Below are 72,089 nucleotides of genomic sequence, written 5' to 3'. Positions count from 1 at the left end.
GGCAATCAATGGATTGCAGGCTCAATGCACACGAAGCATTCACAGATAGACAGAAGAAGGAATTCAAACCTGCAATAAGAAAACACACACACATACGGGATGCTTTTGCTTATATTAGGAACACCAGTTAGGGTTATTATGTTCCTTTTTAAGAAGGATGAGCATCCGATTGCTTATATTCAGGAGCACTGAACTCTTGAAGTGCGCAAGCCGAGGTGAAAAATAGTGGTAGTATTTTATCTTATTTTTTGTCAGGGATTGCCTGGCCAGGTACAGAGGCACTTGGGAAGCAAGTGGGAATAGAAGCAAAATCGTGGCTTAAGATACAGTTGACTATAGGTCATCACTCTCAGCTTTTGCGGGAGAAAAACAGGAAAGAGACATTGTTAGACAACTTGAGGAAGTCAAGTTAGTTCAGTAGAAATAGTCAGAGTATGCCATAAAAGGGGCAGTAGTGACAAAGCGGGGAAGGGCTGGGAATATAGCAAGCAGTGGGTACATCCCAGGCTAATAATCAGTGCCAAATGGATTAAGGAGGGGATGGGTTTGTGCCACAAGGCAGAGCAATGGGAAATAGAGGAAGAGGTGGTTTGCAGAATGATAATCAGAATGCGCAAGGACCATTTAACCAAGGACGAATAGTCAGAAGGGCTCCTCCTGTGTATTGCACATATGGGATGACAGGGCACATTGCACCCACATGTGAGAGCCAAGCATATGTACAAAATGGATAATTCTCAAGAGGGGGGACAGCTCATCCTCCAGTATATAGCTCACAAGTTAGGGAAGGGTTTGCCCAGGATCAGACATTATATCAGACGCAAGTGCTGAGAGTGCAACAGGTAGAGCAGCTAGAGAAAGTGCAAACTGAATTCACTACAGCAGCAATTGCAGTGAGCCCCCATGCAGATTCAGCAATATGCAAACACCAGACAGGTATTGACACCCAGGATAGGAGGTTCCACTGCGGTAGGAGCAAATTCTTTCACAAGAACAGGGGTATGCATGGTAGGATAGCTCACAGGATGACTTGATGTGTTCAGAATTATCAATGATATCAGTGATATTAGACCACCCAAGAAGAGTCAAGGGTTAATGTGACGGTAGGAGGTGAAACCTTTGCTTTATTAACAGGCACTGGAACTGCATGTCCACTGGAACTGCAAGGCGGAAAGGTGCCCAATGGTGGGAATTACCATGTGTGATCAGGGTTTTTTTTGGATCTATGGGTTGAGCTCCATTTTATTGCCAGTCTCTATAGGAGAGTGTGACATGGCTGATCCTTGTTATATTCATGAAAGACACTAGTTACATATTTTGGGAAGGGATTGAGTGACAAACCTTAACATGATAATGTTATTTACTGACCAAGGGATAGCATGTTCCACTCCTGGAATACACTATTCGAACGTGGATGAATTTATACTGGCATTAACACAGCAAATGGCTCTGTGAGATGTTCCAGCTGAGTTGGAGGAGGTTTTTCTATTTATGAGGTGAACAGTCTATTAACATGGCTATCTGGCCTAGTGGAGAAAAATGGTGAAAATACCTTATGAATTTGTGTTTAAAAATACAAATACCGAAGGTCAATGAGGGGGGACAGATAATCCTTGAAGAATTAGGTGCAGCCATAGTATGAGGGTAAATTACAATGTTCGAAGGAATGGATGATGAGAGTGGACCATGGAGGAAAGTGATTGCTTCTCAAGAAAGGTCTAGGTTGATTGACGTCACTGATGACAACATATTTGGAGAAGACTAAACACATGATGAAGTGGTGGCTTTTTATGAGCATCACACACTGAAAGAGAAAGTGGAAGGGGAAGTCTCACAGCGTATGACAGAAGGTACACTAGGGCTCAGTATATTTTCAGGAAGACTTGGAGAGAGTGCCAAATGTTCTGTGAACCACAGGCCCTTATGACATGGTCTATTGAAACAAATAGGGGAATGAAATAAAAAGTTATACACCTGAAAGGGATTATAATATGAAACATATGAGGGGTTGCGTTGTAATTAGAATAATTAATGTAAGATAATCATAAATAGATAAGGATAAAAGTGCAAAAGTAAGAAGTTAGAAATTAAGAGATTGATGACAATTCAGAGGGTGAAATGAATGAATAAATTAAAAATGAATGAATCAATACATAAATAAATAAATAAAACATGATTGAATGGATATTAAAGCAGTGAAAGGCACACGTGGATAAGATATCTGGATTTGTAAACAATTGATGGTGCTGGCTACATTTTAATAGTGTAGTGTATTTTAATAAAAACGAAATATGATTAATGAAAGGCCAAAGGAGTGTGGATGGCCAAGATTGATCTAACAAATGTGAGAAAAACCATTAGTCGAACTGCACGAAAGAATATATGAGAGTAAGTAACAAAAACATTGTTTGTATGTATATGATGATGTCAATTTATGTTTTACAGATGAACATTATTGTCATTGTTGAGCACAGGAGGAATGTCTGCATGGCAGTAAGGGATACAGTCTTTCAAATAGATAGCATTTTCCAAAGAAAGGTGCAAAAAGGTGTGAGCACAGGACAGTACATATATATATATATATATATATATATATATATATATATATATATATATATATATATATATATATATATATATCAATCAAGAAAATAGAGGAGCGGGTGAACCGCACTCCCGCGGGCCAATGGCAGGTGCAAAACTCCCAATTTTTTTGGGAAAAAGCAAACACCATGTAGTAAATACAGATGTAGATTTTTACTGGTTAAAAAGGAAAACAGGTAGTTAAAAAAAAATTGAAATGCACAAAAGGCAGCAACACAAGAACACAGACAGAAGCAGGACGCCGGGTCACGACCTGCAAACAACGTGTTTCGCGCTACACTGAGCACTTGATCACGTAGGGGGGAGGGAGGGATAACTGACATAAGTATCAAACCAAAACTAGTCCTTCTACACTGTTGATTGACTCTGTAGAGGCCAATACAGTAGAGTAAACACGCTGGTGGCCATGATGGAATGGAGTGGAAACATATGCATAACAGATGGAAGCTAGAACCCAATATAGCACAAATAGCAAAAAACACGTACTTAAGTGCATAGTGCACAAGTACCAGTACATATAAATGACAATACAGCTGAGAAAAGGAAAACAGAACTGTCCAACGTAAAATTACAGAGGAGATGTAAATATGCCATAAATCTCTGTGTAGATGTAGAGTACATACTCAAAGTTGATGACAAATATAAAATGAATTGTTTAGCAAAATATGATAAGGCAAAGTATATATTTCCACAATGTGATAACAGCTGACAGTAAAAAAGGCCAAATTCATAGATGGTACAAATGTAAAATATTCAAACCGCCGGGTTATAAGTAATGATAACATGACCAACATGAGGCGTGCATGCACATTGGAAAAATGTTAAAAACCTAATCTGAGACAAGCAGCAGGGGGGGAGACTAGCTACTACAACCAGAAAGGAGGAAGATGACTAAAGTGCTAGTGCAGGGGTGGGGATAAAATCACCACCAGTGAAAGTAAATTATACTAATATCTACAAGCAAGAGTCAAAACCAAAGACCCAACTGTACTTAGACATGAGGCATAACAATGTTACATGGTCCTGTATATGGAGAAGCATGATTCTGCATGTTCAATGCTAGCAGGGTTTGCAAGAAAAAGGTAGTCCAAAAGTGCATCCATCATGATGTAAAATAATAACAACAATTTCATTCCACCATGAGGACCAATGATGGCTGCTGGTATACATAATGGTCGTTACTTAAATCATAAAACAAGGGTAGAGTAAAAATATGACAAATGATGCAAATGTAATACAATGCAATCCACGCATAAAGTGCATGAATGATAATATGGCATATAATGCAAATGCAAATACATATACATATCTACCATGCTTAAAGTGCATACGTGGCAACAAGATAGGAAAAAGATCTCTTCTGAGGCCGCGTAGTAACGGGGCCAATCTAAAGTGCAAGTGCAAGCATGGGAAAAAGTACCCTGGGACATTCCAGAAAAACAGAAGCCACTATAGCAACAGAATAGAGCAAGTAATAGAGAGGAGCCCAAAAGGTCAAAAGCTACGACACCAAGTTGAATGCATTAAATGATGAAAATATGTTACCGACCACCAGTAGACAGAGAAAGAAGGTAGAAAGAAAAAGACCAGTCAGAATTAAATCCCCTTCCTAAGATCCAAAATGTATGGATATAGACAGGCAAATACCATTCCCCACAGATTACGACAGTAAGCAGCCAGATCGTTGGCAAAAATAAACAATATTAAAAGGATAAGATAAAAATAAAAATCATATCCAAAGCTAAAGAGATTCGTACAGGAGCACAGAATAAAAAATCATGAAAACGTAAACAGAGAAAGAGTAAGCAAAGAAAAGAGAAAAACGGAAGAAAAGAGTAAAGCCAAGATGGAATCAGATGCAAACTGGGGAAGCAAATCAAGTCCCCAAAAAGGTGTATAACTCGTCGTCTACATTGTGTCCCTTTGGAGATATATATTGACTCCCAACAAAATGTGTTGAGGGGACATTATGGTTAAGTTGCCCTACCAAAAACTTCATTAAAAAAAAATCTACCTCCCCATTATGGTTCAAATTAAAACCGAAAAACCCCTGAAATTCCCAAGTTATGGTAAACTAAGCCCCCATACCTGCCATCACCAATGGGCACTGCTAACACTAACACCCAGAACATGAAAGATGGCATCACAAATGTCATTGATGACATCACTGACGACATCACATGTTTAGCCCCTTTATTTTCATTCCCTGCCACATATACATCCACATATTTGTGAACATTCAGTAAAAAAACTTTGTTAAACTGATGTTATACTTCACAGTGAAACCAAAAAATACTGCACATTCCCCAATTATGGTAAGCTAAGCAACCATAACTCGCACCATCTACGTGCATTGCTACGACTAACACACAGGACATCAAAGATGACATCACAAATGTGAAATGAAAACAACACATTTAATAGCCATGTAGAATGAAATGGATGGTACGATAAGTAAAAAAGGATGCCTCCATCGTAAGCAGTTCACAGAAACTCTGCAGCCTGGACCGACAGTGGACGGACGCAATAGGACGAAGGGAAATGACATCAAAATAGTGAGTGAAGGTCATTTTTTTGTATGTGTGTGTAATTTTTTCAGTATGTGGTGGAAAAATAATGATTCCTTTCTGTTGTTTTGACACAGAAATGGCTACTACCTAGGAGTGGCCGGAGGAGAATTTTCCACATGGGGAAATGTCTGAAGACAGCGACAATAATGGTACACACTGCTCTGCACAGGCATAATACTGATCAGTATTTTATAGGCATTTAACATATTTATATTTCTTTTGTACAGACCAGGAAAGAAAAGAAGAAAGGCCAACAAACGAGACAGAAAAGTAGGATGAAAAGGATTGAGCAGAAAATGGATGTACTGAATGACAATTTTAAAGGTTTAAGGGAGTTTGTGGAGGACCGTGTGAGAGGAAAAGTAAGTTACCATTGTCCCACCTGTACCTGCCCGCTTCTCCATTCCCTAGTGAACCATCCCCAAACCTTCAAGAACAAAATAGATGTTTTGATGAAATATCCATCCCTTCTTCCCCTCACAAATCTTCTCCTCATAACGAGCCCGTGTTGAATCCTAATTCCCCTATATTTGTGTCAGTATCTGCTTCCCCTGCTATTTCTTTGGATTGAAGTGTGTGTTTGGAATGTTTTTGTATAGTAGTTGTAGTTATAGAGTTTTGGGGAAAAACATTTTTTTAAAAGACTTAAAATGTTTGCGAACAGTGCGCCTGTTCGATCTATCTGAAAGGAATGGAATGTGGGTGTTGTAAAGGCAGTACACCTACCCTTACTAATGTCAAGTAAGATGGAGTTGATGTTTGACCGCAACATCTGTTCAAGTTGTGAGTACATAAACAGAAAGGGGCGTCCTAAGGACATTATATTTCGCTGTGCTGCTTACAAATGAGATGAAACATGTTCGTATAACACACCAGGTGTCCGGGATGGTTGTAAATGAGCAAATTGGGAGTGTGTTAATGACAGTATACCTCTCCGTATCGTCCACAGCCAAAATGGCGGCGTCCGTACAACAGGTGCGGTGGCCGGCAAGTTCGTAGTCAAACAAAATGGAGTTGTCCTAAGGACACTGGACCTGTCCGTACAGTGAGCATATCATGTATGCACATGCACAGTACAACCGTACGTATAGTGAACGTCACGTCTGTCCCTAACTATCCGTCTCACTTCTGTCGCACTTTCAATTAGTTTGAGAACCCGAGCACTGTCCGTAGGACACTTGTGCGCATGCGCAAGTTTGTTACTCTGCACTTGCTGTCCAGCGGACTCCCATTTCTGTCGCGGATGTGTTCAGGACGTCATCATGTGACCGCACGCACGCTGAGCGTGTGGACTAATTTGCGCAGTTTGTGTGCTTCCGCAGCAGTACAAAATAACATGTAGACACCAGGCAAAATATTGTAGAGTGTAAAAATATCATTTCACATATCCCAGACAATAGCTTACCTGAGGACTTGTTGTGTAAAATTTTCACACCGCTTTGCAGGGATGAAGACGGTCACGAGGCACACCCCTCCACCCCTATAAATGGCCACACCCCCGAGTGCATCTTCATTGTCCTTCTAGCTATAGCAGATTGAGGTGAATTGCCTTTACTGCTGTAGTGACCAAAAGGAAAGTAATCGGTATGGCTTCCATGGCTGCTGTTGGTTCATTAGCCTCTGCACCACCCCCAAACCCACCACCACCACCACCTCTCCAAGGAGCTGCAGAGAGATATATGGGTGAGGATATAGAGAGTGAGGAAGAAGAGGAAGAAGAGAATGAAGTGGAGAACTTTGCACTAGGAGCACTCGCCGGGAGTCGTGGGTGTGGCGGTTGTTTTCCGTTTATGGGAACATACCAAAATCACGTGCGAACCTGGTGAGGTGTAACCAGTGCGAGGTGGTGCTCAGTTGTAGGAGATTTAGTGCATGCAGACTTGGTACGACAACCATGAAGCTACACCTCTCTTCATTCCACGCTGCGGACATTCGCAAGGTGGTTCCATGTGAAGAGCGTAGTCGAGTTCCTCCACAGCATTCTCCGAGTCCGATCCTCCCACCACAAGAGACACTCCTTTGGGGGAGCGCCTCCCTCCAGGTGCCTCACAAGCCATTCGCAATTCTGTTGACCCTTACCTTTCAAAGGTGACAATAGTGTGTATGTAGTGTGACGTAGTACTCTGCAGGGGGGAGAGTTTTGGAAGTGCTTTTGAGGCTACGGTCACGGAGCACCAGAATATCTGCTCCTTACCTAAGTGAAGCTCACCCTATATCTATCTCTGTCCACTTGCCCTTTCTTATCCCCATGGTTGGTGTCCCTTCCTTACCCTCCTTTGGCCTCCTCTCCTAGTTTGTCGTGTACTGGGAAGCAATAAATGTGAAAACAACAAAAATTACAGAAAAGTCTCTTTTCAGAGCCACCTTTCTCAGTTTAACAATAGAACTATGAAGTGACCGTTGTAGACCCCCGCAAAGTTGTGGAAAAGTTTGCAGACAGTCGTAGGAAAAAAAAAGGAGGGTGCAAGCGGAGCAAACACAATGAAGTGTACACTGGGAGTAAGTGGTGGCTCTGAAAATAGCCTTTCGGTGGTGTGTTGTGTGGGTCAAAAACTGTGGATTGGAGAAAACTGATTGTCACATAGGTTATTGTGAATCCAAAAGAGGTTGCAATGCATTTTGTACATTGCGAAGAAAAATCTGATTGCCAGCATATGTCAGATGGACTCCACCTCTGCGGAAAATGAAAGAACTGTGAAACAAAATGTTTTCATTGTGGAAGGAGGACATGCCAACATCTCTTAAAAAGGTACAGACAGCCTTATTCACATTGCGTCTCGCTTTCTCCATTTGTGCACCAAAAGCAGAAGAAGGCAGCCATATTTGTCTTTGTGCAATATGGGGAAAAACTATTTGACAATTTGGAAACATGTCCATGAGCTTCGCAAGTTCTTCCTTCATTGCAAATTGCAAAGAAATTCCAGAGACATGGCCTAAACTGTTTCCTCCACAATGAATGATAAGTATATCTGGAGGACGCTCTGTCAGTAAAGTAACACAGGGAGGTACCAAGTCCAGCCACCTCATGCCACGCACGCCATGCCAGTGCACTTCCACATGAGGAAATCTGAGATCTGCAGATACACTGCAGCTTTCTGCATGCACCTTCAACCAATGTACCCATGAGTCACCCAAAATCCAGATAATCTGTTTGCAAGCATGCAAAGCCATGGCTGTGTGGTCTCCTGTCAGGGAGAAGACAGTCTTACTAAATCTCCCTGTTCAGAACACACCCACTGAACTTTATTGACCAATCCCTAGGTCCGCTCATTTTCATTTGCATGCGTCTCCACCCCAGAATCCCTGTTGGTGATATGCGCTGGCTGCAAACTACCGCCATGTCCGCGGACATGTATAGGATCAGAGCGTGACAACGGTACATTAAAGTATTATTCCCCTTTTTCCCCTTTAAGGTGGGCTCTGAAAAGAGCTGTTTTTTTGTTTTTGGGTAGATACCTTACAGACATCTGTTATTTTGTTTATTTTTTGGTATTTTTTGTCCTTACTTTTCTCCTACAACCATTACAGATTACAGAATATTCTCTAAAGCAAGCCTTACGTTCCAAAAGAACATCGCATTTCCCAAAGAAGATAGCACAGCACCATCTGCTTCAAAATAATCTGCATTACTTCGAAGAATGTTTTCGTGGCTGCAGAAAAACATACCAGCGCGTAACATAAACGCACGCATGCCTCGATTAATGATACACCTCCCAATACTTCGATCTGGACAGAAAAAAGAATTGTTGTCCCATTTTACTCTAGGGAGTAAACCAGAAAAAATGACTTTGGAAGTTGGAAAGATGTTCATGAGTGCTTGAACCAACTGTCCTAAATCTGCCAACAAAGTATGTTCAGTCACGTAGCCCAAATGGCACCACCGTAGTGCAAAATTACCAGATGAGGAGAGGTCATCATATGTATGTGTCTGCAAACTTGCAGAATTGCCGCAACATTGGCATCAGTCTTAGCGTTCCACTCCACCTCCACTCCTCTCACATCAAAATGGTGTGCCACATGCCTACTCTCTGCATAATGTTGTAAGCCATGGACAAAAATGTCTCCAAGCACCAAAACCCTGACCCTCTCCACCTCTGCCATATTCAGTGTAGGCACCGTCTTTCGACACAAAAGAGTAATGTGAACATTTGATTGGCTGATGCCTACAGTCCCCTTTCCATGCAGGATTTGCTGTAGAAACCCCGTATGAGACGCGCCCTACCTGTTGACAAGCATTGCCTACGTGCGGCTCGCAACTCTTACACAGTCCTTTCACCCTTTCCACAGCGGTAACAAATCGAGTCCCTCATTGGACACAACTAAGCAGTCACACAACCATCCACCAATCACATTGAAATCGCTAAATGTAACTCTGTCATCAAAATTGCACACTTCAAAATTACTGTCGTTAATTCTGAATGGAATTCGCATATCATTGCAAAGCACCTACTTCAGAAGCTACTGTGCAAGTGTTGCAAATTTCTACGTACAGCTGCATGCATGCGAACATGCATGAGTATAGAGTACAGGTATGTATATTTTAATCAGAGTACATGTGCAACCTTTATGATTTTATTTAAAACAAATTAATGCTGCTAAATGTGCATAGACAATACATACCAACGCTCCTCCTTTTAAGTGCAAGATGTCCGATTTATCATTGACAAACCGCACAACTTCTTACTGTCTTCCGCATAACCCATACAAATGTTGCAAGGATGCCTGTGTAGGGCGAAACTCGATTTTGTATTAGAAAATGTCGGAGTTGTATACTGTGTACGGCCTGCAATAATGCTACTTGCAATGTAATCGTATGACAAAAGTAAGAGCTCCCGATTACTGTGGTGACATCTCCCTCTGAGGGTCTCCCAATTTTTCGGTAACATGCTTTTAAATTGCAGGTAGAATTTTTTTTACCATCTACTACTATGCCCTATCTCTTACAAACCTCTCTCCTATAGATAGTACACCTTGTAAAAAACAAGGCATTTTCATAACCTTAAAAATGTTTGCAATTTTGAAGTACTTGCAAGTATCATATTGCAAATACCATGCAAAACCTGTACAGAGTGAAGTGAAATGCGCACATGCACTGGATTCAAATATGAAAGGAGAATGCTCTGACGAACGATGCACAATTAATGTGTGCAGTATCAGCACTACTGTAAACACACAAAGTAATTAAAGACGACATATCCGAAGAAACCTGGTCATTTTGCAAAAAAAGTACTGTACTACCTTTATATTGTAACTACTTCTCAAAGAGGCTGCATGGGCTATTTGTTTAATTTGGGCACCAAAGCAAGCATTGATTTCTAAACCATTCTACCTACAAATAACCATTTATTGAACAAAGAATAACAGGCAGGATGGCTCACAAATCCCTGTGTGTTTGGAACTCAAATAACATATGTAATCCTTAGAAGGTTAGATTTAGAAAAGAAGTTGCTGTTACAAGTTGATGGCATTTTGTTTATTAACCACTAGCCCACTTTGTACTCTCATCTGAAGCACATTGTAGTAGTATACAAACAGTAAAATAGCCTTACCAAATCATTGCAAGAGTACAATGCACATTCACACACCATGACAAAGACCTTCCCCATCAGACTCATGCATGCATGCACACAGCACACATACATTGTACAACAGACCAAAGTATGCCTTCTTTTTTTCAACAGACACTAAAGAATGCCTACCAAAAATCAACTAGTAGAAAGGAACGCAAAAGTAGAGCAAATAAAAATAAAAGTGCCCAATCTAAGCATCGATCTGTTGTAGAGTTTGTAGAGAATGTTGGAAGAAATCAGCTAATGCAGTCAGTTAGCAAAACAAAAGAAGCTTCAACTACCAAAACTTTACCTCCTCCATTAAAATGTGTCACAAAACACAACAATGTTGGCAAAAAATCGGCTACCAGTACAGCTAACCATGCTTCTACTAATCCTGATAGTGTAACAAGAACCCATAGTAAAAAAAGTATTTTATCAAAAATGTTTCATTACAGAGTCCTTCAGAATCTACTAAGAAGAGGACCGAAATCATCCTCACCCCTTAAAACTTACCGTAGAAAGTTAATCCTACAAGCTCTCGTGGACAGTGCAATCCCTCTCAAAAGGATGTTGTTTATATTAGTGTTAAATAGGATGAAAGCACTAACAAAACTAAGTACCAAACTACAAAAGAAACTTATCAATAAACGGAATGTGAACAAAAATAATTTTTAAAATATTTGTGGTGGTGAATGGAGTCACACAACAACCACAGAACCATATTTTAATGAAGAAACATTCAAACGGAATCAAACAAAAACAATTCCCATCCATAGCAGTGGATGAGGGTACGAGAAAATCAATACTACCATCATGGAACAAGAAACACTGCTTACAAAAGTATAGTCGGAAAACTCAGAATGACCTCTTGTTTCAGCAGAACTACACCGTCCAGTATACAAATGTCCGTGCACATCAATGTGTGCCATTCCAAACAAAGCTTTCAAATCTTTACGTCAGTTCCTCAATCAGTATGTAAAAGGTAAAGACAAAAGTAAAATGAAAGTGCTGCAAAATATGGATATTTGTCCAGAGCGCAAATACACAGGACTACAAGGACATTCATTAGCATGCATTTCTTGGCCTATTTGCAAAAGCACCTTCCATGTTATCAAATGGATATCAATACATCATTCAAATGTAAGAAATCTAGTGTATAAAATATACTATGCAAAATGTCCAGCTTCAGAATTAGTCAATTTAAATAACACTCTTCTGCATGGTACAGCCAAATACTTACAAGAAGAAATTAACTGTATTCAGAGAAAGTATTCTGGAAGTGAAAGCCACTTACAACATGCAATAGTTTTTAGAACATAGTAGCAACAATTCTGCACATAGCAACCTTCTATTACACACATACAGAAAAGAAATAGTAAAATGTAAAAGGTCATCGGCTGGAGTACCAAACCATGTGTGTGTGTGTTGCCGCAGAACGTTTTACAAAAGGAACACAAAAAGTGTAGACAAAGCATACAAGAAGACAATGAAGACTCTAAATGGTTTGAATTAGCTCTCTACCTTTTAGCAGGAAACAAATATGAACTAACTGAACGCCTAATATGTTGCAGTTACTGTACTACAAAATTAGACAACAACCACACTCCACATGCTATTACAAATAATTTTGAATTGTTCCCACTACCAAAAATCCTGCAACAACTCAATTTGTATGAGAGCATAAAACAGTTCAGCCATTTCAAGCAATTATACGCCTTCATCCAAAAACAGCAAAATTACCTTCCTCTGAATTGGTGAAAGGCATTTGTGGCAAAGTAGTTTATTTGCCATTATAGCTAATGGAAAATGAACACACTCATGGAGTGCAATGTTCAATAGAGCATTCTTTAATAGTCTTGGTAAATGGTGTACCAACAAAGGACAAAAAAATTGGCAACAACTGGTGGATTTGCATAAAGTTAGACACACACTGCAATATCTAAAAGACAATAATGACTACTACAGGGAAATAAATATTGATGAAAGCTTGAGGGAAACAACTGAAATAATTCAAGAGCCATCAGAAACTGGACAATCGACCTTCTGGATCCTGCTACATTATCCACTCTTATGGACCATTACACAATTCATCCATTGCATTCCAATGAAAGCATAGATGATGCACTAGAAACATACCAAATGCGACAAACCAAAGGGTCACCAATGAGTATATGGGAATAAAGGATAGAAGCACCTGCTTTTCCACTACTATTTCCTACTGGCAAAGGTGGAAGATACGATGATAGACCCAATCAGATTGGGGCATCAGAATACCGCTCTTTACGCATGTATTTGCAAGATCCCAGATTTAGACAAAATGCGGAACACATATTCCACCTACTCTATGAAAGTGAATTAGCAACACTATGTTACGGAGTTGCACACATTTTGAAATCTGGAGCCCACTTTCAAAATATGTCAGCTACGCAGTTAATACAAAAAGTACAGGAAAAAGATGAGGTTTTATAATCAAGTATAACAAATGTGTTTGCAAATATGCGTGGTACAAAGGAATACTGGTTCCGACGGCACTGAGACGTGCGTTGTATGATCAGAAACCTTGGACCACTGACTTGTTTTGTTACGCTAAGTTGTGCAGAATATGCATGGGAAGATTTACATGCGTTCCTACGCATAGCAAACAGCAACACAAACAACATAGATATATTAACACCTGGAGAACTTTGCTCTCTAGATCCAGTTAAGGTGTCAAGATATTTCCATCATTGTTTCATTGCGATGCTACACTTTATTTGCAATAAAACTGTTCCTCCCCTTTGAGAAGTGCTACACTTCTTTTGGAGAAAAGAATATCAAGCGAGAGGAGCACCACATATTCACATGCTGTTATGGATCAAAGGTGCACCGAAATTTGGTCATGACAGTGATAGCACTGTTTTGCAGTTTATCTCAAAATATGTCAATTGTGAAATCCCTTCTCAACACACACATAGTGAGCTGCATGGGCAGATTTTACAATTTCAAAGACACAAATGTGGCAAATATTGTTGCCACAAATACAGAAACAAACGTAAATACTACACCAAATGCCGCTTTGGTTTCCCTAGACCAGTTACAGAAACAGGTGAAATAAACAACTTCATGTCTTCAGTTCGACATAGTGTTAAAGGTAAATCACCTAAAAACACGTATTACACAAAAAGAAGGGAAGAATCAAAATATATCAATGATTTCAATGCAATCATTGCCCTCTTATGGAATGCAAACATAGATGTGCAGTACATTGCAGACAATTCAACTGCTATGATATGATATGATATGATAAGGCATTTGTAGCGCGCCTATACACAAGTGTTTCAAGGCGCGACGAGGCAGGGAGGGGGGAACAAGGGGAAGATAAACAACGATCCTACTAGGCCAGGTGTCATTCAGACCGCGCAAGTGCAGGGGTAGGGGGAAGGGAAAAAGTGCAAGGGGAAGGGGGAGTGGTGGCGGGAGTGCAGTACAAATAAGTAGAATAAAAATAAAATAATAAATAAATAGGGCCAGCTGGTGGCAAGTGCAAGGTAAGTGCAGACAAGTGCTGGGGGGGGGCTGTAGTGATACAGAGACAGTCCAGCAGTGCAGGGGTTGCCAGGGAGGCAGTGCAAGTGAAGAGTGACTGGGCCCAGGACCGAGGTCGGTGAGAGTGTCCCAGTTGCAGAATCAGTGCAGTATTGGTGAAGAATTTAGCAGGGGAGAGGGAGAGAGAAAGCAGAAGTGAAGAGGAAGGTTTTGAGGTGCTTCCGGAACCGGAGATGGTTCTCCTCAAGTTTCAGGGAGGCAGGAAGGCTGTTCCAGAGGGAGGCCTCTGCCGCGGAGAGAGATCTACCCCCAGCTCGTTGCTTCGAGAAGCGGCTGACCCTGAGGGAGTTGGAGACGGATGAGCGTAGGGCTCTGGAAGGAAGATATTTAGGAAGAGAGAGTTGAAGGTATTTAGGCCCCAGGCCCCAGAAGGCGTTGTGGACAATGCAGAGGGTGTTGAACTTAATCCTCACAGCCACTGGGAGCCAGTGTAGAGGTTTCAGTCCTGGAGAGATACGGTCCCTGGGCTTGAGGCCAAGGACACGTCTCACAGTTCTGTTCTGGATAAGTTGCAGAGGGCGGAGAGTGGAGGCAGGCAGATTAAGATAGAGGCTGTTACAGTAGTCCAGCTTCGAGAGAACCAGGGCTCGGGAGACAGTGAGCTTCTGGGGGAAGGAGAGGACAATATGTTATTGCACAATATGTTACAGCCTACTTAAGAAAAGCAAAACAAAAAAAAACAGAGCTACAAGACCTCTGGGATGACCTAGCATCAGACAAAACATTATCACAGAAATTGTAAAGCCTAGGCATAAAAATGCTCTCTCATAGAGAATGTGGTGCCTATGAAGCAGCAGATTGTTTAACCGGTACTGCTTTGTATGGAAAATCAGACAACATAGTATGGCTAAGTCTTGGTCCTGCAAAATCTAGAAAAAGAGTACTGAAATCATATGAGGACATAGAAATAATTGCCAGAAATGATCCCAACAGCTAAGACATTCTAAAAAAAATGTACTGGACACATACTATCCGAACAGGAGTAGCACTTTGGAAAGCATGTGTCTATACCACATAGCTCAAAACTTTGCATACAAAAATAATGTAAAACCCGATGAAAGCAAATGTAGATATAGAGTGACCGATTGTGAAGGGGGCTTAGTAAAACTTACCAAACAAAGCTTAATTAATCATGTAAAATTGTCATTAAAAACTCCTCAACAGAAAGAACTATATTACATGTCTCTGTTACAACTTTTCAAATCATGGAGAAAAGAAGAAGACATACTAGAAAACTATGACTGCTACGAAGATGCTTTCAAAGCAAATGAAAGCGCTATCACCTATGTGAACTTTACGCAGTACAAAATAATGTTACACAATGAGCAGCAACAGGAAGAAGAACTTCAGGCCCAACTAGATACGGACTCTTCTAACAGTAGTCAACCTTCTGTAACAGGAAGTCAAGAACCACTAGGACAACCACTAATAGCAAATGAGGCTGAAGTAGCTATGGCAGAGGTAGAAAATACCATGTATCAGTATCAAGAAGATACAGAAGACTAAAATGTACAAGAAGCAAAACTTAACAAAGATCAGCGCACCATTTTTGAAGATGTAACAAAACAAATTGTACATGGTGTACAACACAAAAATAAAGAATGTACCTGCCAAAATAACAAACCTAGACTGCTGTATGTGAGTGGTGAAGCTGGATCAGGGAAAACATTCTTTATCAAAATCATCAGCAAGTTCCTTCAACAATTGACAAACAACAAACTCTCAGCTGTTGTAATGGCCCCCACAGGTTTAGCTGCCTACAACATAGGCGGTGTCACTTTACACCGATTACTACTGCTTCCAGCAGAGCATCAAAATAAATTAGACTATTAAAAACTTTCTGCAGAAGCTGCAATGGAATTACGCAAAGTATTAAAACAAATGAAAATGCTACTAATAGATGAAGTGAGCATGGTCTCCAACCTAATGTTGGCTTTGATTCACATCGGATTGCAAGAAGTACTTAAAAGTAACAACAAACTCTTTGCAGGTAAACACATTATCGTTTTTGGAGATCTTCTACAATTGACACCAGTGAAAGGTGAACCTCTTTTTAAAACCTTAGGCCACAAACTCTGCCAGAAAACTGGTGGTAGCATAGGTAATGTCAACCTTTGGCAACATTTCCAATGCAGAGATTTAACTGAGAACATGTGGCAATCTGCAGATCTCACTTATTCCAACATCTTAAAAAGTATTAGAGTTGGTGTACTATCGCAAGAAGCACAAGTTGTATTGAAAAACCGGCACATTCATGCACTTTATGGTGATAATGCATGTGCAACTGATGTTATGGAACAAACAGCGCACAAACATGTCAATTGTATGGCCTTAATGCCAACTCTTGCAAGCTGTTTCAAATTCAATGAAACAATGTTAAATAAAGAAATGTAACCAATAATGGAAATTAGTACCAAAGACAAACTAGACGTACATGGTATGACAGTACCCATGTGTGAGCAAGCCACAACAAGACTAAATAGTTTAGAAAATTCAATCTCCAACACAGCTGGGTTGGAAAAAATATTAAAATTATCCTTAAATTGTATAGTAATGCTAAAATGTAACCTTGACGTCGAGCAAGGGCTAGTTAATGGAGCACTAGGTACAGTTTTTGGCTTTCAATCATACCCACATGACAGCAACATTCAGATTGTCAATATTCGCTTTAAAAAAGTTTCAGAAGTGAAAAGGACAGGGCGCTCAATTACTCAATTCCTTCTCTTCAAAGACGTGTATGTACGTATAGAGCAGTTTTCTCTAACTCTTGCATATGCAGTTACCATTCATAAATCCCAAGGTCTTACCCTAGACAAAGCATTGATAAATATAGGCAAGACAGTCTTTAAGGAAGGCATGAGCTACATAGCATTATCACGCTTACGTACATTTGACAGTCTGTTGCTAATGAACTTTCATGCAAGTAAAGTCAAAGCAGATATTCCTTGCATTCTAGAATACAATAGACTGCATTCACTGTACAGCCCTCATCTAAAACAATATCCTGTTCCAGATAAAGTAAAATGTGGTAAAAGAAAACTAAATGAAACAGAAATGCAACAGAATCCAACAGCAAATTCATCAAAGAAAAGAAAAAAAGCTAAAGTTTCAGCAATTACCACAAACAAAGAAGAAACTATTAGAGAATGTAAACCAGGGACGTCGGCAAAGAAGGAACAGAAATTCCAAAAAATGCACTCAGATACAGAACTAGCTGGTCCATTCAAATTTGCAAATCAAAGTGGGGTAAATTGCTATGCAAATGTAGCAAAGAATGTTCTATTTCAATTGCCACCAATTGTTAACAATATTTACTTGCACAGTACAGACCAATTGTGTTTGCAAATGTAAGTGTTTCATAGAAATGCAACCAGCAATCCTGACAACACATACAGTGTTCATGGAATACGGCAAGAATTGGGCAACTGTGCTGGAATGGTGAGATTCACTGTGAACTCACAAGAAGATCCACAAGAATTTTGTCATGATCTCTGCTTCCAAAAGATCAGGACTTGCCCGACTCCCTTGGAAGCAGACCCATAACCCCGGTTCCGAGTGCCAGCCAGTCCCAATTGGGACCTTTTGGACCCTGTGCTGGCGCCAGTGGCACCAGGCTCATAAAGATGCCCAGTCCCAGCGCTGGAAGCGCCGGGCTCATAATGCTCGGGTGGACTTACCTGCAGCAGACCATGCTGCTTACTTACCTGCCAGTTGAACCCCTGATCCTCTTCTGTTTGGGACTACTTTTCCTGTTCGGTGGGGCAGGAGCCACTCCCTAGGTTCAGAACACTGGAACTCTTCTGGAAAGCAGGAACTCTTTTCTTACCTAGGCGTGGCTGTGGAAGGAGTCACCTAAGCACTACAGGAGGCTATTTAAACCACACCCGATGGATGAATCTTGCTTTGCGTTATTCTGCATTCTCTGCAGCAGAACGCTCATCGTGTCTTCTGCTTCTGATCCTGGGCCTAAGGGAACAAAGGCTTACCATCCTGGAATCCAGTCTTCAGCAGCACCTGTAAAGACAAAGAAAGAACAGGTTAGCACTACGGTCTTCAGTGGCAGCGCATCTCTTATCTGGTCCATCGGCTGTCACCAACGCCTCGCACTGCATTCCGGCATCTGAAAGACAAAGGCTTACCTACTCTTCGCATGCTCCGGAGGTCTTCGCACTGCATTCCGGCATCTGAAAGACAAAAGCTTACCAGCTCTTTGCACGTTCCGGAGGCCTTCGGCGCTGCATCCCGCATCTGAAAAACAAAAGAAGGTGCGTTTAAAGACATTGGGCAACTTTATTACTCACGTGCCTTTACTCCTTCCCACGCCGAATCCAGTGGGTATTCCAGCACCCTTCAGCTTCTTTAAAGCTCCGAACTTGTACCTGCAAGATAAAAGGGACAGTTAGTGCGCATCGTGAAGCAGGCTACAAGCGCTTACTTACGTGCTTCCAGGCGCTTCTATTCCTCACGCGGGTTCGATCCTCAACTCTCATCAGCCCTCCATCCGCTATCGCCGGAACCCTGCAAAACAAGAGATATCATTACAAAAGACTTTTAAAACATTTGAAGTGCCCAGAACTTACCGTTCGTGCAGTTAACGACGGACAGCAGTCCTCTGAGGTCAAGAGGCCTGCACCCTTATCCAGTGAAGAAACTGGTTACGGCACCCTGCCCCGAGGCAGATGGAGAGCTCGGCGTTCACTTACCTAAGGTGAGGGCGTTAACCTTTGGGGTTCTACAGGAGAAGAGAAAGGGAAGAGGAGAGAGGCACCCAATAACCCCAGTTCATTAATCCCATATTTTCTATCTGCAGACATCTTACTCTTCGAGTCAGACATACAGTGCACAGAGGTCCAGCCCAAAGAGCCAACCGTGTGTTACACATCACCTTTGAAGATACGGCATTCACCCAGTCAAGACCGGCGCCTCTGCGGGAATCAGGTGAGCGTTACAGAACGCAAAGCCTACCGCAAAACTCCCACCCAGGTGCTATGGAAACCTCGGATACCGACCAGCTAGCCCAGTTACTTGGGGAACTAAGAGCAGAAGTGCATGCAGCCCGTCAGGAAATGAATGCTCTAAGAAGGGAACTGATTATTTCCAAGGAGCGAACAGACGATCTCGCTAGACAATTGCTACAGTCACAAGCCGGACAAACTCCGTTACCCGCATCAGGGGCAAATCTTCCTTCAACATCCTCTACGAACCCAGTGCAGATCAACCTACCTGGGAATGTACCTCTGACTCCGCCCGAACGATTTTCTGGTGACCCAAAGAGGTTTGCAGTATTTATTAATCAGTGCCGGTTGCACTTCTTATGCCGGCCAGCAGCCTTTCCAACTGATCAAGCTAAGGTAGCTTTCGTGCTTTCGTACCTTAGTGGCAATGTGGCAGACTAGTCGATCCCTCTAGTTAATCAAGATGATCCGGTTCTCCATGATTTTCAAGCTTTTCAGCTCAGTATGGAAAAACTGTTTGCAAGACATTCACAGGGGCAGGCCTTGGACAATGAGCTCCTTTCGTTGCGACAGGGTAATCAAGACCTTTTGGCTTATATTGCGTCTTTCAACAGACTGATAGTGGAAACTTGATGGCCTGAGGACAAAAGTATTACGCTGTTTTATAGAGGTCTATGTGGAGAGCTCAAAGATGTGTTAGCCCAAGTAGTGAATCCCCCGCAAGACTGTTCGGACTTTATTGACTTAGTCGTTCAAATTGACCACAGACTGCAGAACAGGAAGGCCGATCGTTCCAAGTTTGATGCTCGAGTATTTTCCAAACCACCAACTCCTACCAAAGGAGTAGACTCCGGGGAACCCATGCAAATAGGGGGCCTGAAAGGACCACTAACACAAAAGGAGCGGGAAAGGAGAAAACAGCTGCAATTATGCCTCTATTGCGGAAACTCGGGGCACTTTCTTCGAGACTGTCCGGTGAAACCAGCCAAGAAGGCAGTAGGAGCTGCAGTTACCAGGGTCACAAACTCTGAGCAGGGAAACGACCTTGCCCGACAAGAATAGAGGTCCTCTTGCCGAGCGTTAAAACCAGTTCCGTGACCTCGCATTTCGTGATACCTATGGTCCTCATTAGCTCTGAACATCCGGATCGATTACATGCGATTGAAGCTTACGTCGACAGCGGTGCCATCGGCAATTATGTGGATCATGAAGTGGTTTTGAAGATGAATCTGACTCTTTGTCCAAAGGCTGTAAAGGACGTCATTACTACGGTGGATGGTACGGAGATAGCCTCTGGACCAGTAACGCATACCACCCAAGAAGGGACGCTAGTAAGTCAAGATGGACACCATGAGAAGATCGTGTTCGATGTGATCAAGGCCCCTCAGTTCCAGATTATTCTAGGAATTCCTTGGTTAGAGAAGCACAATCCTCAGATCGATTGGCGAGCAAGAACGGTTCAGTTTCCAGAATGTGTCTCAACTTGTCACCCTCGACCTGGTGTTGCACTGGCAGCAATTTCCTCGGAGGCTCCCCAGTTACCTCCTGAATACCTAGAATTCCGAAATGTTTTCCGGAAGGATCAGGCTAACTCTCTACCTCCTCATAGGTCTTATGACTGCCAGATAGACATGATACCTGGATCTACTCCTCCTTGTATTAGAATCTATGCCCTCACCGAGCCTGAGAATCTTCACCTCCGACAATACCTGGATCAATACCTAGCGAATGGGTTTATTCATCCTTCCAAGTCCCCTGCTTCCTCAGCTTTGTTCTTCGTTCCAAAAAAAGAAAGGGACCTTAGAACTTGTATAGATTATCGCGCCCTGAACCAGATCACCGTTAAGAATAGATATCCGTTACCTTTGATCCCTGAACTCCTGGACCAAGTCAGAAAAGCATGCATATATACAAAGCTGGATCTTAGAGGAGCCTACCACTTGGTACGAGTAAAAGAGGGGGATGAATGGAAGACGGCCTTCCGCACCAAGTATGGGCTATTTGAATATCAGGTCATGCCCTTCGAACTTTGCAATGCCCCGGCCGCCTTTCAATATTTTATGAACGATGTCCTCAGAGAGCTCATGGATGTGTGTGTTGTTGTTTACATTGACGACATCCTCGTTTATTCTTCATCGGAAACTGAACATCGGAAACACGTGAAAATGGTCCTCGAGAGATTGCGTCAACACAAACTTTTCGCTAAGTTGGAAAAATGTGTTTTCAACGTGACTGAAGTTGAATTCTTGGGATTCATATTATCACCTAGCGGAGTGCGTATGGATTCAAAGAAGGTCGATGCAATTCTCAAATGGCCATCGCCATACTCCGTAAAAGGTGTTCAAAGCATGTTAGGCTTCGCTAACTTTTACCGCAGGTTTATCCCCGAATTCTCTCGAATAGTCCAGTCCATCACCGCCTTGTTAAAGAAAAACAAACGTTTTGAATGGTCTACCGAGGCGGAACAAGCTTTCCAGAATTTAAAGACTAGATTTATCTCTGCACCGATCTTAAAACATCCTCGCCCAGAACTCCCCAACATCATTGAAACTGATGCTTCAAGCCTTGCCATGGGGGCAGTTCAATCACAAAAGGACCCAGTAACCAATCAGTTGCATCCCGTGGCATTTTGGTCCCGCAAATTCTCGCCTCCTCAAATCAATTACACTATTACTGATAAGGAACTTCTAGCTATCAAGTCCGCCTTTAAGGCTTGGCGGCATTATCTTCTGGGGGCCCGACACACCGTTACTGTGATTACAGATCACCGAAACCTGCAATATTTGAAAACCGCAAAAGCTCAATCCTCTAGGCAACTCCGTTGGGCACTATTCTTTGCCGAGTTTGACTTCATAATTACCTATCGACCTGGTACAAAAAACAGTAAAGCTGATGCCCTTTCTCAGATGGGAGTGGAAGAACATTTGATCAATCCTAAACCTGTACCTATCATTCCCGAACAAAGAATTCTAGGTGTAATCGCCACACAATCCATAGAGGAAGTTAAGGATAAAGCCAGGCTACTGGTAACTCCAGCAGACATACAGAATTGGCATCTGCAGGGAAAGGACTTTACGGTGAAGGACAACCTATTATATTTCCAAGAACGGTTATACCTGCCCAGCACAGATTTACAGAAAAAGGTAATCTCTTGTTATCACGATTCTTTAATGGAAGGACATACCGGTATGACCAAGACCTCGGAAAAGATCAAGCGCTACTTCTGGTGGCCGTCTTGGAAAAAAGATATCAGAGACTTTATAATGTCCTGTGGAGTATGCGCCCAAAACAAGAGTCAAAAGGAAAAACCAGCCGGCCTCTTACGCCCTATTGACATCCCGCCTCGCCCTTGGCATACGCTTTCTATGGACTTCATCACCGATCTACCTCCATGCTCCGGATACAATACGATCCTAGTAATCGTGGACCTATTCTCCAAGATGGCGCATTTCATTCCACTCAAAGGCTTACCAACAGCAGCAACTCTGGCCCGAGAATTTCTCGAAAACATCGTCCGACTGCACGGTTTTCCTTCAGTTCTAATTTCGGATCGAGGTAGTCAATTTATTTCTCATTTTTGGCGAAGTTGCTGTCGGTCGGCTCAAATTGATGTGAGACTTTCGACCAGCCACCACCCTCAAACTGACGGACAAACCGAGAGGACCAATCAAACTCTGGAACAGTATTTGCGCTGCATGCTACAACAAACTGAAAAAACTTGGAAAGATATCCTTTGGATAGCCGAATATGCCTACAATAACTCTGTCCACTCGGGAACTGGGAAGACCCTGTTTTTTCTTTTATACGGTAGTCACCCTCGAACCTCGGAGTTGGATCCACTCCAAGATCTTGGAACACCAGCAGTAGACCACCTGCATTCTACAATCACCCAAGCCTTTAAGGAAGCCGTTTCTCACCTTCAAAGGGCTAAAGAACAATACAAGAAAGGAGCAGACCAACATCGGAAGGAAGCCCCCCAATATCAAGTAGGAGATCAAGTCTGGTTATCCACCAAATATCTACCTCTAAAAGGACCACGCACATTCAACCCAAGATACCTTGGTCCCTATTCCATCACTACCATAGTAAATCCAGTAGCGGTCAAGTTGGACTTGCCCCCTCACATAAGGATACATCGGGTCTTCCACGTCTCTCTATTAAAACCTGTGCAACCTCAAACTACATCTCCAAAACCTATTCTAGTTGATGGAGAACTCGAGTTTGAAGTCAAAAGCATCCTGGATTCCAAGATCTCCAAATCTAAACTATTTTACCTGATTGAATGGAAAGGCTACGGTCCCCAAGAAAGATCCTGGGAACTTGCAGAATATGTCCACGCGCCTCGTCTAATCAAAAGATTTCATCGAACATTTCCTAACAAGCCCAAACCCCCGGAGAAGCCCGGTTTAGGAGGGGCCTTGAGAGGGGGTGCTGTCATGATCTCTGCTTCCAAAAGATCAGAACTTGCCCGACTCCCTTGGAAGCAGACCCATAACCCCGGTTCCGAGTGCCAGCCAGTCCCAATTGGGACCTTTTGGACCCTGTCCTGGCGCCAGTGGCACCAGGCTCATAAAGATGCCCATTCCCAGCGCTGGAAGCGCCGGGCTCATAATGCTTGGGTGGACTTACCAGCAGCAGACCATGCTGCTTACTTACCTGCCAGTTGAACCCCTGATCCTCTTCTGTTTGGGACTACTTTTCCTGTTGGGTGGGGCAGGAGCCACTCCCTAGGTTCAGAACACTGGAACTCTTCTGGAAAGCAGGAACTCTTTTCTTACCTAGGTGTGGCTGTGGAAGGACTACAGGAGGCTATTTAAACCACACCCGATGGATGAATCTTGCTTTGCGTTATTCTGCATTCTCTGCAGAAGAACGCTCATCGTGTCTTCTGCTTCTGATCCTGGGCCTAAGGGAACAAAGGCTTACCATCCTGGAATCCAGTCTTCAGCAGCACCTGTAAAGACAAAGAAAGAACAGGTTAGCACTACGGTCTTCAGTGGCAGCGCATCTCTTACCTGGTCCATCGGCTGTCACCAACACCTCGCGCTGCATTCCGGCATCTGAAAGACAAAGGCTTACCTACTCTTCGCATGCTCCGGAGGTCTTCGCACTGCATTCCGGCATCTGAAAGACAAAAGCTTACCAGCTCTTTGCACGCTCCGGAGGCCTTCGGCGCTGCATCCCGCATCTGAAAGACAGGCCTTCGGCGCTGCATCCCGCATCTGAAAGACAAAAGAAGGTGCGTTTAAAGACATTGGGCAACTTTATTACTCACGTGCCATTACTCCTTCCCACGCCAAATCCAGTGGGTATTCCAGCACCCTTCAGCTTCTTTAAAGCTCCGAACTTGTACCTGCAAGATAAAAGGGACAGTTAGTGCGCATCGTGAAGCAGGCTACAAGCGCTTACTTACGTGCTTCCAGGCGCTTCTATTCCTCACGCGGGTTCGATCCTCAACTCTCATCAGCCCGCCATCCGCTATCGCCGGAACCCTGCAAAACAAGAGATATCATTACAAAAGACTTTTAAGACATTTGAAGTGCCCAGAACTTACCGTTCGTGCAGTTAACGACGGACAGCAGTCCTCTGAGGTCAAGAGGCCTGCACCCTTATCCAGTGAAGAAACTGGTTACGGCACCCTGCCCCGAGGCAGATGGAGAGCTCGGCGTTCACTTACCTAAGGTGAGGGCGTTAACCTTTGGGGTTCTACAGGAGAAGAGAAAGGGAAGAGGAGAGAGGCACCCAATAACCCCAGTTCATTAATCCCATATTTTCTATCTGCAGACATCTTACTCTTCGAGTCAGACATACAGTGCACAGAGGTCCAGCCCAAAGAGCCAACCGTGTGTTACACATCACCTTTGAAGATACGGCATTCACCCAGTCAAGACCGGCGCCTCTGCGGGAATCAGGTGAGCGTTACAAATTTCTAATGTACTTACTATTAGTATTGGAAAACAAAAGCATACCTGTAAATGAAATCTTCCAGATTTCGTACATGTGGAAACATAGACGCACTCTCTGTAGCAATGTGATACCGGAAGAAATCCTAAATGAGCGTTTTGTGTATGTTTCCATACCAAATTGTGAAAGCATTCCATTTCAGCAACTTGTACAGAATGCAAACCATGGCAGATTATGTACTACTTGCAATTCAGACAATCGCTCCACCTTACTGATACAATCACATAGTGCCTACATAATACTTATGCTTCTACGTTATAATGCAGATGGTACCAAAAACAACTGCAAACTGATTGGATTCACACATGGTCAAGTGTCACTTGGAAAGAAACCTTTACAACAATAGGTATAATCTACCATGCAGGAACTACAACCAATGCAGGTCACTACACTGCATACATTAAAAAGAAATGTGGATGGTTTGAATGTGTTGATAGCACCATTACTCTAAAGCAGAGATTGCCAGCTAATCTTACAAATGCGTATTTAGTATTCTTAAAGCCAAGATTTAATAAATAATGCGCACTTCAAGATTGCCAAAAAAATTATGTGAAAGACTACAAACAGTTAGAATACGCCAATAGGTATCTAACTGTCCAAGAGGAAATAACAATGACACAAATAAATGAATATCACAGATTTGTAGAAACAAATGCACAGTTAGAATACGCCTACAGGTATGTAACTGTTGTTAAAAATCAGCAGGAAGGCAACAAACATAACATTAATCAGAAAGATGGAGGACACACTCAAAGGAAACAAGGAAGTAGTTAGTACCATAGCAAATGACGTTTTTTTTTGGATCTGACAAGGATTTTTTTTCACAGACCCAAAGATTAGAAAAGCAAACACAGAAACTGAGAACAATGCACAGTACACTGGTTTGTAAAGTAATTATGAGGGTAAAAAAAAGGTAAACTGTCTATTATGCAATGTAGTAAGTTTTCATAAAATGCAAAGACTAACATACCTTTTTCTTTTATCACAGAAATTAAAAAAGGGATACGTCTGCCAAGTACGAAAGGCATTTCAAAAATATGTGTGGATTCTGAGCAAAGTAGGGAGTAAGTATATTGGCAGTCATTTTCTACACACATGAATCTACACGTCTAATCTATGGTAGTAATATGCTGCAGTGGCTGGAGGCTGGCCCTTGCAGCTTCAGTGTGTAACTGACGACCTACGCCTTACGACCAAAGTACAAAGAGTATAGTTCCTAGCCACAACCATTGCTGCATATCGAAACCATGGTCCTTGTAAATTAGCTACTTATAAATTTACTGTTGGGACCATCGTCTGCAGCCATGACATTAGGGGGTGCACACAACTAGCACATTACACCAGACCCATATTCATTTATAACTCCACTGCTTTTGACTTCAGTCTTGGGTGCATGGCCTTTGAGCATGAAGTCAAGACTCTGGGTCCTGGCCGGAAACACCACAGCATATCGGAACCATTGTGCCTTCTCATTTCACTATATACAAAGTTGGTTTTGGGAGCATGGCTTTTGGCCATGCTCCCAAAATGCTACGCCCTCCCCACGACCATCTTAATGATGTTGCATAGTACAAGTGTACCAATAGCTGTGATATGTTGCAGTAGTTTGTAGCCACAGGCTACGGACGTGAGTTTGAGGCCATACAATTATCAATGTATGGGTGTACAGTTGTTAGGGATAATTATCTGTTTAGGCTGAATTTCCTAACCTAGTGAGTCCCCCAGCAGCTTTGCTGGATTTTTGGGGTTTATTTTTTCTCCTGCCAAGAGTGAGACTCTTTTACCCTCACCCTTGGGCATGATTTGAGTGTGTTTCTATGAATCTAGATAGGTTTAATGGGCTATGGGGTCTTTTACTCCATAGGGCTTCATGTGTTTTTGTGATGTGTGTTATACAGCAACCTCAGTGCAGTGACACAGGGGTGTCATAGTGACCCCCCAGTATAGACTCCATACCCTGGGACTGACTACTGTCTCCAAGGGCATGTAAAGTCACCATTGACTTTACTAGTCTTAAATTCTGAACAGAACCAGTACAAACCATCATATTGTGGACGTACTGGCTGGGGCAATTCAATTGCCCTCGGGTCTGTTAGTCGAGGGGGCACGTCTCCGTCCCCCCTGATCGACTTTTGGCTGGTGGCAGTGGATACTACTTTTTATATTCAACCACAAATATTTTCCTATGGGATTTCCCATTATTTTAGGCTACTACCTTTATTTAATTATTTACGGTAGCCTCGAATATACCGCCGGTTTATTTAATTAATATTAATTCTCCGGTTGGTATTTTTTGCCAAAACTTGATTCTCAAATGGCATTTGTGTTCTCTTCTGTGGCTCCAACCAAAGTCGAGCCCTTTGTTCCACTTTTTGGCAGGCTTCTCCACAGAAGCCCTCCAAAGTGATGCCACTCTGTTTGGGGAATTTAGGAGGGGTCAAGGGGAATTTAGGCACCCTGGACTGAGTTGCCTAGGCAACTCAATGTGCACTCCGTCCTGATTGGCCCAAGTGGTGAGCCGGCCGGCTCACCACTTAGCATGCTTGAGTGAGAGCTAGGCTGAGTGAATGTGGGTTTTCTGCATAAAAGCAGGGCTTTGGGGACTGGAACTTCAGAAGTCGCCACAGGACCTAAGAATCCGACGAGGGAGAAGCTGAGCCAACCTGCCACGACACCACAACCGGTGGAGCCCTGCTGGACCGTCTCACCACTTTTCCCAACGACAGAGGAGATCTCCCGCAGGAGAGTCTTCTTCCTTTGACTGGTGGGGATAACCAGTTCCACCGTCTTTTCGCCTTCCCGACGTACCTCGTGGCCACCTTGCCTGTTCCAAGCACCCCGGCAACCGGAATACCACGTTTTACCATGACCGTGAAACAAAGGTACCACCTTTAACCAGAAAACCAAAGACGCAACTTGCACTCACTACCAGGAACAACTGCCAGCGCTGGAGCATCCTTCCCACTTAAGGTACTGTGTCCCGCCTGGCTTTCCTTGCTACCGACTGTACGGGGTAGATTTAGTCCCCTGCTTTCGAACCTGGGTTAGCCTGGGACACCCTGGCTAAACTTTGCTAAGCCTCTCCAAACTCTTTTGAACCCTCTGAAAGACTTTCAAAGCCTATTGTGATCTTGGGCGCTTTTGTGCTCTGCTCTCTCTAAGATTGGGCCCAGCCTTTGGACTTTGGCTCACCAGTGACTTTTGCAGTGACTTTTGCTCTTCTGCCTTGCTAACAGTGTTCCTGAACCTTAGAGTGGTGTACCTTTCCATATTCTGTCTTTTTCCCTCCCTTTCTCACAAACTTATTGGAGTGCCATCTAGTTAAGCGCTCACCTCTGTATGAAAACAAGTGGTGTTTACTGTGACTTATCTGATAAGGAAAAAAAGGGGTGTATATATTACAATAGTAACAGTGTTTAGAATATTTTACAAGAGTGCTGGAGTGTTTCAAACCATGTGCTTTTAAATAATTATATACTTTGATACCAAAGCTCTGGTCAATGTTTGCTTGTATTATTGTATCTGGGTACCTATTGTGTATACTTTGTATACTGTCTAACTCTTCTTGAGGGAAGTCTGATTGCTCAGCCACAGCTACCAAGTAAATCTGGGTGGTACAGACTGCTACCAAGTGGGTTTACTGCCAACACCTGTAGTCTTAAATCTTTTGCAGTGTTCCCTAAGGGAACTGCACAGGTTTCTGCTTAACACTGGTGTACAGCGGTGGGATTTGTATTGAGTATACACTTTAGAGTGCTTTAGGATACCTTAGTACAACTAACCACAAAGATTAGCACTAAAAAAAGTAATCTTTCTAACATGTCAACTATGGAAACTTATAGTCAAGAGTCCCTTGCTACAAAGACTGCTGATTGTTTAAGAGTACTATGTAAGCATAAGAACCTCCTGACTAAAGGCAAGAAAATGGAATTAATAGAAAGGTTGTTAGCTAACCAAAGTCTGGATGATGGTTCAGAGGAACCTACCATGACAGAAAATGTAGATAATAGTATAGAAATTGATATTGATCAAAATGCTGATAATCTTGAGGAAGAGTCAGAAGAGGAGGGTGAGGCTGCTGTGACTGTCCCCCCTAGGCCTTTGTCTGCTCTACCTGCTGTACCTACTGGGCCTTTGCCAAGTCCCACACTTAGTCCTCAATATCTTGAATTAGAGAAAATGAAACTTGAACTAGAGTTCAAGAGACTGAATTCTCAGGCTGAACAGAGACATCAAGAAATGAATCAAGAACTAAGGCTAAGGGAAATGGAGCTCAAGCATGAGCTAGAAATGAAGAAATTATCTGTCGAAAATGCTTCTCTCTCTGGCTCCTCTAGAAGTTCCAGTTCTAAAAGACCCCGGATGCCTAAAGAATTGGTTGGTATGTATGAGCCTAAGTTGGATGTGTTGGATTGTTGTCTCTGTTTGAATCACATGAAATGACTTACTCACCTGGTTGTTCTCTAGGCTTCCCCCTGTTGCAACTGATGTAGTAATGGAGCTGGGGGAGGAGGATAGGAAAGAGTATGAATGTGTGAAAATAGCTCTGATAGCTAGATTTGGGAGGACCCCTTCCCAGTATCTTAAGAGGTTTAGAACCCTCAAAAAGCATGATGTTACCCCTTGGGCTACCTGGGTGAGTGAAGGGTTGAAAAACTTAGAGGGATGGATTAAGGGTTACAAAGTGAACACTTATGAAGGTATGAAGAATCTTTTTATGTTGGAGTCAATTTATGATGCCTGCTCTCCTGAGCTCAGACAGCACTTGGCTGATTCAAAGGAATTAGATTCCCAAAAACTAGCTAAGGCTGCTGACTTGTGGGTTGCCAACAGGGCCACTCACCAGGATTCTGGGGTAACTCAGAAAAAGAATGAGGGGAAACAGCCTAAAAAGGAAAACAAAGAGAATTCTAATACTGCAAATTCCAAAGAGGGCCCCAAACAAAACCAGAAGGGTAAGCCACCTGGGAAACCACAGCAGAGTAGTGTCTCCTCTGGTGCCAAACCAGAGGGAGGTCAGAACAAGCCTCCATTCCAGAAGGCATTTGGTAAATGCTTTGTTTGTGGCTCTACTGACCATGTGAAAGGAGATCCCAGATGCAAGGGTAAACCTTCAGTGATCCAACTTGCCTCCTTAGCCTTCACTCCAGAAGGGGAAGTCCCAGTGGCAAGTGTAAACGTTCTACTGCTGGCTGATGAACCCATTGGTGTCTCAGCCAGTGTTTCTTTAGTCTCTCTGGGGTTGTGGGAACAACAGAACTTAGATGTGTATAATTCTATCCCAGATAATACTAAAGAGTTTTATAAAGACAGTGTCCAGGTGAATGGTCAGGAGACTCCTGCCATTAGAGATACTGGGGCCAGCATAACTGTGGTGGATGAATCATTGTTCAAGGCAGAGGATGTTGCTAAGGCACCCAAATGCCTCACCAAGTTAGCTGGAGGGCCTGTGCAGATGTGTCCCCAGTTACCAGTTCTCATCCAGTGTAATGACATGACTGTAAAAATACCTGTCAGTGTACAATGTGAAGTGCCAGGTAGGGTTCTGTTGGGTAATGACCTGAAAGCTCTTGGAGTTGTGTCACATACCCCCAGACCACCTAGTAAAAGGTTACAGGAGCTCACAAAACCTGCAAGAGAGAAAACCCTGCGAGGATTATCTCAGGAGATGATGACAGAGATCACTCCCATACCACTGGAGCAACTCACTGCAGTAACTACCAGATCAGGAGCAAAGGGGCAACCCAAGACTCCTAGGAAAAAGTCAGCAGCAAGCACTCCAGTGCTTCCAACAGTTACACCTTTAACTCCACCTCCAGCTGAGGCTGAGAGGGAGGTACAACCCTGTATGGTTGAACTAGACTCTGAAGAAGAGCTAGTGGGAGGCCAAGAACTTGTTGGAGATCTAGACCCTGAGGACGATCCTGAGCTGCAGTCTTTACTGGCAGAAGGTGGGCCCAGCAGGGCAGCTTTCCGTAAGGGACAAAGAGAATGTCCAACTCTGGAGGGTCTCCGCCAACAGGCAGCTGCTCAGGCTGATGGGCAAGTGCCTGGGAAGTATAGGTTGCACTGGGAAGATGGCCTCTTCTACAGTGAACCAACTGAGTCTGAACCTGGAGACTACAAACGCCTTGTAGTACCTCAAGAGAACAGACAACAGTTCTTGCACTTAGCCCACAAGATTCCTTTGGCTGGTCACTTGAGCTTCAAGAAGACTAAGGAAAGGCCCTCACTCTACTTCTATTGGCCAAAAATGGGGGCAGAAGTAGATAAGTTTTGCATGAACTGCCATACCTGCCAAACTTCTGGTAAGGTTGGTGCCAAGAATGTGGCACCCGTAGTGCCTCTCCCAGTTGTTGGAGTCCCATTTGAGAGGGTAGGGATTGACATTGTCGGTCCCCTTGATCCCCTACCTCCTCAGGCAACAGGTTTATCTTTGTTGTAGTAGACCATGCTACTAGATACCCTGAGGAAATTCCTATGAGGACTGTTACAGCTCTGGCTGTGGCTAAGGCCCTCCTTGGTATTTTTACCAGGGTTGGGTTTCCTAAGGAAGTAATATCCGACAGGGGGTCAAACTTTATGTCCCACTACATGAAAGCCATGTGGAAAACCTGTTGAGTTACTTACAAGTTCTCAACCGCCTACCACCCCCAAACCAATGGATTGGTAGAAAGGTTTAACAGAACCATGAAGAGCATGATAGGTGTTTTAGTGGAACCTCTGAAAAGAAAGTGGGACCTGCTACTGCCATGCCTTCTCTTTGCTTATACAGAAGTCCCTCAGGAGGGAGTAGGTTATTCTCCCTTTGAGCTTCTCTATGGCCATCCGGTCAGAGGTCCATTGGCCCTGATTAAGGAGGGGTTGGAAGGTGCTCCTCCCCTCAAGCCAGTCAGAGTGACTGACTATGTGATAGGTCTCCGAAGGAGAATTTCACACATGATGGCAGAAGCTAGTGATAACCTAAAAGCTGGACAAGCTTTGGTCAAGCATTGGCATGATCAAAAGGCTAACATGGTTGAGTTCACTCAAGACCAGCTAGTTCTCGTTATGCTCCCAACAAGGCAGAGGGCCTTGCAAGACAAATGGATGGGGCCATTCAAAGGTGTGGGAAAACTTGGAGAGGTCAACTATCTGGTGGATCTGGGCAGACCCAGGGAAGCTCCTAGAGTCTTCCACACCAACCGACTGAAAGCGTACATCTCCAGACCTGAAGTGGGAGCCTTGCTTCTAGCTTCAGCAGCAGAGGAAGAAGAGAGTGAGTCTCTCCCTGATCTCCTCAGATGTGTACCTTTAGATTAAAAAATTGAAGGAGTCAATCTCTCTTCAGATCTGACACCTGAGCAACAAGAGGAGTGCAAATCTATGTTAAATCAGTTTGCCTCCCTGTTCTCACTCTCACCAGGCTTGACCCCTTGAGGACAGCACAAGATACTCACTGGTTACTGTCTGCCAGTCAAAAGCAGAGGATACCGAATGTCAGAAAATGTGAGAACCCATATCAAGGGGGAGGTCAAGAAGATGCTTGATCTCGGGGTAATAGAACCCTCTAATAGTCCATGGTCTAGCCCAGTTGTGTTAGTACCAAAAGAAGGATCCAAAGACTTGAGATTCTGTGTGGACTATAGAGCTCTTAATGCAGTCACCAAGACTGATGCCCACCCTTTACCAAGGACAGATGAGTTGGTGGATAAACTTGGTGCAGCCAAGTACCTCAGCACATTTGACCGTACGTCAGGCTATTGGCAAATAGCCTTGACAGACCATGCCAAGGAGAAAACTGCATTTTCCACCCCAGTTGGCTTGTACAAGTTTAAGGTCATGCCTTTTGGATTAAAAAATGCACCTGCTACATTCCAAAGGATGGTGAACCAAGTTCTAGCTGGGATGGAGGACTTCTGCATGGCATACTTGGATGACATTGCAGTCTTCAGCCATTCCTGGGAGGATCATGTGAACCACCTAGGACATGTTTTGCAGGCTCTTGGACAGGCCAATTTGACTATCAAGGCAAGTAAATGCCAGCTAGGTGAAAGTAAGGTGGTCTACCTTGGGCATGAGGTAGGAGGTGGAGCAATAAGGCCTTTGCTCAGCAAGATTGAAGCTGTGCAAAATTGGACAACACCTTCTACTCAAACCCAAGTGAGAGCCTTCTTAGGCCTCACTGGGTATTACAGGAATTTCATTGAGAACTATGGGACCATAGCTTCTCCACTGAATGTAATCTCCTCTCCAAAATTCCCTAAAAAGGTCAAATGGAATGAGGAGTGCAATCAGGCCTTTGAAAAACTGAAGAAAGCTCTTTGCCAAGCTCCAGTATTGAGAGCTCCTGACTACCACCAAACTTTAATTGTACAAACTGATGCTTCCAATGTAGGTATAGGTGCAGTTCTAAGCCAACTGGATGAGAAGGTTAGGGAGCACCCCATTTGCTTCATCAGCCGTAAGCTGAAGGATCCTGAGACAAGGTGGGCAACAACCGAAAGAGAATGCTTTGCTATTGTGTGGGCACTGAAGAAGTTTAGGCCATACTTGTATGGTTCTACTTTTGTCATTCAGACTGACCACCAACCCTTGAGATGGTTAATGCAAATGAAGGGAGAAAATCCAAAACTATTGAGATGGTCAATCTGCCTGCAAGGGTTTGATTTCACCATTGAGGACAGGTCAGGGTGTCACCATCAAAATGCTGATGGACTCTCTAGGATGTATGTCATCGACTAGAGGTATGAGGTTTATCCAGGAGTGGATTAAATCCTCCTGTCCCTTAGTCTGGGGGGGGCGAGTGTTAGGGAGAATTCTCTGTTTAGGCTGAATTTCCTAACCTAGTGAGTCCCCCAGCAGCTTTGCGGGATTTTTGGGGTTTATTTTTTCTCCTGCCAAGAGTGAGACTCTTTTACCCTCACTCTTGGGCATGATTTGAGTGTGTTTCTTTGAATCTAGATGTGTTTAATGGGCTATGGGGTCTTTTACTCCATAGGGCTTCATGTGTTTTTGTGATGTGTGTTACACAGCACCCTCAGTGCAGTGACACAGGGGTGTCTAGTGACCCCCCAGTATAGACTCCATACCTTGGGACTGACTACTGTCTCCCAGGGCAGGTAAGGTCACCATTGACTTTACTAGTCTTAAATTCTGAACAGAACCAGTACAAACCATCATATTGTGGACATACTGGCTGGGGCAATTCAATTGCCCCGGGGTCTGTTAGTCGAGGGGGCACGTCTCCGTCCCCCCTGATCGACTTTTGGCTGGTGGCAGTGGATACTACTTTTTATATTCAACCACGAATATTTTCCTATGGGATTTCCCATTGTTTTAGGCTACTACCTTTATTTAATTATGCACGGTAGCCTCGAGCATACCGTCGGTTTATTTAATTAATATTAATTCTCCGGTTGGTATTTTTTGCCAAAACTTGATTCTAAAATGGCGTTTGTGTTCTCTTCTGTGACTCCAACCCAAGTCGAGCCCTTTGTTCCACATTTTGGCGGGCTTCTCCCCAGAAGCCCTCCAAAGTGGTGCCACTCTGCCTGGGGTACTTAGGAAGGGTGGAGGGGAATTTAGGCACCCTGGACTGAGTTGCATAGGCAACTCAAGTCACACTCTGTCCTGATTGGCCCAAGTGGTGATCCGGCCGGCTCACCACTTCGCATGTTTGAGTGACAGCTAGGCTGAGTGAATGGGGGTTTTCTGCATAAAAGCAGGGCTTTGGGGACTGGAACTTCAGAAGTCGCCACAGGACCTAAGAATCCGACGAGGGAGAAGCTGAGCCAACCTGCCACAACACCACCACTGGTGGAGCCCTGCTGGACCATCTCACCACTTTTCCCAACGACAGAGGAGATCTCCCGCCGGAGAGTCTTCTTCCTTTGACTGGTGGGGATAAACAGTTTCAATGTCTTTTTGCCTTCCCGACGTACCTTGTGGCCGCCTTGCCTGTGCAAAGCACCCGGCAACCGGAATACCACATTTTACCACGACCGCGAAACAAAGGTACCACCTTTAACGTGAAAACTCCACGGCTGGTTTCTTTCCTGGTAGTGCAACGACCTTCATCTTTCCTCCAAGTCGAGATCTTCTCTTCCCCTGGACGATGACGCAACACTCACTACCAGGAACAACTGCCACCGCTGGAGGATCCTTCCCACTTAACGTACCGTGTCCCGCCTGGCTTCCCTTGCTACCGACTGTACGGGGTAGATTTAGTCCCCGGCTTTCGAACCTGGGTTAGCCTGGGACACCCTGGCTAAACTTTCCTAAGCCTCTCTAAACACTTTTTGAACCCTCTGCAAGACTTTCAAAGCCTAGTGTAACTGTGTGATCTTGGGCGCATTTGTGCTCTGCTCTCTCTAAGAGTGGGCCCAGCCTTTGGACTTTGGCTCACCAGTGACTTTTGCTCTTCTGCCTTGCTAACAGTGTTCCTGAGCCTTAGAGTGGTGTACCTTTCCATATTCTGTCTTTTTCCCTCCCTTTCTCACAAACTTATTGGAATGCCATCTAGTTAAGCGCTCACCTCTGTATGAAAATAAGTGGTGTTTACTGTGACTTATCTGATAAGGAAAAAAGGGGTGTACATATTACAATAGTAACAGTGTTTAGAATATTTTACAACAAGAGTGCTGGAGTGTTTCAAACCGTGTGTTTTTAAATAAATAATTATATACTTTGATACCAAAGCTCGGGTCAGTGTTTGCTTGTATTATTGTATCTGGGTACCTATTGGGTATACTTTGCATACTGTCTAACTCTTCTTGAGGGAAGTCTGACTGCTCAGCCACAGCTACCAGGTAAATCTGTGTGGTACAGACTGCTATCAAGTGGGTTTACTGCCAACACATGTAGTCTTAAATCTTTTGCAGTGTTCCCTAAGGGAACTGCACAGGTTTCTGCCTAACAACAGTATATAAAATGAACAGTTGCTTACAACTGCAATGCTTATTACTTTGTTCAAATACTCTGCATCCTGGCCACTACTACCACACCATATGGCATCCATTGCGGCATATAAGTACACTACATACAAATGTGCTTTTGGGGGAATGGCCTTCGGCCATATACCCATGATTGCAGCCCTTCCACACAGCCACCTGAGTGATGCACTACCACACCATATCACACCCATTGTGCCTTGTAAGTACACTACATACAACTGTTCTGTTTGGTGCATGGCCTGCGGCCCTCCCCACAGCTACCGGACTGATGTTCAATACTAGGGATGTCTCTGTAGCTTTGAAATGCTGCACTGTTTGTTGGCAGGGCCTAAAATCTTAGGTGTATGTCCATACATTTCAATATAGGGTTGTGAAGTGGCTTATAACTCCAGTGCTTACAAGTTTCCTTTTGGATGCATGCTTGGTTGTATGGCATACAGCCTGCAACCATGCACCCAAAAGTACACATCTTGGCCAAAACCACTGCACTAGATAAAACCCATGTGGGCTTGTAAGGGAAGAGGTTATAGCTTTGTTGTTGGGTGCATGGCCTTTGGCCATACACCCAAGACTGCACACACTCCCCACAACCAGGCAAGACTGCACACACTCCCCACAACCCCGCAATCAATACACATTACTATGGGTGTATCCATGGGTGTGGCATGCTGCAGTGTTTGTGGCCACGGCCTAGAGTTTTGGAAGTAATGCCGTCGGCCTTTGGCCGACGGCCATGCATTCAAGACTATTGGCCCTGGCCACAACCACCGTAGCATGTGACACTCATGGCGGCGTACTAATGAATACAATACCCATAGGAAAAAGTAATGCAATTACGGCATGTTGTCAATTTCAATGTTTGCTACCACTACGTGTGTCTTTACAACAGTTACAGGTTTCCTGTGCACTGCATGGACTGAAATGCTACCGTTATTACACCCCTCATTTTCTGTGCGTACAAAGTGGCCATGGAAAATACATCGTGAAGACCGACCCCCAGAACAAATGCATTGATCACCCATGTCTTACTGTCTGAACCTGTCCCAACGCTCTGTGACACAGCAAAAGAGTTTTATAAATATAGCATGTGTACACTGGTTGTTGCTCCGCTATCGGCGGATCCAAGATGTTGAGCGCAGCCAAACAATCTGACGCAGAACACGTCTCGCAGCAGCCAATCGACAGAGATGTTGCATGTCCACGGTCATGACGCGAGCCCATTAGTCAATCGTTATCAGAGCGGACATAGTTATCACTAATTTTTTGAGACATACTTTTTGGTCATTTTAAAGAAAAATACTGGACAGATTGTCACCAAATTTACAAAAGCACGCTTTCTGGACCAAGCCCCTATACCTGCCGCAAATCTCATGAAAATCTGTCCAGCGGTTTGACCTGCAGCCGTGCGCGAAGTTTTTCCCCCATTCCGTCTATGGGAAAAAAAGACATTTTGGAACCACCCTATAACTTTTCCCCCCCTGGACCAAACCTCTCCAAACTTTGTAAAAAAACTTCAGAGTGGGCCATATACTTTTTTTTGCAAAGTTTGGTGAGGATTCGTCCAGGGGGAGCGAAGTTATAAGCCACCCAAAAAATGCTCTTCCTGTGGAAACACCAACTTAACCATAACTACATGGACGCTACAGAGTATGGCCATATCTAATGTCCAGAATGAAGAAGACTTTGGATAGAAGGTGGATTAACCTTTTTATAATTCTGGTAAAAGAGAAGTGCCAAATAGGTGCATTTGGCAAATGCATAAAGTTCTTAGGATAGGCAAAACGATGTGTGCCTATATGTCACACTCAAATGCACTTAGTAGAATCAATGCTGGTGTCCCAACAACATGGTAGGCAAGATTAGAGTAGGAAGGATGATGAAAAATGTCAATTATGTCTCAACAGATAAACACAGCAAAGAAAGAAGAAGACCACGGTCCCACGCCATCAGCAGGAGGACTTCAAGAGGACATAGAACATTTTCAGCATAGCAGGAAAGATTAAAACACAGGATACTTATGGAGAGGTTGAGGGAATTTAAATGTGCACCAAAGTGTGTTTGAGGACAGAAAAGTAGGCCTACATTTCAGTGGGCTGAGAGAGTCAAGAGATGACTTCAGTAAACATTTTATGTTCAAAAGGAATGAGTAAAGGTTTACCCTGAGCAAATAATCCATCGCTTTTTCAGCTAAAACTTGACTGTGTCTCTATTTCGGTTTTTTACAGAGAGCAGGAACCCACATCAGCTTCTTCTTCTTCAGCTATGGATGCACCAAGAAGAAAAAAGGGGAGGAATTGAAGAAAAACACTTTTTTGAACATATGTTTTGAATTTGTTATGTTGTCTGTTTTGTTGTTTATTATTTTATCATAAAGAAGGAGACTGCATGACTCTTTGGTCTGAGAATGTCAACCACTGAGGAAATGTTTCCTTCAGTGCACTATGCAGTCGTGTAATAAGAAAGAAGCCCATGAAAAAAGGGCAATGCAGAAAAGGTTTTAAAAAAATGTATATCTTTTATGACTTCAAATCATAGCCAAGTCTCGGTATCAGCCAGTATGTATTTAGTATAAACTGACAACAAGATGTGCGAAAAGAGAGAAAGGAGCAGCCATCCTATTATATTAAAAAGAGAGAAAATGCAGTAGAGATTGTTTACAAGGTAGGAGTGCTTAAAGGAAACACATAGGTATTTTAAGGGTTGAGTTTGAGGAGGCAGTATTTACGATAAAGAAACACTTATTATTCAAGAAAGTTATTCAGTTTTTTTAAAAACACTTTTTATTTGCTTTTTCAAAAATACAACCACTGATAACCAGTGACCAACATTCCCCTCCCCCATATCACAATCCCTGATATTTAGTATAGACCAGTGTGACCTTGAGGTCCTTCTCGGTTCAACATTGGACAGCAGTTCCAATCTCCCCTTCCCTTTGGGGCATCTCCTCAGCAGGGTTTTGACGCCCCCTCCATTCCCCTGTCTGTCCTTCCCAGCTCCCCCTGTTGCACTTAGTTCATGGAGGTCTCAGGTCGTTAGCTTTGGATAGATTGTTAAATAATTGGCTCCCGTGTACATTAACCTCTGATCCCCCGTATCAGTATCCATCCCCTGCAGTATCATCAATTTGGCAATCCCCATCTGTGGATATCCTCTAGCCAGTTGGGTGTTGCGGGGACCTGCGGACGTTTCCATGCAATAGCCATTCAACCTTTTGCCAACAGTAGTAGGCACATTATCATTTTGTTACATGTTTTGCATTTCTTTCCCCCTGGGAGGAGCCCCCAGATACATATTTTCATGTTGCAGTCCAGTTTTGACCCCATTAACCTGTTGACCTCTTCCATAACCTTTTCTCAGTAGGCTGTAATGACCCCACAATCCCAGATCATGTCCCAGAATCCAGCTGGTCCCACCCCAAGTCATTCAGTTTTATATTACAGATGGATGAGAGATAACTACACACCAGGTGATTGTCGACAACCGACACTGCGAGCAGAGAGAAAAAGGTCGAGGGACCCAGTCAGATGCCCAGTTTAAATGGCTTTCATGAAAAGTTTGTACCTACGAGACTCCCCCATCTATGTGTTTCCCAGAAACAATCGAATGCCCCTATTTATCTAACTCTGAATCAAAGATTGAGAATTCAAGTACTTTATGATGAAATGAAAAATGAACTCAAAAGGACTGGCTCAAGAGCTAAAGGGCTCTAAAAGCTTGCTGCAAAGCAGCCCAAGGACAAATAAAATGGACTGATCATCAAGAAGGTCATTGGATGTGGAATAAGCTAAAACAAGATGAATCAGGTGGACGATGTGTTAACGGAAGACAAAGGGCGAAATCAATATGTGCATGAGGAGAGAGCAGGAAACAAGCAAATGTCATGGGGTGGGAGGAATGAAAAAGTGTACAGTAAAAGTTGCACTTGGATGGACCAAGAAAGAACTGGTCTGGTGGGTTCCCTCAAGGAATGATTTCTCTCGATTCTCATGGTGGATAAGGGAAAATCACCTGGTGAATATGTTATGTTTACATTTAATTGGGTAATGGCAATGGGATCCAGACAAAAACAAATAAAGTTGTTATTTCATGATACTAGTATATAAAAGTCAAGAGGCCAACAAGTTGCAATTGTCTTTTAGCAAAAGGAGATACATGTCGTTTTCATATTAAGAGAGTACAACATGATTGACGTCACTGTTGATTCTGTAGAAATGTTTTTTTTAACAAAACCTCCCATGTTGAGATACAGCACCACCTTGAGGGGGGGGTGACTGGGACAGGGATGCATAGGTACACTGAATATGGGGGAGAGTGGACACTGGGTGTAGTGGTCGTGTATTGAGAAGTTTCCTAAATACACACCAGATGGGGGTGTATAAGAGGTACTAGACCCCTGTCCCCTCAAAACTATATAAAGATAAAATAATAGGCTGATCAATGGTTCCAGTATTTCAAAAATCAGAATCATAGTGCTTTTTGATGATAAAGAGTGCATGTATGGTGACATATATTTTTGGGGTCAGAATGACTCAGGAAGTTACGGGTGTCTCCAGTATTAATCACATATCATGAATATGTAAAATATAATCTGAAAACTGGACAGAAAATGAGTTATGCTCAAAAGTAAATTGACATACCATTTGGTAGCAAAGCTGAAATGGATGCCAAAATACAAAATGGCTTCTGGATCAGGTGTCAAAAGAGCTGAATCATACTGATGCTGAATATTGTTTGGCAACAGTTCACCGTAAGATAAAGCACATCTGGGATGGTACATTTAGACATTTTGTCAGGGAAAGCAGACATTGATTGATAGTAAATCAAATAGAGGCATGAGCAGGCTACCAATTAGACAGAACAGCTACTTACTTGGCATCAAATAAGATGAGCTCATTAAGTTTTTCACTGTATGAGCTGCCAAGCAAATTTGGCATGACCTTGAGAAGTAGATAAGGGCTGTTTCTTGGCAAGTAATTAGGTCCAGCTGGTATCAAGTAAGCTTATCAGTCTATGTGTCAGTCAATCAGTGCTTGCCAAAAATGAGCTAATGTGGACTTTGTGAGTGATAAATAAGCCAACCGATTAAAGACAAGGAGGGCTTATATTAAAGCATTATGTCATTGGAAAAAAGCCTATAAAATCAAGCTGATTGCAGCAGCTCTGTGTGCCTTCCAGAATGTCATTTTAAACCTGTATTAAAGATGGCTGTGAAATTCCACCCAGGTGTCTGTTTCCTACTTTGTCCAGTCTCCAGTGCCAGAGTCTACAGATGTCAAAACTGACGGAGGGCAGAGGGTCTCCCTTTACAATACACTTTGCAACATTCTATGAATCAGGGTTGGTTCACTGTGTTTGTTGACATTGCAAAGTCACTTTACTCCATGTTGACATTTCTATGAATTAGGCCCATAGATGTAGGGCCCTATTCATGGAATATTTTGCACATTTCAAAGTGACTTTGCACTGCTGAATAGTGACTTTACACTTCCGACACACCCTGATTTGTGGAACTGTACAAAATGTCAAAATGTGTTTCTGCAGTGCAAAGCTAGTGCAAATTCATTTTTGCAGTACAAAATGAAGTTTACACCAACTTTGCACTGCAACAGTACACTTTGCACAGTTACATGAATCAGGGTTTTTGTCGGCAGAGCAGAGTCACTTTGCAGCAGTGCAAAGTCAAATATTCCATGAATTGAAAAACAAGAGGGGGTGAGGCACGCACTCCAGTTCCCAGCCAATATACTACCTAAAACAAAAAATACTGGGTTCAATCGCAAAAGTGTCCAGTATATTCACAGGGTTAAATCCCAAATGCTGCCAAAATGTTCATAGGGTTGAATACCTTCAGCTGCATTAGTAATGCTGTTCTCCATGTTCACAGGGTTGAATCCCTTGAGCTATTTTTGCACTGCTGTTCTCTTCCTAGTGCTTTCGTGTCTCCAACACTCATCAAGGAGGCTGTGCTGCCTATCTTTCCAGGTGATTCAAATATAATTGTTATTGCAGTCTCTAAGGAATATGGTAGCTGTAGTGAAACCATTTTAACAATTCAGGTGACCAGGAAATGACTCCCCTCCAGAAGCACACATCTTACCCTTAATAGGGGGAGGTGGCAAAATCATAATTATGGCTCTCCAATGTGGGGCATAATAACCCCGGTGCTGCAGCCTCTGGAGTCTGGATCTCCACAAAATACATGAAAAACAAGAGGCGGCGAGGTGCACACTCCAGTTACCAGCCAATGTACTACCTGAAACAAAAATTACTGGGTTCAATCCCAAAAGTGTCCTATATATTCACAGGGTTAAATCCCAACTGCTGCCAACATGTCCATAGGGTTGAATCCCTTCAGCTGCATTAGTATTACTGTTCTCCATGTTTACAGGGTTGAATCCCTTCAGTTATATTTGCACTGCTGTTCTCCTCCTAGCGCTTTCGTGTCTCCAACACTCATCAGGAAGGCTGTGTTGCCTATATTTCCAGGTGATTCAAATATAATTGCTATTGCAGTCTCTAAGGATTATGGTTGCTGTAGTGAAACCATTTTAACGATTCAGGTGACCAGGAAATGACTCCCCTCCAGAAGCACACATCTTACCCTTAATGGGGGTTGGGGGAAAAACCATAATTATGGCTCTCCAATGTGGCGCATAATAAACCGGTGCTGCAGCCTCTGGAGTCTGGATCTCCACAAAAATACATGAAAATCAAGAGTGGGCGAGGTACGCACTCCAGTTCTCAGCCAATATACTACCTGAAACAAAAATTACTGGGTCCAATACCAAAAGTGTCCAGTTTATTCACAGGGTTAAATCCCAACTGCTGCCAAAATGTTCATAGGGTTGAATCCCTTCAGCTGCATTAGTAATGCTGTTCTTCATGTTCACAGGGTTGAATCCCTTCACCTATATGTCCACTGCTGTTCTCCTCCTAGCGCTTTCGTGTCTCCAACACTCATCAGGGAGGCTGTGTTGCCTATCTTTCCAGGTGATTTAAATATAATTGCTATTGCAGTCTCTAAGGATTATGGTTGCAGCAGTGAAACCATTTTAACAATTCAGGTGACCAGGAAATGACTACCCTCCAGAAGCACATGTCGTACGTACCCTTAATGGGAGTAGGGGGAAAAACCATAATTATGGCTCTCCAATGTGGGGCATAATAACCTCGGTACTGCAGCCTCTGGAGTCTGGATCTCCACAAAAATACATGAAAATCAAGCGGGGGAGAAGTACGCACTCCAGTTCTCAGCCAATATACTACCTGAAACAAAAATTACTGGGTTCAATACCAAAAGTGTCCAGTATATTCACAGGGTTAAATCCCAACTGCTGCCAAAATGTTCATAGGTTTGAATCCCTTCAGCTGCATTAGTAATGCTGTTCTCCATGTTCACAGGATTGAATCCCTTCAGCTTTATGTCCACTGCTGTTCTCCTCCTAGCACTTTCGTGTCTCCAACACTCATCAGGGAGGCTGTGTTGCCTATCTTTCCAGGTGATTTCAAAATAATTGCTATTGCAGTCTCTAAGGATTATGGTAGCTGTAGTGAAACCATTTTAATGATTCAGGTGACCAGGAAATGACTCCCCTCCAGAAGCACACATCTTACCCTTAATGGGGGTTGGGGGAAAAAAACATAATTATGGCTCTCCAATGTGGCGCATAATAAACCGGTGCTGCAGCCTCTGGAGTCTGGATCTCCACAAAAATACATGAAAATCAAGAGTGGGCGAGGTACGCACTCCAGTTCTCAGCCGATATACTACCTGAAACAAAAATTACTGGGTTCAATACCAAAAGTGTCCAGTATATTCACAGGGTTAAATCCCAACTGCTGCCAAAATGTTCATAGGGTTGAATCCCTTCAGCTGCATTAGTAATGCTGTTCTCCATGTTCACAGGGTTGAATCCCTTCACCTATATGTCCACTGCTGTTCTCCTCCTAGCGCTTTCGTGTCTCCAACACTCATCAGGGAGGCTGTGTTGCCTATCTTTCCAGGTGATTCAAATATAATTGCTATTGCAGTCTCTAAGGATTATGGTTGCTGTAGTGAAACCATTTTAACGATTCAGGTGACCAGGAAATGACTCCCCTCCAGAAGCACACATCTTACCCTTAATGGGGGTTGGGGGAAAAACCATAATTATGGCTCTCCAATGTGGCGCATAATAACCTCGGTACTGCAGCCTCTGGAGTCTGGATCTCCACAAAAATACATGAAAATCAAGAGGGGGAGAGGTACGCACTCCAGTTCTCAGCCAATATACTACCTGAAACAAAAATTACTGGGTTCAATACCAAAAGTGTCCAGTATATTCACAGGGTTAAATCCCAACTGCTGCCAAAATGTTCATAGGTTTGAATCCCTTCAGCTGCATTAGTAATGCTGTTCTCCATGTTCACAGGGTTGAATCCCTTCAGCTATATGTCCACTGCTGTTCTCCTCCTAGCACTTTCGTCTCTCCAACACTCATCAGGGAGGCTGTGTTGCCTATCTTTCCAGGTGATTTCAAAATAATTGCTATTGCAGTCTCTAAGGATTATGGTAACTGTAGTGAAACCATTTTAATGATTCAGGTGACCAGGAAATGACTCCCCTCCAGAAGCACACATCTTACCCTTAATAGGTGGAGTGAGGACACCATAATTATGGCTCTCCAATGTGGGGCATAATAACCCCAGTGCTGCAGCCCCTGGAGTCCGGATCTCCACAAAAATACATGAAAAACAAGAGAGGACGAGGTGCGCACTCCAGTTCCCAGCCAATATACTATCTGAAACAAAAATTACTGGGTTCAATCCCAAACGTGTCCAACATATTCACAGGGTTAAATCCCAACTGCTGCCAAAATGTTCATAGGGTTGAATCCCTCCAGCTGCATTAGTAATGCTGTTCTCCATGTTCACAGGGTTGAATCCTTTCAGCTATATTTGCGCTGCTGTTCTCCTCCTAGCACTTTCGTGTCTCCAACACTCATCAGGGAGGCTGTATTGCCTATCTTTCCAGGTGATTCAAATATAATTGCTATTGCAGTCTCCAAGGATTATGGTAGCTGTAGTGAAACCATTTTAACAATTCAGGTGACCAGGAAATGAGGGAATCAACCCTTTGAATTATTGGGCAGTAATTGGGATTTAACCTTGTGAATATTTTGGACACTGTGGGATTTAACCCTGTGATTGTTTTTGGACACTTGTTCAGGTAATATTTGGCCAGGAATTGGAGTGCACGCCTCGTCCCTGCTTTTTTGATCAATTAACTTGTAGAGATCCGGACTCCGAGGCTGCAGCACCAGGGTTATTTTGCCCTACACTGGAGAGCCATAATCATGGTTTTCCCCCTCCCCCTGATAAGGGTATGATGTGTGTGTTGGGGGGAGTCTTTCACTGGTCACCTGAATTGTTTAAATGGGTTCACTATATTGACCATAATTCATAGAGACTGCAACTACATTTATATTGGCTTCACCTTAATTGAATGGCAACTCAGCTTCCCTGATGAGTATTGCAGATAAGCGCTTGGAGGAGTACAACAGTGCAAGAAGGGTATCAACCCTGTGAACTATTGGGCAGCAAATTGAGAATTAACTCTGTGAACTTTTTGGACACTTGGAGGAGCACAACTGGGCAAAAAGGGAAAGAAGCCTGTGAATTATTGGGCAGTAATTGGGATTTAACCCTGTGAATATTTTGAACACTTTGGGATTAAACCCTGTGATTGTTTTTGGACACGTATTCAGGTAATATATTGGCCAGGGATTGGAGTGTGAGCCTCACCCCTGCTTCTTTGAACATATTCCATGAATTGGGCCCTGTATTTCTGGGAGTGGTATCGACATTATTACCTATGGAGAGAGCCATATTGCATGCACGTGTGTGATGCGATCGCCTATGTTTGATAATCGTGGCCAGATGTCTGCCCGCCAGAGTAATCCATCACTTAAGGTTGTGAGTGCTTTCATTATAGTAAATGAGGAGCAATGCCATCAGTTACTTCTGTGAGGGATGGTGGGGGTTGTGGAGGGCTGCTAGCATTGCATATGCTTAAACGCACTACATATATATCTGGTCATGCTGATGGCACTTTTCCATGAGATCACAGTGATAGTGAAGGCAATTCAGTGCTGCCATGTGCTTCCCCTTGGGAGTGCTGGCCCCTAGTTTACTGTGGAGAGTATGGATCATTCTGTCTTCAGAAGCAGAAAAAATACCTGCCACAGTGTACAGCCAATATCTGCGTTAGTGCCAGTAATGCAGTAGGGTTTATGTGAAGACAGCATTGGAACCTCAAAGGTTCAGCAAGTTACTATGTCCCTCTAAAGCCTCCTTCCTGCTCAGAGGCCAGAGTAGCCACATTAAAATGTTTTCAAACATGCAGTAAGTACTAGTGCAGTGCAGCTCCATTAACATTATTAGGACACTCTTTAAGTAAAACAGACATTAATTAATGCAATTATTTGCATGTAAAACAGAGATTTTCGTTCCATTCTGCATGCAAATCCCTGTTTGATGAATGGGGATATGCAGGCAGAATGGCATGCAAATCCCTGTTTTACAATCAAATATTTCCATGAATCAGGGCCTAAATTCAATAAAGAATACTCCAGCACAAGACCCTGTTGAAGGTGCTGGTGGAAGTGGTTCACTTAACTTTGTGTCTTGGTCCTATCACCCCCACTCCCAAGACACCTCACACAACCATAAGACACATGGGCGGGGGAGAAAAAACGTGGACCTATATTTGGGCCTATGCCCTGCTCCTCTTGCACGGCAAACCCAAAGGGATTGCAAAGTCACATAAAGACTGGCTTGTCAAAGTTGGCCTGCCCTAAATAGATTTGGCTGAGGATGACAGGCTAGTTGGTGGGGAATTGGTCTGGCAGTGGCAAATGACTTTCTGGGCCCATATATTGCAGAGAATGACACTTATCTCACAATAAATGCATCAAGTATTTCAGCAAACTGGAAAGTTGACTGTTAACATCTGAAAAATTGATAGTTAACATATAGAAAGCTACATGAGTGACACAATATGAGAAGTGACACTGATTCAAAAGACACATGGTATGATGTCACATTTTATTACTTCATTTTCTGAACAATTTGGTCACATTTTCACCCTCAGACCTACCCCTTACAGGGCCTGCAGTAGCGTCCTTGTAGTTATGGTTAAGTTGATTAACGAATAGGAAGAGGACTTTTTGGTCGGCTTATAACTTTGCCTCCCCTGAATGGATCCTCACACAGCTTTGCAAAAATGAATATGGACCTGTCAGATCCATCAAAGTTTGGTGAGGTTTCTTTAAGGTGGGGGCAAAGTTATAGACGGGTCCCAAGATGTGTGGTTTTTTGCTGGACAGTAAATTTGCGGCAGGAGCAGCGGCTTGGCCCCAAAAGCGTGCTTTTGCAAATTTAATGTTAATCCATCTAGCATTTTTTTAAATTACCAAAATGTGGGTAAATAAAAATTAGTCTGGGTTTGGTCCAGGGACTTACTGCCCTGTTCGCTCTGCAGATGGTCAGACGATTGGCCCAGAGGGCGGTGTGAGGTTCTGTGGACATTGCATGTGCCCGTTGATTGGTCAATAAAAACATGAGGTGCATCTTATTTTTGGGAAACGCCCGACATGTTGGATTCACAGACAGCAGGCGGTGTCTGTAAATATCAAAGTGAAAACATGTTAGAAAACACAACATTGCATTTGTCACACTAATGAAATAATCTATGGGGAGCTGAGGGTGATTGGGATGGGATATGGCCTTAAAAAACCCCCAAAAACGGGTGCTTTTTCATCTCCAACGTCCTGATGTCCTGAGAAACTCTGTGATGTTTGCGAACACCTGAGAAGTTCGGGGACATCTATGCCTATTGCTACATTAAAGGGTTGGTAAAAAGCAGTTTTGGATGGCTTATAACTTTGACACCACTCAATGAAACTGCATGAAATCTTGGAATTCCCTTCTAGACCTGACTTTGAATGGTTCTGCAAAGTGCGATACTGTTTTGTCAAGAGGTAACAAAATTAGAGGGTGAGGTCCCAAAATATGTTAAAGGCCTATAGGTGTGGTGCCAATTGATGAATCTGCACAAAAGTCTGAAACACCAGCCATGTTGGATTCACAGACAGCCGCCGGTGTCTGTGAACATGGCGGTGAAAACATAATAAAAGTCAGAACATTACACTTGTCAAACAAATGAAACAATCTTTGGGGATATGAGGGGAGATGAGGATGGGATAGGAAATGGCCTTAAAAATCCCATAAAATAGGCGCTTTTTCAACTCTGACGTTCGCGAACAGTCCTGATGTGCGGGGCAGTCCTGTGATGTTCGCAAACACCTGAGATGTTCCGGGACATATATGGTTATTTGTGCATTACAGGGTTAGTGAAAAGCAGTTTTTGGATGGCTTATAACTTTAGCGCCACTCAATGAAACTCTATGAAATCTTGGAATCCGATTCTAGCCCTGACTCTGAATGGTTCTGCAAAGTCTGGTGCTGTTTTGTCAAGGGGGAACAAAATTAGAGGAGGGGTCCAAAAATATTTAAAGGCTTATAGATGTGGTGCCATTTGCTGAATATAATCAAAAGTTTGACACACCCTCCATGTTAGATTTACGGACAGCCGCCGGTGTCCACGAACATCACAGTGAAAACATATTAAAAGACACAACTTTGCACTTGTCAAACAAATAAAACAATCTCTCGGGAGGTGAGGGGTGATGAGATGGGATGGGATATGGCCTTAAAAATCTAGAAAAACAGGTGCTTTTTCAACTCTGATGTTCGCATCCAGTCCTGATGTCTGGGGCAGACCTGGGATGTTCGCGAACACCTGAGATGTACTGGGACATCTATGTCTATTTCTTTATTACAAGGTTGGTGAAAAACAATTTTTGGATGGCTTATAACTTGCCTGCCATTCAATGAAACTGCATGGAGTCTTGGAATTTCATTGAATGGTTTCATTGAATTTGACTCTGAATGGTTCTGCAAAGTATGGTTCTGTTTGTCAAGAGGGAACAAAATGAGAGCGGGGGTCCCAACATATTTTAAACGCTTATAGATGTGGTGCCATTTGACAAATATGCACAAAAGTTTGAAAACAGATTTCAGATCTAGATATGAATATTTTTGCAAAGGTTGGTGGGAGTTTGTCAAGAGGGGGCGAAATGACAGGGGCGGTCTACACATTTTTAGATGGCTTATTACTTTGATGCTGTTTGACCAATTTGTAGAAATGTTTTCAAACAGATTATAGACCCAACGTTGAATGTTTGTGCAAAGTCTGAATGGTTTTGTCACGTGGGAGTTAAGTTATATGACTATTTAATGTACGTACATTGTGACACTTTTCAAAAAATAAAACATGGGAGGATTTGCAGCAAACTCGTGCAAGGAGCATTGGCAAGGACCTGAAAGCATGGCTTTGCAAATATGTCCGTTTTTTATTTTTGAAACGTGTCATAATGTAGGTACAAAAAAAAAGTGATTTACCTTTGGTGACTGAGGTATAGCATGTGGCCATCGGCAGTGGCCAGATTGATGAAATTATAGCAGACCTCACAGGATCGAAAACTTCTAAAAAATCGACCTAAATGCTGGATAGCACCAATTGAAACTCCACCGTGACTCCAGGTACATCACAACATTCTCCACCCACATAGGGTTGCGCAGATACAAATGACTCAGTTTCGTAATTTCTTCTGCGGCCGAAGCGTTTCAGCAGACCATCCAGGAGGTCATGCGTCGCATCGCGGGGGTACTCAATGTCAGCGATGACATTCTCATTCATGCAGGGGACAAGGAAGAGCAGGTACGACGACTCAACATGCTACTCAGCAGGCTAGAGAGTTCAGGCTTAACAATCCACAAGGACAAGTGTGAGTTCCTAAAGGAAAAGATATCATTCTTCGTATATACATTCAACAGAGCAGGCATCTCTGCAGACCCTCAAAATGTAGCGGACATCCGCGCTGCCTCACCCCCAACCACGCCAACAGAGTTACGCAGTTTCTTAGGGATGGAAACATACTGCGGGAGATTCATCCCTAACCTGGCCACGTTGTCTAAACCTCTGAGGGAACTCACAAAGGCCAGCACGAAATGGGTCTGGAGCCCCACATGCCAGGAAGCGTTCAAACAGATCACAGCCTCACTCTCGGCTGACAACGCCATGGCATACTACAGCCCCACATTGTCGATTGAACTATATGTTGATGCCAGCCTGGTGGGTCTAGGGGCGATCCTAATCCAAGTAGCGGCCACAGGAGAGTCGATGCCGATCGCATACGCCTCCTGCAATTTGACACCAACGGAGCAACGGTACTCCCATATAGAAAAGGAAGCAATCGCGTACTATGGGGTTGCCGCCATTTTCACCTGTACCTGTACGGCTGAAAGTTCAAGGCATACACTGACCACAAGCCACTCCTCCCCATATTCACAGGTTCGTCATCACACCCCCCAGCCAGAATAGGGAAGTGGCTGCTCCACCTACAACAGTATGACTTTGAGTTGGCATACCAACCTGGCAGCGGGAAACCAGCAGATTTTCTGTCCAGGCACCCAAGAGCAGCCACGCCAGGGGAGATACACGTGGCTGAGGAAACGGAGGAGCACATCAGCAACGTGGTTCACACGATGAAACCAAGAGCCATCGGCATCGAAGACATTGTGTAGGCCATGCAAGACGACCCATGATGTGATCTGGTAAAAGACACGATCATCTCTGGTGAATGGAAATCCTTCCTATGTAATATTCACAATTGCACTGCCGAAGCCAAAAAGTTCCTCGCTGGCATGTTCGCAGTAAGGAAAGACCTGTCAATCGCAGAGGAAGGGCTCATACTAAGAGGGACCCGAATAGTCATCCCCGCAAGCGTGCAGGACAGAGTCCTAGCATTAGCACACAAAGGTCACCAGGGTATGGTAAGGACCAAGGCCCGGATCAGACACTGTGTATGTTTCCACCGCATCGACGAAAAAAGTGGAGCAGCTGATCACAACATGCCTCCCATGTCAAATCACTGGCACCCGCCGAATCCCGAACCAATACAGTCGGCAGAGCCAGGGTCCTCCACATGGGACACAATCAGTGTCGATTTCTGCAAGATACAGGTGGCAATCGATGATCACTCCAGGTACCCAGAGGTTGAAATTGTATGCTCCACGGCAGCAGAGGCAGTCATACCGGCCATGGAAAAAATCTTTGCCACTCATGGCCTTCCACAGCGGATTCAGAGTGACAATGGAACACTGTTCCAGGGTGATGAATTCAAGAAGTATCTAGCCAACCTCAACATTCACTACCATCACATAATGCTGAGATGGCCACAGGCTAACGGAGACGTGGAGAGGTTCATGCAAACCCTCAATAAAGTACTGTGCCTTTCCCGTGTCAACTCAAGCCTCTGGAGAGTGGACTTATACAGGTTCCTAAGAAACTACATAGTGACACCCCACAGCACCACAGGGATGCTACCGGCAGACATCATGTATGGAACCATAATCAATTCATCCATCCCACACCATCAGAGCAGGGGTACGGAAACGTATGACAGGACAAGAACTCAACAAAGAAGGACAGTGGCGCACAAACACATGATCACCAAGAGACATGCCAAGAGGCAAAATCACTGAGTCGATGATCAGGTAATAATGGTGACGAACCAATCCAAGTCAAAGCTGGGCACCCAATACGACTCTGTCCCATGGACCATAACACAAAAGCGAGGGACCATGATAACAGCCACAAGGGGACAAAAACAGGTCACAAGAAATGCATCATGGTTCAAGACAGTCCCGAGAGATCTGTGGACGGATGGAGAGCAGCAACCATCGGAGTAGGAAGATCCGCAAATTGAGTAGGAGTATCACCATCAGGAAGGAGGTGCGACCATGGTAGACAAAACAGAAGAGCTGCCGAGTGAACCAGAGGCGGCAGAGATGAACAGTTAAGGTGAGCCACCCAATGAGAGTCAAGGGATAGCCCCCATGGGTGGACGGTATGCTCTGAGAACTGCGCCAAGGCCCCCTGAAAGACTCAAAGACTATGAGTGGTAATAGCCCAGCCCGCGAGGCATCACAAAGCACAGTTTGGAACATTGCTTAATAGATAGTATGTTTGTTAATGTTTTATTGGGAAAAAAGGAAGAATGTTGTCTACGCCTTACATCCCGCTACGCAGTGACGTAAGGCGCCATAAAATAAATGTCCCGCCCCGCTACGCGAGGGCGTTTCTCGGGCGCACCATGCACCAGAATGTCCGCATCTCTCATTGCTCCCGCCAGAGCTCCGCATGAGGCCCAGGCACCCAGGGCCCCAGAAATCCTACAGCCAGCCGATGCATTGGCTGAGGCCTGGGATACAACACCTGCGTTCCAAGCCACCTAATGGTCGGCTCTCCCCACTGCCATCTCCCTCCCCACCCTCCGTTCCATTTCTTTCTTTTAACCTCTCACCCCCCTACTTATCTTTTTTCGGCGGCAGCTGATCCGCCACCACATTCGCTCATTCTCTTTGCTTCCCACAGGTCACCATGGAAAGGGATTTTCCTTCCTACAGTGGGACGCTGCGCGCTGTAGGAAGGAAATTGCTTTTTTTTAGTACCCCAGTTACCGATTTGGCATCCTGGGGTGTTAATGGCCTTCATCCTCAGTTTCAGGGGTTGGAACAGAGGAAAATGGCCCGGAACCCTTGTTATCCACCCTCGCTTCACTTGGGCCGATAACATGGGCTGCTGGGCCATTATCCCCCGGTCCAGCTTCTGGAATGCTTCTCAAGGATGCTTTAAGGCCAAAGAGATGTTCTGAGGATTCTCAGTTGGACTTCCTTTGGGACTGTTTTGGCCAGAGGTGAAGAAGGAGCCGTCCACATCAGAAAGAAGATCTGTGATAAGGAGCAACCATTCTGCAACAGTTCTTCTGTGCCAGAAGAGTAGATCCTGAATTGGAGCATAATGTTTTTGAGTCATTTGTGAAGAACTCACAGCAACTGGAGGTCCTGATGAGCCAGAGCACCCGGTCTCTTCCCAGAAAACCAATCTCTCTGTATTCCCCACATCAGCAGCTGACCTCACAACAGACCCACACCAAATTGCCAAGATTAGACTGAACAAGTAACCAGAAACACGCTAGGTATAACAAACCCTCTTCCACCAACGCATTGGGATAGTCAGTCACCAAACATGCAGAGAAGTCAGCCTCCAGGCCCAAGAGGAAGCAAGGTTGGCCAACAAACCACAACCAAGAATGTTGGTAGATGCCACTGAATGACAACCAAAGACTAACACCAGAGGCATCCTCAAACCGACCAACTTACTAACCCATTTTCCCCTTCCTGCTCCTCCGTCATAACCATCGCCACTAAACATAATTAGGTGATGGCCAAACCACACATGAACACAAAGAGAATTCATTGAATGTCCAAACCCTAACATACCGCTGAGAGTCTAGCAACAACATTAGAGAGAACACCCTGCACATAGTCCATAAATCCGCTGACTCTTCACAGATACACACCGAACTACATATTCAACACTTAACATCCACTCATGACTCATGACCCCTTATAGATACAACTAACCAGTGCATGTGACCACAAACTCCACCATAACACAACATAACACACATGCCCAACAAAAACACTAGCACACATCTGAGGCACTGAGTCCTACCCATACGGTTACAACACACAGGGCCTCCCGAACCAATTCCCACATGCATGACAATGCTCACATATGCCAGTTCCTCCTGGTTCTGAACCTATCCTATCATCCTATCCAAACTAACACACCCAGCAGTCTTCTCCAGTAGAGCCACGTGAGCACCTGGAGACTGCCCGTGGGTGGTAACGATGCATGGTAGAAATCAACATAACATAACTTAACATAACATAACATAACATAACAACCCAACCCAACCCAAACCAAACCAAATCTCTGACGGGTCACCCACCAACTATAACTGGGGTTACAACCATGACTCGGCCCATCTAGCCCCATAATCGCTGCCTCATTAATTGAACATTGACAAACCATTGATCACCATTCAACAACTGTTGCCCCTTGACTTGAAACACTAGAACATCACTCGCCAACCTCTCACACCGGCCAAAGCTCGACTCGACCTGGCCAACTGTGAAGAGTTCTTGGGACTGCCCTGACCTGCATGACATGAACTCCGATCATTTGATCGTATAGAGCCTCCATAATCCTACATGCTCAACTGAGCCTGATCAGCGTGCATCAATGTTCATACCCAGATCTGTTGCATCAGCCCACCAAGATTTGAATCCAGGTACTGTGACACTGAACTGCCCCTATGGTCCATTTGGGCCCTAGAGACTGATTAGATCACGAACGCTCCTGCTTTCAACCCAGTATCGTTTTTATGGCAGTACCTCACCTAATGCCCTAAAACTACTGATTGCTACTTTCTCCAGTCTGTCATATCGCTTCTGTTCTTTCCTTTGGGGAGAGTTTTGTATAGTAATCTCTTTTCGTTCTACATGCAGGTAGTGTGTTTAATTAATGTGTTCATATTAACATAGAACCTTCATTGGCCATTCTGTTTATTTTGAACTGTGATACTGCAGAACCCTGGGACCTGAGTCCCTTTAAGACAAGGTAACAATACTTAGAGATGGATGGGGATGCAGAACTTACTCATACATCAATAATCAAACCGACTCAGGAAGTTGGCAAAACTTAGTACTGTTTTATAAGCAATTATCTCAAACAGAGTTACAATGGACCTCAACGGACATCACACAGTACGATCTCAACGCATTTAATAAAAATCAAACATTCTTATGCTAAAAATCTGTCACTACTGATGTCATACTGTGTGGCAAACTAAGAAAATCTACTTGGGGATGTGATAGGCTTAACAGTAACATCAAGGTATACATTCCATACTGATGGGAGCTGTGCTTGGCTCTCTTCTATCAGGTTGACAACTAAGCCCTTCTCTAATACAAGTCATCTTCATCGTCACAAAATACACGACAATCTATTGGTTACACAAACTATAGGGGTCTTTGATACGTGGCCCTCTATAACTGTTTGGTACACTTGGACCCTTCTGGAATATTCCACTTGCTAGAAGCACGAAAGCTGGTTACCCAAGGTGCTAGGAGGGTCGGCCTGATCATGCCTCCCCACTCAATTAACCCAACATTTATCATCACTCCTGCAGTCTGCCATTCAATTAGGCTTTAAACTTGGCCTTGTAGAAGCTCACTGTGCCTCATTACGAGTATGGAGGTAGCCATGCTGCTTTTAGCGGCATGGCTACCCCCATACCTGGTACCGGGTCCGGGTTCCTTGAATGGGGAAATACTAGGCCATTCAGACCTTGGAGGGCCCGGTATTTCCCCATTCAAGGAACCCGGACCCAGTACTTCCCCATTCCCATTTGAGACCCCATAGGGCTCAATGAGAATGGGGAGGATGCTAACAACAGGCCTGTTAATGATGGGCCTGTTGTTAGCATCCTGGTCTGCTCGCGGGACCCGCTAAGGATGCCTGGTTTTACCAGACGTCCTTAGCGGGTCCCGCGAGCACACCTCTTAATGAGGCAATAGAGGGTTAACGGGACCGGCAGCTCAACTGGTGCTATTACCCCTCTACAGCCAGGGTCGTAAGGAGAACCAACTGTGTCTGAGAATGAAAGGGAATGTGGCATGGTCTTATCTTCTGGTTTCGGTGTAGCTCGACCCAAAGTGTATTTCGATTTGATCATGTGACTGAAGAACATGTTTTTGAGTTCTTCGTTGCATATAATACTATTAAATGATGAACTCTTGACTCCTTCAGTCTTTTTGCATTCCACCTCAAATAGAGGTTTGTTTATTTCTCATGTTCATGTAACTTCTTGACAGACAACCAGGCTCACTGTGGCCACGACTCTTGGTGCTGGGCCAGCCAGCCTTTCTTGAATTCTCCTTCGCCATCTGCTGTTTTCCAACTGTGCCACACTCAAGCCCTTTCCATTCACTGGGTTCAAGTTTGCTAAAGTGCATTGTGGAACATCCAGATTCTATATATTCCTAGTTATATACATTGGCACATCGCCGCAATCTATTCACTACATAGCCAGTGTAACGCTCACCTGATTCCCACGGAGGCGCAGGTCTGGCTTCGAGTGCTGATGCTTCTTCAATGGTGAAGCGCAGGACTCTGAAGATGGACAGGAAGGGCCCTCTACTCTGGCTTCTCTGGCTCGCAGGAATATTCCCCTGTGCATGAAAAGGGAGTATTACCTACTGACTGAGTTATGCTCAAGCCTCCCACTCTCTTCCAACCCTCCATGATACCCTTCCACGATTCCCCGTGAAGTCTCACCTTAGGGTCAGGAAGGATGAGCTCTCCATCCTGCTTCTGATGCAGGGGCGCGTTGAAACTCAGTTACTTCACTGGATTGAGGATTGATGGGAGTTCAGGTAAGCTTGACTATTCAGGTAAGGCTCTGTAAAAGTTCTGTTGCAAGTTCAAAAGTCCAAGCTTAATAATAATGTTCATTGGCCCTCATTACGACCCTTGCGGAAATTGACTGACCGGACCGCAACAGCGTAAATAGCGTTTCCGCCATTGCACGAAGGAGCAAAGTGCGGCTAATTACGACCCATCGGGCACGAGCATTACGCCATGGCGGAATCCGAAAGGCTGCGATGGCGGAAATGACCCCAAAACGGCCCTTACCGCCGCCGTACGCTGCACCAGGTGCAATACCGCCACCCATCTTAGCGGTCACCGTAATGAGCGGGCACCGTAATGAGCGGGCACCGCAAATTACGGGCACCGTAAATATACGGAAACGGAAGTAAAAGCATGTGGCCGGAACGGGAAACAGCACGCCGCACAACTATAAAATCCGAATCCCAACACAACCATTAAAAATCCGACCCTGACACACATCCCAACCCGTTAGCAACCCCAGTTAAAAAAATAAATATGGGAAAGGTAGCCAAGAAAGCGTGTGATCGCAAGCGGCAGGTCCACTTCTCCCGAGAGGAACTGACCGTGCTGACCGAGACCCTGCAGGAAAATGCCGCCGTCGTCTTCTCCAGTCAAATGACCAGGACGGCCCTTGCCAACAAGAAGGCCATATGGGCCCTTGTGGCACAGCGCGTAAGTGCGGTGGGGACAACACCCCGCACGCCACAGCAATGTCGCAAGCGGTGGGACGACCTGCGGATCCGCGTACGCAGCATACTTTCTGCGAACAGGAACATCGCCACAGCTACCGGGGGGGGATCAGAGTCGCCCATCAAGTTGACCCCCTGGGAGGAGATCTGCGCCTCCACCATAGGAATGGAGAGCATAGAGGGAGTCGGAGGGATGGAGAAAGGAGTGCCGACATCCGGAGAATCAGGTAGGTTTGCCAAGAGAAACAATGCGAAATCCACAAACCACGAACATGTGCAGTACCATGTGACCCCATAGTGCAATACATACTTTGCCCTGACAGCGCCCTCTAAAAGTCAGAATGAATAAACAAATTAATCAAGATGCCATAAACAACCCCTACATGTGCAGCATGCACCCCCTAACTGCAGGCAGCCAAATGAATGCATCCTCAATCCACACGAAAATGAGACCACCTCCAAGGCCCAGTCCCATATCAGCCTCATGTACCACCCCAATGCATTTGATACGTTGCCATTCCAAATCCGACAGACCCATAACTAACGCTCGCCCCTCTTTACTCCACCACAGGGTCCGATACCAACGACGAGCTGCAGGACACCCCTACCAGCACGCCTGCAAAGAGGGCCAGGACCAACGTCCCAAGAGCCTCCACCTCAGGTGCAAGGATCAAGACACGGCAGCAGCAGGAATCAAGTGCCAGCACACTGGAGGGGACTGCAACAGGCACCCCAGCAGCCAGCAAGTCCACAACCCCAGCACCACAGGTCCCCCCAAAGAACGTATCTGATGGCACTGCCTCTGGTGGTAGCAGCACCATAGGTGACACAGCTGTCATGCCAGCATGCTCCGACACGGAAAACAGTGCTGGCGACGTAGGTACCATCCATGACCTTTCCCAATCCCCCTGCATGTTCCATCCCCTACACCATGACGAAACCACGCAGGGGCACCCTGAAGACGACGACTGGCCAACCCCCACAAGTCCTGTGCCAAGGCAACATGTGTTGAGCAGCCCCCCTGTCACACCACCGCAAATGTCCATGGCCCAGCAGAGGCAACAGTCCCTCGACCTGCTGATCGAGCAACAGCAGGAAGCGTCCACGCTACTCAAGGACCATGCAAATGAATGCGGGGGTTCCAGGGCAGCCATGGAAACATCCACCGAGACACTCAGGGCACAAATAGAGAAAAGTAGTGAGAGCCTCAGGGGAGAAATGGAGAGAAGCACCGAGAGCCTGAGAGCACAAATGGAGAGAAGCACCGAGAGCCTGAGAGCACAAATGGAGAAAAGCACCGAGAGCCTGAGGGGGGAACTGCATGCGACGTCCAAAGACGTTTGTGCTGAACTTGCTGCTGTGCGCCGTGTGCTCTCGGAGCTCTCACAAACCCTCAGAGACATGCATGGACGCGAGCAGGCAGAGACGTCATCCGTGGCAAGTTCCGTCCAGGGCAGCCCCCAACGCAGATCTGGCAGGAACCTGCGCTCCACGGGCAGGGGTGCCCCTGATACCCGTAGAGGGGGCTTGCAATAGCGTCTACCCACGGGCAGCATGCATATCTGGACACTGGTGTTGGGGGGGGAGGAAGTAGGGTGGAGGGGGTGTGTTGGGCTTCACTGGGTGGCGGGTCCATAGGGTGTATGAATCAAATCACATTAACAATACAGCACTTCATTATCATCCAATGACATGTGTGGACATTGATATTTGCGTACGAGGCCTTCATAGGCGTACAGTCCACTATGTGCCTGTACTACACACACACAGTGCCACAGGTCCCCTTTCCGTGTAATAGGCACCATGCGTGGTTGCTAGAAGCATGCATCTATGATGCTCTGTCGGATTGCACGTGCATCCTGTGCCTCATGGACTCCCTGGGGTGCCTCCACATCCCCACCCTCATCATCATCATCTTCAGGTGCATGCAGTACAGCGTCAGGGGGCATGGGCACATTCCTACGTATGCACATGTTGTGCAGCATGACACATGCCATGACCATCTTAGAAACCCTCTCATGGCTGTACATGAGTGCCCCGCCAGACCTGCTGAGGCTGCGGAAACGAGCCTTCAGTAGGCCGAATGCCTGTTCAATGACCACACGGCTACGTGAGTGGGCATGGTTGTAGTCCTCCTCATGCTGGTTCTGTGGGTTCCGGATTGGTGTAAGGAGCCATCTCTTCAGTGGATACCCGGCATCACCTGTATGGGACGAATAAAGGGTGTCAGTGGAATGATAGTGCTAAGTAGCCCCCCCCCCCTCCTGCAAGGTCATTGACGCATCAAATGGGCCACGATGTCATGCATGGAATGAGACTCACCGAGTAGCCAGGATCTGTGCCCTGCGTGTCGCTCCATGTAGCGTGGTATTCTTGTGTTCCTCAGGACCATAGAATCATGGGTAGATCCTGGAAATCTGGCACAACAATGCGTAAAGATCTTGTTGGAGTCACACACCATTTGCACATTGATTGAATGAAATTGTTTCCGGTTGCGGTACTGGACCTCCATGGCATGTGGGACAACCAATTCAACATGGGTGCAGTCGATGGCACCAATGCAACCCGGGATGCCGCCAAGTGCATGGAATCCCACCTTTGCGTTGGTAATCTCCTGGTACGTGCGTGGTAGTGTGATGTGGTCGTCGGCGTGCTTCAGGAGGGCATCGTGCACTTGGGAGAGTGTCCGTGAGAACAGTGGCTGTGAAATGCCATGCAACTGTCCCACTGTGTGCTGGTAGGTGCCTGTGGCCAGGAAGTGGAGTACAGACACCACCTTCAGTAGGGGTGGGATGGCGGTTGGGCTATCTATCATGCTCACGAGGTCAGCATGTGTCATGTCCACAATGGCGATTATGGTGTCCCGGTCCAAACGGTAGAGGGTGTGGATCTGCTCAGCAGTGAGGTTGAACGGATCAGCTCGGAGGCGTGGGATTGCGGGCCGCCTGCGTGGTGGTAGTGGCAGTGCTTGTGGGCCTTGCTGACCCTGCCTTGCCCTCCTCCTCCTCCTTCTCCTCCGTCTCCCCTGTGCGCCCGGTTGTTGTACCTGTTGTTGTTCGTCGTCTTCTTGTAGTTGTAGCACTTGCAGTGCTATCTGGTGCCCCAGGCCCAACATCGCTAGTCCTGCCGGTAGCATTTTGGAGTGGGAGTGGTTGTGGGAGGGGTTTGGGTCTGCTATATATGTGCTGTCGGCCTGTATGGCCTCCACCTGTGCTGATTGAATGAATCTGTGGCAGATGCAATCCCTTCTGGCCGAGCACGTCCCGCACGTAAGGCTGCATTTGGCCGCATGGCATCTTGGGATTGGAATCATGTATCAAATCCCGATGGCAGTGTGATGTACTTTGACTGATTTTCATGCTATGCTCCCATTGTTACACATGCTATGATTGCAGCCGCTTACATACCTGTGAAGAGTCAGTGGTATGTAGGGCTCGATCGATGGCCGACCCTCATGCAGCACAGTATCGTACTTCACCGACGGGCGTGGCGTCCCATTTGTGATTGCAGCCAGTTAGCATTATGACACACAGCCGCACTACATTGATGTAATTGTGAATGCAAGCGTTCACAGAAGCCTTTTCGACGTAATGTTGCAAGTGAGGAATTCGAAGGCCAGGATTTTTGGTTGCGAAGTAGCGGTGAGGAGACGCCCACAGGTCTGCCTGGAAATGTAACGTTCTATTGTTGAATGTCCTTGGGACAGGGCCCATAACGAGCAAGCAATGAATGACATGAATTGAATGGGATGCGCAATAGCGTAGTGGACGATAAGGCAGGACGTTCCCAAGTCCATCTAGCTTCACGACACTACAGATCCGGCCAGGAGCACAGTGGTTTTTGCAGACTGCATTACGCACAGACGCGATGGAAGTTTCACATATTATGTGAGTGAATGTTCATGCGTTTTCATTGCGGGATGAGGGAATGATGAATGGATGCATGGACAGATGATTCCATTTAGGGTCTGCCATGTACATGTGTTTTTTGATTCAATCCCCTTCCCCTGCGCTATGTGATGCAAGGCTGCCATAGTGGGACTTACGTCTATCTGCCCTTGTCGGATCCTCCCTGTCTCGACGCGCCTTCATACACTTGTGTCTAGGCACGTTACTAATCCCATGTCATGGGTTCTATCTTGACGGACGCATGCACAGTAACCGACGTTGCCAATGGTGTATTAACCTCGATTGGTTTCGTTATGTATCGATACTGATTTAGGGGTGTGTATATTCCTTTGGAGTGGGCTAGCATGCATATGGGTGTGGATTTGGTGTGTTGAATGAAGATAGTGATGCATCATGTGTCATGTAGTGCAATCGGTTAATTTGTGTTTCATTTTGGTGACAGGTATCTCCTGCCCTATTGCAGATGCCATCTGTACGCCACTCCTCCAGATGGTTTTTACTCTCGACACCTGCAGCTTCGGGTGAATCAGTGGAGCAGCATTACGATCTTATGGGACGATCGCCAATGGGCCACATGCCCTTACGCTGTTCTGGTGGCTAGGTGCAACATTTCGGCCTTTCAGCTGGACTAGTGCCTGCCTCATGGGACGGACCTGCGGTTCTTGCCGCTTCCATGTTGCCTTTTGGAACGTTGATGTTGGCCCTGTGTGCCATGATGGTACAGGGCGTCACACAAGTGGAAGCTGGTCAATTATTGCAGATGCAGCCCTCGGTGATGATGGATGTTTTGGTGTTATTTTACAAATTGCTGTGAGGCCTTTGTCATTTGGATGTGCATTTAAATTGTATTCCGATATTTGGCGTGTTGCGTTATTCTTTGCAGGTGATGTGGCGATTTTCGATTTGTGGCGGTATGTATTGCGAGATGATCTGCATTGTGTTCCGCCTTCTGAGTTGAGTTGTGTGGTACAGTACTGGCCGCTTTTGCCTACGTAGCACAGTGTGGTCACGGATAGGGGCTGCCATTGTGACTGTTTACATGATGTGCTGTTCAGGGGCGGGGGATTGGCTTTTGGCCGACTGGTGCCTGTCAGCCAGGTCGATTGATGGTATGATGGGATGTTCAGAATGTGGCTGGTCACAGGTGCCTGTGTTTGCGTGCGTTTGTTGGAGGGGGACTGGGGTCATGTCCATTGGAATAGCTTCTGTATTCATGCCATCTGTGCCCTGCAGCTCCCATCGGCCCCTCTTGGGATGTGCCTGGCTGCTCAGTCACTCTGCCAACTTGTGTGGTACATGCTTCTGCTGATGGTTGGTTTGTTTACTGGCAAGAGTACAGGTCTGGTGCAATCCCCCTCAGGATGCTGTTTTGGATGTTGCCTTGCGCTGGTGGCAAGCGATGGGGGACTACTGTTGTTTTGTGTCATGTGTTCTTGATTTCCATTTTGATGTCTTGTACCTTCACATGCCTGTGCTGCATCAGTACGGCTATGGTGAAATGCCGTACATGGATGCCCACTCACGGGGCGCTTCGAACACCTGCATGCATTTCTACGTTGGCATGCATGGGTGAATTGTAGATTTCACTGGTTGCATGGTGTGAGTACATTGCGCCTGCCAGGAGTTGTGCAATGTGGCCAGGGAGTGGAGTACAGGCACTCAGTGGGCCATTTACGGTTGGTTCACGATGCCGTATTTCTCGCCATGGCGGAATGGTCCATTCCGCCATGCCTGATGGCGTTAGGTACATGTCCGCTAGGGTCGGAATTGGCGTACCGTTGCACCATGGTGGTGTTTGCGGTTTGGCATGGTGCGCGCGCGCGTGCTTAGTGCAGTTAGCGTTGGCGTTCACTACGGTGTCGCTAATGGCTTCGTACTTTGCGGTGACGGGTCATAGTCGCACCGAGCGCTTTTCGATGGCGGTATTGCATTTCCGCCATCGTTTTCCCCTTTCCGCCAGGGTCGTAATGAGGGCCAATGTCTTTGTCTTTTTTCCCCATAGGGGCCGGGGTCCGGAAAATGCCTGGAAGCAGCAAGACCCGAAATGAAATGGGAATGACCCAACAGGTAAGTATTATTCCCTTCCTTCTCTCACCTCTTATTCTTGTCTTTTTCTCTAGGCTCTGGGAAGTGGCTGTGGATCCGGATGATCGGTGCTGAAGATGGAGGAACCCAGGAAAGGTGAGTGAAATGCAGCGCTGCAGCAATCGTAACAAAATGCTTTTAAAAATAATGTCTTCCCTTTCAGGATCGTCGGTGTGATGTCTCCGTGGTGCAGATTTAGCTGGTAAGGTCTCTTGTCTCCCTTTGCAGGTGACCCAGGATGCTGACAGGCGTGGCTGAAGTCCAGATGCAGGAGCTGACACGGTGAGCGTCCAGCTGCGAGGAGCAGAACAACGCGAAGCGTGAGTTGCTGATCGGGTGTGGTGTAAATAGCTTTGGTAGAAGTCCCAAGTGTGTATCCTTCCTCCGACCACACCCGGGTGGAAAGTAGTCCCACGGGTAAAGTAGTTCCATTCAGGCCTCAAGAGGGCCTGGATGTGGCAGAATGGTCTGCATCAGGTAAGTGCACATTAAAACACTTGAACACATGTCTAGCTTTATGAGCCTGGCGCCTAAGGCGCCAGGACAGAGGTCCAACATGAGCCTGGCACCTAAGGCGCCAGGACTGCGACCAAAGGGCACCAGCTTGGGCCCACTGGCACTCCCCTGGGGGAAATGATGCCTGCCTCTGGGGTTGCTGGGTCGGACCTGGCTCCTTGGAGGTAGGCATCATGACAGCCAGCCTCAGGATTACAGCATCTGTACAAGTATAAAATTACTTTGCATTTTCTTCAATATATCTTCACACAAGCATCTTCATTTTGATCCGAAATGTTGCTTAACTTCAACACCTCCTCTTCAGATCTTATGGAACGCTTAGGTTCCTCTTTCATTTTGTCTCTTTCTAGGCGCATCTGTTCCGCTTTTCATGACATCACCAGTCCTCTTTCTTATACTTTTTCATACTTCTTCTGGGACTTTGTTCGTGAATGCATATAAGGTTTTCTCAGTGCAGGTCTTGTCGCAAGAATTCTTTGCGGGATAGTCATTCTCACTGGTACTGCACGTGTCGCAATTTACGGTTCCCAACAAATAGGCAGCATGGGGGTGGAGCTTCTGATAGGGGCATTTGGCTCTTACTCTACATTCGCCCTCTGGGTGATTCATCAACCACTCTCTCATATGTCTTCACAGCTCGACATCCTCGTATGAAATAATGCTTCTTTGCAGTCCATATGTTTATGACTCCTTTCAGGCATCCAGCTAATTTCACATGCTCATCAAAACTTCAGGTCATAAGACTGCACTGTCCATTGCGATTGCAGTAGATCCATCTTCCCACATACTTGTTGTGGTTCTTCAGATACAGGAACTTTGTTCCCTCAGGTAAATGAATACTGGCCTTTACATAGTCTCTGATTTCTTCATCTGTCAGCTCTTTAGGTTTGAATCCTGATTTGACATCAATCACGATCTTCATTCCTACTACATTCTTCGCAGACTTCTTGCATTGTGAGGTTATTATCCGGATCACACAGAACCCAAACATGATCATCAACAATAGGTCTACCAGGAACTTGAAAATGTTTGCCATCCATTGTGGAACCCATGACATAATTGACTCAAACCAGCTGTTATCAGCAATATCTTCCACATCGTGTGGGGGCACGGGTTGTGCCACAAGCAGGCTCCCACCAGAACCCTGAGGGTCTTAAAACCACTGCAAAAGGGCTCCTGGAACCAGTCAAGGCTTCTTTGGCACCAGGCTCACATGTAGGAAGGAAGGGCTGTTCAAGCTAGGTCCCATTTATGTACATGGGCCTTTGAATCCAACATGGAAGCAACCACACAGTCTAGTTCTAAGAACCAAGCCATGCGGTCTAGTGTTGTGGGTGTGGCAGGCCTTGAACTACTTTCCCTGGTACTACTTTACCTGGGCTATACACCCTGACTGCATAACATGCTTTGTGTTATTCTGCAACCAGCAGCATGACGCTCACCGTGTCCAGCTCCTGGTCTTCAGCATCTTCCTGTAATCCTGCAAGAACAAGATCAAGATTGTTCTGTCTTACCTGAGAAGACACCATTCAGCACTCAGCATCTCAACTGGGCTGCAATCTGTGGAAACCGAGAGAAGAAGAAACATCACTCACCTGTGAGTACTAGCTTTAGGACTTCTAGCGAACCGCTACCACAGCTGCTGTTCAAACATTGGGACCTGCAATAACGAGAAAGGGAAAAACAATATTAGAACGTGTGATTCCAAAACATCGAATTCCATCAGTCTTACCTGAATTCCATTGCGCTATGCCATGCTTCCATCCGGAGCACCACAGCAACATCTGCAAAGGAAAAGAGACATATTCAGGTTTGCTTTCAATATTAAACAACCGCACAGCACTGTACTTAATTTAACGGATTCTGGGGGCCTGTTTTTCATCACGCTCTCATCCACTCGCAGCACCAAGGTGACCTGTGAGGAAAAGAAGAAGAAAACACAGGTTAGCTTTAAAAGACAATAAAGGCGCTGTGCTTCACGCTTTCTCTTGCCTAGAAAATGTGCCTCTCCATCCGGCATGCCAGCATCAAGACCTTCGCACCTGAAAAGAAGGATATAAAGACATTAACAAATTTCTACCATAAACAGAACAAAGACTTACAATTAACAAACCTACCTGCTACCAGCAGATTCGGGGTCACAGCAGGCCTGGGCCCAAGGAAGTCGTACTGCACCAGTGAAGCGACTCGGGCAGCTGGCCAACAAATGTCAAGCGCCCCTGCACAAGAAACGCAGGACGGATAGGTCACCCTACAAATAACTAAGGTGAGAAAAGAACCCAGTGGGAAGGGAATGGGTCAGAGGGAGGTGGGTGATTCACCCATTAAAGACAGCTATCACAAATCCTCCCTTCTGTAATTGCAGATTCATTGTTCAGCACTGGGCAACTACGCATCCAGGGTTCCTGATCTCAAAGTCTTCCAGACGCCCCCGCGGATATCAGGTGAGGTGCGCGTAACAATCATTCTCCATCTTGATGTGTAGGTTCGTCAGCAACGTAATGGCCTCTGTCAACATGCCATTCTTGTTGACATGAGAAGATAAGAATGTGCAACGTGATTCTCCAATTTTGGCACAAACACCTCCATCCATAGCTGTAATCATATCCAAGATATATCTATTCTGAAGAGTCATCAGTCTTATGGCTCTTACCTCCTCCTTTATGGAAATGGATCCCTTTATGGTGGTGTTGATCGTCTGCAGAAGCTTCCATCTGGTTCTCTGTAACCATTTGGTATTTGCCATTGTCTGGATCCCAGGCATAAAGATAACAGTAAAAACTGATGCAGTCTTGCTTAACAATCTGTGTTCATATGGAATAGCATCAAAGGCCTCTATTGACTTGGCTGAGAAATAATTGTCTCTCTTCATTAGATCAAGGAGTTCAGCAGATCTCTTCTTCCTCAGGTGAGCATCAGCTTTTGGAAACTCGCCAATGTTCAGATCACTCTTCAGGATTACCAATGCTGAAACATGAACAATCACAATAGAACACAGTCCTCCCCAGTCTCTGGGCAGCTTCATGTATGTTCTGGATCCGCAGGCCCATTAGTGATCCATTATCACCACTGTCCCAACTTTCATTCCCGGCACATCAAAAATTCGACCGCATTGTTGATTCTCTCCAACTTTTCTTGTGCCATTGTTTCTGAAGGATAGGTCTGCACTAGCCAAAGGCACTATCTGCAATGGGCCTCCTTTGTCTTCGACCCATGCCAGAAGATTTGCAAGTCTTGGCCAGAGAGGTTTGCCTCCATTTTCCACTCGTTCGATAACTGGCTTATGATGACCATTTACTGCCACAGCTCTGCACACAACTATGCCTTCTTCCCAGCCATCTGGAGAAAGTATCTGGCCTCTTTCCTTGCAGATTTGAACTTCTTCTTCATCAGTTGGTCCTTGGCAGCTGAGCTTCCTGATTATTTCCCACCTGATTCGAGCTCCCTTTCATGCCAGGTTGTTCATATCTTATCACATGATTTCTGGTGTGTGCTCTTTCTCTTGTCTTCAAATCTTCAACATAATCTTCTTCATCTGGGGCTGATCATTCTGTGACTCATACCAAGGATGCCGTTCAACCCTCAAATTTACCTCTTGCATGGCAGAGTGCAAGGTGAGTCAGGCAATGAGCTGTTTGAACATCTATCACAATAGCTATTGATATTTTAGACTTACCCACAGCATAAGGCAAGGGAGCACATACATAGCAATCCTCCTTAGAAGTTCAATTTCCCACTTCTTTCATGTGCTAGTACCATATGTTATTGTAACGCTCACCTGACTCCCACGGAGGCGCTGGCCTGGTGATGCGCAGGGTTCGGAAGACGGACTGGACCGGGCCCCCAAATCTGGCTTGTCTGGTTCGCAGAAGTATCCTTCTGTAGGCGAAAATAGGGGATTAACTGTCTGTGGGGTAATGCAATCGGCCTCCCACTTTCCCCTCTCACCCTCCTCGAAACCTTTCTGTGATTCCCCGTAGCATCTCACCTTAGGGTCTGGAAGGACGAGCTCTCCATCCTGCTTCTGATGCAGGGGCGCGTTGATATCCAGTTACTTCACTGGATTTTCGGATTGGTGAGAACCAAACTTGCTTGGCTTCCAGGTAAGTTTTTTGATAAGAGGTTCCCCCTGTGTCCATGCATTAATCTACTAATGCTAGTGTCTTTTTCCCCATAGGGGCCGGGGTACGGAATGCCGGGGAACAGGCACCGACCCGAGATGAGAGGTGAAATCCTTGTAGAAATCAGGTAAGTCTTTAATGAGCGTTTTTTGGTAATGTCTTTTCATTCATTCATTAACGCTGATGTCTCTTTTTCCCCCTAGGGGCCGGGGTCCGGAAATACCAGGATGCGGCGCGGACCCGAAATGAAGAGGGAATGAATCAACAGGTAAGTCTTAACATGGAGATTTAGCTTTCCTTATTCCCTTCTCTCTCTCACCTTTTGTTCTTGTCTTTTTCTCCCTAGGCGCTGGGGCGTGACTGCCAATCCGGATGATCGCTGCTGAACATGGAGGCGCCCTGTAAAGGTGAGTGAAATGCGGCGCTGCAGCTATCGACGCGATGAGCTTTTAAATAAAAGTCTTCCTTTTCAGGATTGTCTGCGAGCTGTCTCCGGGATGCGGATTTAGCAGGTAAGGACTTTTCCTTCTTCTGTTCTCTTCTTCTCTTCCTTTGCAGGTGATCCAGGATGTTGGCATGCGTGGCAGAAGTCAGGATACAGGAGCAGACACGGTGAGCGTCCAGCTGCTAGATGCAGAACAACGCGAAGCACGTGTGGCTGTTTGGGTGGGGTTTAAATAGTCTTGGAAGAAGTTCCAGGTATGTATCCTTCCTCCAATCAGGTATGTATCCTTCCCCGACCACGCCCGGGTGGTAAATTAGTCCCACAGGTAAAGTAGTTCCTTTCAGGCCTCAAGGAGGCCGGGATCCTGCAGCATGGTCTGCATCAGGTAAGTGCACCCAAGCACTCCCATAATGAGCCTCGCGCCTATGGCACCAGGACTGATGTCTTCTATGAGCCTGGCGCCATAGGCGCCAGGACACTGTCCAAAGGGCCCCTATATGGGGTTGCTGGGTCCTTCCTTGGCGACTGGATGTCCGCTTTCAGGGACGCAGGGCTTGAACCGGCTCCCCGGGAGCGGGCATCGTGACAGCACTCCCCCCCAAGGCCCCTCCCAAGGTTGTTCCCTCCGGGGGTTTTGGTTTGTCTGGGAAGAGTCAGTGGAATTTCCTGACTAATCGAAGTGCATGCACATGGTCGCTGGGTTCCCACGACCTCTCCTGAGGTCCGTACCCCTTCCAATCAATTAGGTAGAACAGTTTTGACCTAAACATTTTTGAGTCTAAAATGTTATTCACTTCGAATTCGGGCTCCCCATCTATCAGAATAGGTTCTGGAGGTTTGAGTAGTCGGGTTCCGGGTACCACTGGTTTCAGAAGTGACACATGAAAAACAGGGTGAATTCGCATACTAGCTGGTAAATCAAGTTTAACAGCCACTGGGTTAATTATTGCCGTAATAGAATACGGTCCCAGATATTTTGGGTTAAAAGTCCGAGGCCCTTTGAGTGGTAAATGTCTGGTAGTTAACCACACTTGATCCCCAATCAGATACGGAGGTGCTTCACTCCGATGTAGATCAGCATTCTCCTTGTATTTTCTCTTGGCTTGTTGTAAATGCGTAGTTGCCTCTTTGAAGGCTTGGGTAATTGTAGAATGCAGATGTTCTACTGCAGGCATTCTGAGGTTCTGAGGTGAGTCAAGGTTTGAGGTTCGAGGGTGATGCCCAAACAAAGTATAAAAAGGACTGTGGCCAGTTCCAGAGTGTACCAAATTATTATATGCGTATTCGGCTATCCAAAGAATGTCTTTCCAGTTGGTTTCAGATTGCTGTAACATACACCGTAAGTACTGCTCAAGGGTCTGATTTGTCCTCTCGGTCTGACCATCGGTCTGAGGGTGGTGACTGGTCGATAATCTTACGTCGATCTGCGCCATTTGACAACATTTGCGCCAGAAGTGGGAAATGAATTGGCTTCCCCGGTCAGAGATTAGTATAGATGGGAATCCATGTAGCCGAACAATATTTTTAAGGAATTCTTTGGCTAGGACAGAAGCTGAAGGTAAACCTTTCAAAGGAATAAAGTGGGCCATTTTAGAAAACAAATCCACAATTACCAGAATAGTATTGTACCCCGAACAAGGAGGCAGGTCCGTAATAAAATCCATTGATAGGGTGTGCCAGGGTGCTGGCGGTATGTCTAGAGGTTGAAGGAGACCGGCTGGTCTTTTCTTTTGACTTTTATTTTGGGCGCAAACACCACAGGACATCACAAAAGATTTTATATCTTTTCTCCAAGAGGGCCACCAAAATTGTCGTTTCACTTTTTCCTCTGTCTCGGCAATACCGGGATGTCCCTCTATTAATGTATCATGATAACCGGAAATAACTGGTTCATGTAATTCCTTATGTGGCAGGAATAAGCGTCCTTGGAAATAAGGTAAACCATTATCTATGGTAAAGTCTGATCCCTTTTGTATCCAATCGTGTAAGGTTGTAGGGTCCAGGAGTTGTTTCACTCTGGCTTGAATGTCTTCAAGCGTCTGTAACAAAATCTTGCATAGAATCCTCTGTTCGGGAATTATTGGTACTGGTTCTGAATTTGTATCAGATTCTCCCAATCCAATTCAGGATAAGGCGTCTGCTTTGCCATTCTTGCAGCCAGGTCGATAGGTAATCACGAAATCAAATTCAGCGACAAACAAAGCCCATCGGAGCTGCCGTGATGACTGAGCCTTGGTGGTTTTCAAATACTGTAAATTCCGGTGATCAGTGATCACTGTGATGGTATGTCGAGCGCCAAGCAGATAATGCCGCCAGGCTTCAAAAGCGGACTTAATGGCTAACAGTTCTTTGTCAGTGATTGCATAATTAACCTCGGGTGCCGAGAATTTTCTGGACCAAAATGCTAGGGGATGCAGTTGGTTGGTTTCGGGATCTCTTTGGGACAGGACAGCTCCCATGGCTAGGCTGGATGCGTCAGTATCGACGACATAAGGGAGATCTGGATGCGGGATTTTCAATATAGGTGCGGAGGTAAACTTAGCTTTTAAATCCTGAAAGGCCTGCTCGGCTTCTTCAGACCTTTCAAAACGTTTATTTTTCCTCAAGAGTGCAGTAATGGGTTGTACCACGCGTGAAAATTCCGGGATAAACCTGCGATAGAAATTGGCAAAGCCGAGCATGCTTTGAACCCCTTTTACAGAGCTAGGTGATGGCCATTTGAGGATGGCATCCACTTTTCTTGAGTCCATTCGGACTCCTTTGGGTGTCAGGATGAAACCTAGAAACTCGATTTCTGTGGTATGGAAAACACATTTCTCCAATTTAGCAAATAGTTTGTGTTGACGCAGTTTTTCAAGTACTGCCCTGACGTGTTTTCTGTGATTAGATTCTGAAGAGGAGTACACCAGAATGTCATCGATTTATACGACTACACAAACATCGATGAGTTCCCGAAGGACATCATTCATGAAGTATTGGAAGGCAGCCAAGTGTTACCAATCCGAAAGGCATCACCTGGTACTCGAATAATCCGTATTTAGTACGGAAGGCAGTTTTCCATTCGTCACCTTCTTTAACTCGTTCCAGATGATAAGCCCCCCGGAGATCTAACTTGGTGTATATGCAAGCGTCCTTCACCTGGTCAAGGAGTTCAGGAATCAGAGGCAGAGGATAACAGTTTTTAACCGTTATCTGGTTCAATGCGCGGTAATCGATACAAGTTCTAAGGTCGGGCGCCTTCTTTTTTGGGCTCGAAGAACAAAGCCGAGGATGCCGGGGACTTTGACAGGCGAATAAAACCATTAGCTAGGTATTGATACAAATATTGTCTCAAATGCAGGTTCTCAGGTTCGGTAAGGGCATAAATCCTGCTACAAGGGGGTTGTACACCGGGCACCAGATCGATTTGGCAATCGTACGATCTGTGAGGAGGTAACGTGTTGGCCTGTTCCTTTTGGAAGACATCCTGAAAGTCTTGGTATTCTGGAGGTAGTTGCATGGAGGCAGAGGTTACAGATGCTAGATTAATCTTCAGTTTTTCTAGGTAGCAGGTTTGTGTACAATCCGGGAAGGTTATTCTCTTAGCTCGCCAATCAATTCGAGGATTATGTGTCTCTAACAAAGGGATTCCAAGAATAACCTGAAACTGTGGAGCCTTGATTACATCAAACACAACACCCTCCTGATGGCTGTC

Source organism: Ambystoma mexicanum, chromosome 11, assembly GCF_040938575.1.
Source record: "Ambystoma mexicanum isolate Mex_15411 chromosome 11, UKY_AmexF1_1, whole genome shotgun sequence".
NCBI lineage: Eukaryota > Metazoa > Chordata > Amphibia > Caudata > Ambystomatidae > Ambystoma > Ambystoma mexicanum.
The sequence above is the reverse complement of the archived record's forward strand: the minus strand, read 5'-3'. Positions refer to the sequence as shown.